Genomic DNA, 72,089 nt, shown 5'->3' with positions numbered 1-72,089 from the left:
CATTTTTATGTTCTATTTTTTGAATATCTCCCCTGCCAGTTCCTTTATGCCCCTCCCCCAAACTAACACAGTATACCCATTACTATCATGTGTGCCTTGTTGACACTTACCATCTATATTATTGGAGGGATGTTATATCAGTCAGGAGTCTCCAGAGAAACAAAACCAACAGGACATATATACACATCGACACATACACATACACACACAATGAGAGAGACAGAGGTTTTTTAAATAAGGAATTGGCTTACATGAGCCAATGGTGTAGTTCCACTCCAAAAGCCAGGAGGTATGAGATCCAAGAACCAATATTTCTCTTCAGTTTTTCAGGAAGAGATTAATGCTCCAGCCTGAAAAGGCAGAAAAGGTTCCCTCTTACTTTTGGGAAGGTCAGCCTTTTTGTTCTATTCAGGTCCTCAACTAATTGGATGTGGCCCACCCACATCAGGGAGGACAATCTGCTTTACTCAGACTACAAATTTAAGAGTTAACCTCATCCAAAAACACCTTCACAAAAACATCCAAAATAATATCTTACCAAATATCTGAGCAGCCTATGGCCCAAATAAGTTGACATATAAAATTAATAATCACAGATATAAACTTATCACCTTAGTTATAAACTTATCACCTTAGTCATCTGTTACTGACATCTACTAACTCCTAAAATAAGCTTCTCTTAGAATCTACTTTCTTCTTATCTTCTAGAATTGAAGGATGTTCCCCTAAAGCAAGTGCTGTGAAAGAGAAAAAGTCAAATGACCCAGCCTCTGCCTTCCCCACTTCCCAAGCCTGGGGCCTCAGAACTGGCTAGAGGCAGGATAGCATTCTCCCTAATACTAACCCCCTGATATCTATAAGAAAGAACTGATGGCCATCACAATCTCTTCTTTTCTTCTCCTTCTCTACTGACTCCACATGCAAGTCTACAAATGTTGACTTTGGCTATACCTAAAACACATTGATTCTTTTCATTTAGGTAACTTATCATGGATGCCTAATGACCAGACAGCCTAATAACCATTATGCATGTCATTAAATGTGTGTCAAATGAACATTATTTTAAGTTTTCTTCAGTACCAAATACTGCTGTGGAGTTGAAAAGACATGGGATAAGTAGTCAGACGACTTGACTTTGAATACTGGCACCATCATTTGCCAGAAATATAAATATGGACAAAATGCCTACATTCACTGGGCCCTAATTTTCTGTTATTTCCCCTTACCTACCTCACAGCATTGTTGTGAGCATAAATGAAATAAGGGCTGATCTTGGTAATGAAAGCACTTTGTAAATGAGGAGGTGCAATTCCAAATGTTTTGTATAGTTACCTTATTTTCAATCTTCAAAATGTGTTTATATATGCCTCCACTCATTATTGGAAGACACACACGCATACACACACACACACACACACACTTTCTAAAAAAATCTTTGAAACACAGGAGCTTCATACTTTTCTGTAATGCCCAAGGAATCAAATAGAAAATGAGGGAAAGAAATGTAATCAAACTTTGGGAAAAGCAAAAATCAAAGAGCAGAAATGACTGTGTAATAGCTTCAACAAATAGGGACTGCACTGTCCTTGGAGGAGGCATTTTGTTCACCATACCAGGGCAGAGATACCGTACTTGAAGAAAAGCCTTCATTTATCATAAAAATGTTACTGGGTATCATGCAGACCAGCAGTGAGGCTCTCCAAGGGTGAAAAATACAGGACAAATTGTGTCCAAGTATCGAGGGAGAGAGGGTCACAACTCTTCCACTGCAGCAGCATAGCCCACTGGGCAGCAGCAACAAAACAGCCCCAACTCGAATGCCAGCAAAGCAAAGGTGGGTCATGTCAGATGGTATATCTAGGGAAAATTCATATCTCTGCTTTATAATGGATGTTCTCTTATACTCAAAAAGCTTCAGTGAATTATGAAAGACATTTATCAGGCATTAGAAAAATTCCAGGGTTGGAAAAAATTGACCATCATTCATCAAAGGCTTGGAGTTACAATGTATTTTTCATTATGTGATATGGAAACACATGTGCAATGAGTGGGTGGGTTTCTGGTTCAACACCAAAACACCCACACTATCTTACTAGCAATTAGATTCAGCCAAATATGGGATAGTGCACCCTGGGTCATAGAGCATCTTAAACTAGAAGCAAAAATCATTCCAAGGAGTACTTAAACCCAACAATGACAATCGAGACAGCCATATCATATAACTTAACTTTTCATATCACATTATGATGAAGACAATAGCCTTGAACATGACCAAGTCAAATGCACCTAATGCCCAACCTTAAGCATAACAGGCTCCATCTTACACCTGTTCTCTCAATCTAAATGCACTGAGGCTTTTTACTCTTAATCACTCTGCTTCTCCTTGGCCTGATCAGTCTTTAATTGTACCTAATTGGTCTCAATTTGTACCTTTAAGTTGGTAAATCACAATCTAATTTATAAATGCAATGGTGCTCTACATATCACTGTCTCCTTTCATCCTTCCAACAGTCTCATGGGGGTATCAAGAGAAATGCTTTTATTCTCATCTTACATATGAAAAAGAAAACCAAGTCAAAGAATAGTTACCCCAAGGTTTAACCGCTACTAAATATCTGAATTGATAGGGGAGCCCAGGTTTCATGATTCCCTGGTCCAACGCTCCTCAAATACGGAAAAGAACTTCTTGGCACTTAAGGCTGTGAGACCCTCACAATGTGCCCCTCTGGGACATCTTGTAATTTCCTCTTCAGGAGCTCCTTAAGAATAGCATAAAGGCACATCCAGCTGGAACCATTTACACAAACTGTACAGCCTGGAGGCAGGGGATGGACTTAATGACCCTGGGCTAATCAATTCCTGCTTCCTAACACAAGGAGTGATTGCAAAGTAATGATCCACCAGCCCCAGACAAACATCACAGTTATACATTAAATGAAGTTTCTGATTCTTTATTCCATGATAAATGTATGGTTAATCCTGATTCCTGATCCATCATAAATTGTTCTTCTCTTCGGGGTCACTAAGTGACATTTGACTGTGAGTCGTAGAGGAAGTTGAGCTGGAGAGCTTCAGCTGGAGTGGGCGCAATATTGTAGGTATTGTAAGTGTTCACATTAATCTGTTGCCATCTGTCTTTATTTTGCTAACCCACTCAATCGGACACCATAAATGTTAACAGACATAAAAATGCTTTTGTTCAACATTAGGCATAGATATCTCCTTGCTTCATCTCCTGAATCTCAGATAGCCCTTGATTATTGTAGGCAATGCCACATTGATACCCTAACTCCTTGAAGTGGCTCTGAACAGTGATGCCATATAAGGCACTGTTCCAAATCCACAACCAGTATTTGAATTCCATTTCAAGGCTCCAGTGCTCCCATACTTGGCAGCAGATTTCTCCACTTCTTACACAGAAAGATCCAGAATGCAGCCTTTAGCTCATCCTCTAAGAATGTGGACTCAAGCTGGAGTAGTGAAGCATAAGTCAACCACTTTCTATTCTTCCAAGCAAATTGTGATGGAGCCACTACACCCTTACCCCGTCCCCCACGATCCTGCCGATCAAAAACCTAGAAGACCCCCTGTATTCTCACTACTATCTATTTTATGGAAAAGCTATTCATTTGATGACTTGAGTAGAAAGGTTCCAAACAAAAGCCTTGCCTGATGTTTTCTAAGAAATCTGTCATCTCTCTGGGCCACTGAGGTTTTCTTTAAAGATGCAATGGAGCACTACATATCAATTTGCTTTATCTTCAAAGATAAAGAAAGCTTCAGTGGCCCAGAGATTACACTGGCAATTTGGCACCCTGAACTTACTTCGGCAATTTTTGAAAGGACTGAAAAATCTTAGAGTTTTGAATAATCTTAGATAATTTTGAAAAATCCCAGAATTTTCCTGAGACCCTTTATCTTCATTGTAGTGGATGCTGTGGTGTGCCGCCCAGATCCACCCTATGAGACTGAGACTCATTCCCTTGGCCACCAAAAGGGTTGACCATATATAGTTATCAACTGAGTCGTGCTATAGGAGTTGCCTTAGACAGCCACCTTACCTAGGATGATATCCCTTCCCCTAGGGCCACCCACTTCTCATGATGAGTCAACGTGGTCCCCTAGCCCCAATACAGGGCAACTCTGCAGAGCTATCCCAGCTCCAGAGGTCCCCAAAGGAGCAGGGCCACAAGATGCCAAGGCCTTTTTGTAACTGCATCACTATTTGACTCCTTGCTGTCCTGCCTCCTGTTCCCTTCATTCCCTGCAAAGCAAGGGCACTCACTACCCAATGCTCTCCCAGAAACTTCTTCCTGAGGAAACTGACTTACAACATGGATATACTTGAAAGACAATGGATTTCTAAACCAGAGTCAAATACACAGCAGTGTGTGAACTTGTTTTCATTCTTCTTTTCAACATGACTGATAATTTAAAGCTTTGGGTTAGAGCGAGACTGCATTCTAGAAAATGGTTTTCAGAGGTTCAAGGGAACTTTGTAGAGCCAGGTAAAGAATATGTAAACTTTGCCCTTTCAGACACACTTAATTTTACAGTATTAAACACGGTATCATCTTGAGCCCCCTGCCAATTCTGCACGAGTTGACATGTGAGGCCCTGTATCAGAAAAAGTAAAGAAACTGCTAATACTCCCCAACCACTATAATTTTTCTGCTCTTTCATACTCACTCTTTGAGCTTCTCAACTCCTCCGAAGGTCAGCCCTGGGAGTTTCGCTCTCCTACTCTCCTCTTGATATCTTTGAAAACAAAATCCTGACTGGTGGTGTCAAGTCTTATCATCTTTTGTGTAGTAATGAAGCCAGGAGGGAGAGTAAGCACAACATGTTTGACAAATCCAAGATGTAGCTCTTTCCTCCCTTCTCTCCTGGCTGGCACAGTTATATCTAAGCAGCCGGCTCTCCTGCAAACAGGTGTGAGCTCAGAATGCCCATGTTCTCCTCCCTATGTTCTTCCATCCTGTACAATTCTTCATGCCTCTAAACCTGTGATTCTTGTTCTGGTTTTGCAGTACCTGGGGTTGTCTCCATATCTCTCCAGGGATGTTATAAGAACCAAAAATGATTGAAATAGAGAGGATTTTTAATGTATTAACTGAAAAATTGATATTTCCGATAACACCCTTAAAAGGGAGGGAAAGTGATATGAACTCAAGATAACAGCCCTAAGTTTCACAGCTCCAAGACGATTAGGAGTCATTTTATCAGTCTGACCCACAATTATTGTCTGTGTCTCTCTGATTCCATTTATGCATCCAGTGAAAAGACAGGAAGACTGCAGGATGATTCCAGAGTGGTATACTTTTGAAATAACTAACTACATCAATGCTCTTTCCTCAATAAAGTGTGAAATACCCAAATAAAATTGTCACCCTTTAGCCAAAACACTTACATGTCTCTTTGGTGGCCATGGTATGTTACTTCATTTTTTGCAAATGGTTGCTTAGTTATAAGTCTATAATTTTAATATCCATCCATAATGACCAGGTAAAACACATAATCTGACAAAAATGTTGAACCAAAGGGTAGGAGTGTAACTATAAGAGAAAGAGGACTGAGGTGTAGGAAAGGTAATCATATAATGGCTTGACGTTCTCTGTTTTCCAAAGGCTTTTATTGAAGCATTTCTCTCAGTAATGCTGCTTTTGCAATTACATAGCAACAAAGCATTTGAAATAACTTTTTTGACACTCTAAGTATAAAAACTTAAACTGTGGTGAGAGGTTTATAGAAAGCAACTTTCTTCACATGCGTTCTGCTCAAATGCTAAATGCTGCTGAAAATAACAGGAAAGATATATTCTCAAAGTTAGGATAGGCTATGTCTTGGCTGGGAAAGGGTTAAAGAAAGGGAGCCTGATTCCAGCCAGTCAGGGACTGAACATCCAATGAGGATTTATTTAGATGATGTAATGCTTGAATCCTGATACCCTTTTGAAAAGAGCTTGTGGTTGAAGTTTCTATAAACCAGACTGAACTGGAATTTCCTCCCATTCCAAGAGTCTTCTCTGCCTTCTGCACCATTTTCTTAGTAGTGTTGTACATTTTCTTTCCTAATGTTTGACAAAAAGCACATTTGTAACTATGATTTGCATTGGGATCCTTTAAATGATGCTATTCTGTGGTTCTTCGTAGGCCTCTTTAATCCTTACTTAGTAATGACACAGGACTAACTGCTTAATAGAAAATTCTGAAAGACACCATCTCATCTCTGCCACCTTACTGACTAAATACTGGCTCTTTCCATTTATGTGCTTTCCACAGATCTCCAGAGTTGGGAGGCACATGACAAATGAAGACAGAGACCAACACTTTCAGCTACATAGCAAGACGGAAAGTTCCTGAGGGCTGTGTGTCAGCTATGGTTGCATTATCCTCTTTTCCACTAGGACGCTGTTGACAATCAAATAAGTAGAACAGTTCCAGGTGACAGCAAGTCTGGTGAACTCAGGAAACCCATCAAGAAAGCTCTGAAACTCTGTTCACTCTCTAAGAACCTTCACAACTATCAGTCACTGACCTAGGGACATACAGTAGTACACATGAAAAGACAAGGGTAATGTGCTCGGGGCTTTGTTTTAAGCCACCTTTTAAACTTAAATCCTGGAGCTATCAAAAGACTTAAGTTCATGAAATGGTAGGAAAGTTGAAGATTCTTGGAGCATAGCAGAAATTGGCACATCTTACAACTTAGCTGAGAAATAATGACCTTATAAGGACTATTTTTAGACTTAAAGAAATCTTTTTCTTAAAGAATTAATTCATCATTTACTACCCCGTAAAATCAAACCTCAAAATCTTGTGGTTAACCAATAATCTCTTCCAACTTGTTCCATTTGGAATAAACTAAAAAATAGCCATTAGTTTTCAAAAATAAATGTATGCCAAACATCATAGCAATAAATTGGCTAATGTATGTAAACACCTTTTAGAAACAAAAAAAAACTATAAAAATGGAAGACGCTGCTATTTTTAAGATGGCTGGCTCCCATCATCATTATCATCCACCTGCAGCATAGTCTCCAAGAGGACAGGAACTACCTCCTTATTGTATCTCTAAGCATTAGCAAAGTGCCTAGAACATTATAAATACTTGATAGAGATTTGATAAATTGAATTTAAATTTGTATTCACAAATATTTAGTAAGCATCTAGTATAGAAAGCACAGTGCTAATAGGTGATGGCAAAAAGAAGTACAAAGACAAGTTTCTACCTTCTTTAGGAGAGGACTCAGGGTAATTAATCTCTAAGAGCTTGTCAGCCCAAATCACAGGGATCATTGTTGAAACCACAGATGCCTTCTGAATTGGGCTAGATAGTGTTAATAAGTGCAAGCAGGCTACTAATTTTAAGACAATAGGGTATCATACGGATAGTAGAAAACTAGAGTGCAATCCTTGCTTAAAATTATAGTTATTCAACTTCAAATATTTTGTGATCACTGAACTAACACAAGTAGTTTTTTCAAATTTCTAGTAGATTATTGAACCAGGAAGAGGAATGAAGTTCTGATACAAGCAACAACATGAATAAACCTTGAAAACGTTATGCTAAGTGAAATAAACCAGACAGAAGAGAACAAATATTGTATGATTCCACTTAAAATATCTAGAATAGGCAAATGCATAGAGAGAAAAAGTAGATTAGAGATTACCAGGGGTTAGAGGGAGGAGGTTGTGCTTAATGGTTCCAGAGTTTCTGTTCGGGGTGATGCAAAAGTTTTGGAAATAGACGATGGTGATGATTGCACAACATTGTAAATGTAATTAATGTCACTTAATCATACACTTAAAAATTGTTAAAATTACAAATGTTGTGGTATGTATATTTTACTAAAATATATTTTTTTTAAATTCTGGCAGATTCTATGCAACCTCACTGCCCAGTTGGTACTTTTGATTCCTAGCACAAGGCTTTGTCCAATAATTATTTGCCAGACACAGTTGATCCTCCCTATCTATGAGTTCCACACAGGGGATACACCCAAACTCAGATAAAAAATATTTGGGAAATAAAAAATAACATTACAACAATAAAAATAATACAAATAAAAAATACAATATAGCAACTATTTACATAGCATTTCCATTGTATTAGGTATTACAAGTAATCTAGAGATGATTTAAAGTATCCAGGAGGAGGTACACAAATTGTTTTTTTTTTTTTTTCAGACAGAGTCTCACTGTGTTGCCCAGACTGGAGTGCAGGGGCGCAACCTCCACTCACTGCAAGCTCCGCCTCCCAGGTTCACGCCATTCTCCTGCCTCAGCCTCCCGAGTAGCTGGGACTACAGGCGCCTGCCGCCACGCCCAGCTAATTTTTTAATTTTTAGTGAAGATGGGGTTTCACTGTGTTAGCCAGGATGGTCTCTATCTCCTCACCTCGTGATCCCACCACCTCGGCCTCCCAAAGTGCTGGGATTATAGGAGTGAGCCACCATGCCCGGCTGGTAGTACATAAATCTTAAGTCATTTTGTACAAAGGACTTGAGCATCCTGAGGATTTTGGTATCCACGGGCATCCTGGAATCAATTCATCAGGGAGCAACTGTAAATAAAAAGTTTTCCCCACCCCCATGACATCACTGAGTTTAGTGGGAATAACACAATATGTTGATTCACACAGCTATTGTCTGGCTATTTACTAGCTATGTAACCCTGGGTAAATTACCTGATCTCCCCATACCTCAGCTTCCCTGTCAGTAACATGGGGATAATAATGAGACTTGCTTCCTAGGATTATAGTCGAGATTGTATGAGATAATGCTTGTAAAGCTCTTTTCACCGTGGCAGGCTTATTACTATTATTAGCCTGTTATTAACATTAGAAGACTAATAAGAATTAGTTGTTATTATTATTAGGAAAACTAGAAAAATAATGAGTTGCATTTTGCTCCTAACATAATGATTTATTTATGTGACGATGGTTTTCTTAGAAAGTACAGACACATCAGCTGGGCGTGGTGGCTCACACCTGTAATCTCAGCACTTTGGGAAGCCAAGGCAGGCAGATTACCTGAAGTCAGGAGTTTGAGACCAGCCTGGCCAACATGGTGAAACCCCATCTCTACTAAAAATTACAAAAATTAGCCGCGCACGGTGGCAGGCACCTGCAATCCCAGCTACTCGGGAGGCTGAGGCCGGAGAATCACTGGAACCAGGGAGGCAGAGGTTGCAGTGAGCTGAGAACTTGCCATTGCACTCCAGTCTGGGTGACAGAGTGAGACTCCGTCTCAAAGAAAAAAAGAAAAGAAAAGAAACTACAGACACATTAAGGTAGAGTTCACAATGATGTTTTTGAATAACCAATCCAAAGACATTACTGACCTACTGAAAATCCTGTAATGACTTCCTGTCATTTTAAGAAGTTCCAAATCCTATAGCACAGGCCTGTCTTCACCTTTTCAACCTTGCAGTGATCACTGTGGCCTCCCCATCATCCATTCTGCACTTTCTAGCAGCCCTGATTTCTGTTTTGTAATCTCTGTGATTCCAGGGACGCTGACTCTTCCCGAGGCTCCTGAGATAGACCATCTGGCCCAGGCCAGGCTAAGCAGGCCATTCCTGCCTCCTCAACACAGTGCATGGTTCAAGACAGGGCATGCGACCTCCACTGCTCCAATCAGGGTGACTCTCAGGCCTCGTACTAGGAATACCGTAACAAGTTTCTTTCTCTTCTGGTTAGTATGGAAGGCAGGTATGAAAGCTGGAGCTGCTGCAGTTACTTAGCTACCTTAGAAGACACAAGTCAGTATGTGGGGGAGATAGGGCCAAGAAAACTAGAGAGCAATAAAGAGCTTTTGCTAAAGTTATGAGTAGAGCCAAGCTACCTCTGAAGCGTTCTGTTTATTGAGCCAATAAATTCCTTTATGTTTGCAACCAAAAAGTCTTAACTGGTTTTTTTTTAAGTCTCATCCTGCTGCATGGTTCTCCACCTTGCATTTCAGCCACACTAATCTGATTTCTATTTTAGAACATTACTAAGCTCCTTCTGATGAAGCATTCTCACCAATGCACTCTCTCTTCTTGCATTGTTTGTTTGCCACCCTCCCTCCTGCCATTTCCCTACTCCACTTGCCTTGATTAATTCTTGTTCATCCTTAATAAATAGTTCAGCTCAAACATCATTTCTCCAAGAAGGCCTTCACAGATCACTTAATTTAGATCAAGTTCTCCTAAACACCCATAACAATCTGAACTTTTGCATAAGATTTATCACCATGGTAATCAGATAACTGTCTGATCAGTTGACTTATGTCTGTCTTCCATGCTTGACCATCTTGTTCACTGTGGCATTTTTTTTTTTTTTTTTTTTTTTTTTTTGAGACGGAGTTTCTCTCTTGTTGCCCAGGCTGGAGTGCAGTAACATGATCTTCGTTCACTGCACCCTCCACCTCCTAGGTTTGAACAATTCTTCTGCCTCAACCTCCGAGTAGCTGGGATTACAGGTGCCCACCACCATGTCCAACAATTTTTGTATTTTTAGTGGAGACAGGGTTTCACCATGTTGGCCAGGCTGGTCTTGAACTCCTGACCTCAAGTGATCTGCCCGCCTTGGCCTCCCAAACTGCTGGGATTACAGGCGTGAGCCACTGTACCCGGCCTCACTGCTGCTTTATCCCTAACACAGAGGCTTGTTCATAAAAACAACATTAGATAAATACTATGTTAACAAATGACTACCTTTTAGTCCTCAAGACTAATTCTTAAGTCTTCAGGAAAAGCAAAAACATTTTATAAGCAAACCAATAGCCAAGAAAAGAGGAGTTAAAATAAGAACAAGCTGCCGATTCCTGGCTATGGATGAAAAACTACATTCAACAAATCCTGGTTGGGCACCCATTCTGTACAAAACAGGGACTACAGTATAGAAGACATCAGCCCTGCCCACCAGGAGCTCTTTACTGGCCTTTAATTAGCTGGGCATAGAGAATGCTGCTGCTGTCAGATTCCAAGTCTTTTCTATTACTCATTGCTTTGGTGCTTACTTCAAGCAGGGTCAAACCTACATTTAGCCTTTAAAAAAAATTTGGCTTTGCCTGTGTCCTAAATAGCAGAAAAACACATGCTCTTAAGTCCTCCTTTCTTACAATTTCTTTTGAATCTGCCTTTAATCTCTAATGCTTAGAGACAAAGAGAAGAGCGTTAGTTGCCTTCAAGCCTACCCTCCCCAGACGGACAAAAGCATGTTGTAACAACCCACTGTCCACATGCAAGTCCTCCTCCATCACCATCCAGCAGTAGGAGGTGGCCAGGACTTAGGACTAAGGCAGGATTCTGGGCGGAAAGTCGGGAGGATCCAGAAGTCAGAATCCATTTTCGTTCCAAACCATACAGAATAGTGATGGCTCTGGTGTCCGAGAATAGAGCCAGGCATGGAATCACACAGACTCTCATTCAAACCTGGGTTTTACCATGTAAAAGTACCTCACCTCTTAGAGGAGACGAGATAAAACATGTGGAACACTTTGCACAAGTCTGGCACACAGACAGCACTCGCACATTTTTAGTGCTCTCATTATTGGTGAATCCTTTGGGAGAAAAGATAACAGATTAGAGTGTAGACTTCTTTCCCTCAGCTTTTATTTTGAGTTCAGGCTGCTTTATTCAGTGATGACCTGTATTGACTTCATAAGCAGATACTTCCTTGGAGATTTTAGCTATATTTTCCCCCTGGGCCCACTTTATGCTGAAACAGTAGCACGGACGGTGAGACAGTTTAATGCCATTGCCTTACCTCCTGATAACAGCGTGGTTGACATGTCAGCCCTCCATGTCAAAATATTATGACAACCATAATAAGTAAAATAAATTAAAAACACTTATTGATTTTAAGTGTTATCATTTCCTTCTACTATCAATGACATATGATGTCAAATGTGATATATTTGAAGTATATTTTAAGCAAGATAATTAATGAATTGGATTTTGGAGTTGATTATTTAACATACTTTATGCAATTTGATGAAAAATCCCCATATGTAGACACAAATCAACAGAAGCTCCTGGCCATGAATATTGTAATATACAATCCCAATGATACCCTTCCCACCAAGGCATCGTGCCCATACACATGAGCTGAGGGAAGAGAGAGAAGTACGCTGTTGACCTTGCTCACACCATTCTGGTAGAAATCAACAGTCAACCCAGCATTCATACGGAACTTAGGAGAATTGGAGTAGCGGTAATTTGCTCTTCATTTTATCCCAACCCCATCAAGATCTACCTTCTCTGGACTGAAGGTTTCCTAGGCAAGGATAGAGATTGGGCTGGGGCAGAGGGACACCCAACCAACCACCACCTTCTGGACTCCGTCGGGGGTGACATCACGTTTCCATGAGGGAAGGCTTTAATAAGGACAAAATCCAAGTGCTACAGAAGATGAAAAGCCCCATGCTATTCTGCACTGGAGAGTGAAGCTTTTAGTACAACAATGTGGTTAAAAAGAAGGAGGAGAAAGGGAAGCAGAGGCGTCAATTACAATTAGAGATTTCCTGACAGGGCCTATGCTAAACGAGTTATAGAGGCAATTACCCTAAAAATTTTGAAGCGGCCATTTGCTCAGTAACCTACACCGACCTGACACCCAAGCAGAGATTGCTATAAGCAGGGAATTTATGGTGTTAGAATGCTGCTTTAGCATAAATTACCTCAGGGAACAGATTTAAACCAGTTGCATTTTTAAAAATTATGCAACAACAACAACAACAAAATGAGTTTATGCAAACTCAATACCAATTGCAGAATGGGGCCCTCTAAGTCTTTATCTTCAAAGATGCTGCGTTCCTTCTCTCCTGTTTGTTTTCTCTCTCTGGATGAAGATTCACAGCATTAATACACAATAACTGTATCTCACTCCATTACAGGTAGTTCAAGGCCGCTCCCCATAAACCATATGCACAGCTTTGTGTCTTCATCTTTAAAACTACCAAGTATCTTGGTCGCAGACATATGTTAGGTTTAATGCATCCCCTGCCATAAAAGTGTTGCTTAAGACTAATGAACAAACAAATGTTTGTTTAAACCTCTTTGTGAAAATCAAACAAGCTTTCAACAGCTATTCATGTATTTATTGTCAGATGTGAATCATCACCTAGGTGCTTTGCCCTGAACTATTACCAGTTAATGCTCATAGTTTCAGGGTACTAATTCACTTGCTATGGGTTTCGTTTTTTGTTGTGTTGTTTTTCACCCCCCCCCCCCCCCCCCCCGCCCCCGCGCCTTCTTCCTTTCTGTCAGTACCATCTCCAGAAAGGCACTGTATGAAAAGTTCCATATTGTTTCCGGCAGAACTCACACATTTGTGCCTAGCATAGCGATGCTGTTGTCCGCAGAAGGGACACAGCCTTCAGGGACTCTCCTGACAGTGCTATATTTCGCCTGCACCCCTCTGGCTTGGCTTCTGCACTGAGACCCTCCTAAGCAAGTGAGCACAAGCAAGACACTCTCCCTGCCTCTGCCCCCACCCCTCCACACAAAGTAGCTGTTTTTTCAGAGTCAGCAGCACCTGAAAAGCTCCCACAAGATTTAGCCATTATATTAAATAACAGGTTTTAGAAGCTGGGAACTGTTATTCTAGTGTTGCTGGGTGTCATTAAGGTTGCACGTCTATGCTTGTTTAATTTTTCTTCTGCCATTAAGCAAACTAAATGCTCGGAGGTTTTTTTCTGTCTCAGTGGGGTCCACCCAGAATAGAAAAGAGAATAAGTGTTCCAGGGTTGTGTAACTGGGTTTTTTTGGCTGCTTTCATTATGAGGAAGGAATTAAAAATCCCTCCTAGTCAGTACTTAAAATATCAAAGTCATTGTTTAATGCCTTTGAGTCACTGTACAACTAATTCAATTGCACAGTGTAGCGCCGTTTCACGGTGTGTGAAACACAGATAGTACATAGAAGTGATTGCAAAGTTGAATAAACACCAAATTAGTTTTAAAAGTCTGCAACTTCCCGGTGGAGTCTTTCAAACTGAACAGCACTATTGTCTGACAAAGTCGATGGTCACCAAGAGGTTGCATTACCTTCTGCTTGTGCTAATGTGAGAGAGTGTCTCCTGACACCGTGGCACCTGGAGGAGAAGGCCGTCTTCGGGGAGGCCTGTGTGCTGACAACTCCACATAACCAGCCTGCTTGTCACTCAGGGAGACATGGCCACACAACACAGCCTGGAGTGGACAAGGAAGAGGGGTGGTGTAAGTGAAAAAAAGGCCATGGTTAAACGAGAGACTCCAGGACAAGTTTTAAAGCAGTTTGATATGGATGAAACATTGTAATTTGATAATTAAAAAGACAAAGTTAAGCCCCATGCTGTGTTGCTTCCTGGCTGTGACACTATTTTCAACTCATTTAACATTTCCCAGCCTCAGTCTCCTTATCTTTTTCCCCTTTTGGTCAATAACAATTATTGACTGACTATTATGTATTTTCTAGGCCCTGTTCTAAGTGCTGCAGGGCTGGGGCCACAGTATCAAACAAAGCAAGTGAGTCGGTGTCCTCAGTGAAGTTTACTGTATATTATAAACAATCACAGAATTCAAAGACAATCATAGAACCAACACTTTTTGATGGCTTAGGATATGCTAGGTACTGTGCTAAGGACAAGAGATATAGCCAGACACAAACCCGTCCCCATCCTCAATCATTACTCATTCACCCAACAAATATTTTTGAGTACCTACCCTGCACCAGGCACTAGGGATATAACAGATAAAAATTAAGTCTCTGGCTTCATGAAGCTTTCATTCTGATGGAGGGAGACAGGCAATAAGCAAATAAATGGCTTATTCTCCCACCCCTTCAAGTCTTCACTCAAATGTTCCTTTTCAATGAGACTATATGACCACTCTTTAAAATTTCGACCACCATGCTGCATTCATTTATTTTCATCTTGCTAAGATAGTTAATGTGTGTTAATTTGACTGAACCACAAGGTGCCCAGATACTTGGTCAAACATTGTGCTGGGTGCGTCTGTGAGCGTGGTTTTAGATGAGACTAACATTTGAATCAGTAGACTGAATAAAGCTTATTTCTTTCCCTAGTAGATGATCCTCATCCAATCACTTAAAGGCCTGAATAGAACCAAAAGCCTGACCTGCCCATGAGTAAGAGAGAGCTGCTTCTGCCTGATTGCTTGAGCTGAGATATCAGCCTTTTCCTGCCTTTGGAATTCAACTGCAACACTGGCTCTTCTTGGGCCTCAAGCCTGCCGGCTTTTGAACTGTAACCACACCATCATCTCTCCTGGTTCTCAGGTCTTTGGACTCAAATCAGAAACACATCTACATCTCCAACTTGCCAACTGTGATCTTGAGACTTCTCAGCCTCCATAATCACATGAGTCAACTGTTGATTCTGTTTCTCTGGAGAACCCTAATTCATCATTCTACATCTTTCTTCCGTTACACATATTGCTTCCCAGCATATTAAATAATTTATCAATTATATTTTTGGTTTATTATTTATTTCTCCTACTGGAATGTAAGTTTCACAGAGATCTTGTTCATTGCTAGATCTCAAGTCTGGCATCTAGTAGGCATTCAGTAAAATAGCTGTTGAAAGATGAAAAAATATATGTAATCTGCCAAGTGGAGGTAGGTACTGTGAAGAAGAATAAAACCAAATAAATGAACTTGAGGGGAACAACGGCACTTCTTTTTATAGAAGGTAGTCAGGCCCTGGTGGGACAATGGGCATTACTACTGGAATATGTTGTTTATCTTCCAAACTAGGATATCTTTCTTAATCCTGAGATCCTTGTAGATTCACATGGAGTTATAAAAAATAATGCAGAGAAATCTCATGTACCCTCTACCCAGTTTCCTTGAACAGTACCATCTTGCAAAACAATAGTCCAACATCATAATCAAGATATACCTATTGATACAATGTACAAATCTTATTTGGACTTTCCCAACTTAACTTGTACTCTTTTGTGTGTGTGTTTAGTTTTATGCAATTTTTCACATGTTTAGGTTCAGGTATCCACCACCACAGTGGAGATACTAAACAGTTCCTTCACTACAAGGATCTCTCGTGTTGCCTTTTATAACCACATCCACCTCTGCACCCTTTACCGTTACCCTTTTCCAGTCTTGGGCAACCACTAATCTGTCCTCCATTTCTTTTTTTTTTTTTTTTTTTTTGAGACGGAGTCTGGCTCTGTCGCCCAGGCTGGAGTGCAGTGGCTGGATCTCAGCTCACTGCAAGCTCCGCCTCCCGGGTTTACGCCATTCTCCTGCCTCAGCCTCCCGAGTAGCTGGGACTACAGGCGCCCGCCACGTCGCCCGGCTAGTTTTTTTGTATTTTTTTTTAGTAGAGATGGGGTTTCACTGTGTTAGCCAGGATGGTCTCGATCTCCTGACCTCGTGATCTGCCCATCTCGGCCTCCATTTCTATACCTTTTGCAAACTTACGATACTTTTGAAAGCAAAGGGGATACTATTAATAATTATGGCAGGACAACTGGTTAATGAGCACTGTCCCTGATGAAACACATGTGGCCATCTCTTTATTATAGAACAATCATGATATGGTTTGACTCTGTGTCCCCACCCAAATCTCATCTTGAATTATAATCCCCACATGTCAGGGGAGGCGTCTAGTGGGAGATGACTGAATCTTGGGGGTGGACTCCCTCCTCACTGTTCTCGTGATAGTAGGTATACTTTTTTTATATACAAGACACACCAATGAGTACTTTTTAATTAATCACAAGATATGGTTGTTTGGAAGTGTGTGGCACTTCCCCCTCCACCCTCTGTCTTTCTCTCCTGCCACCATATAAGAAGTGCCTTGCTTCCCCTTCTGCCATAATTGTAAGTTAACTGAGGCCTCCCAGCCAGGCAGAGCTGTGAGTCAATTCAACCTCTTTTCTTTATAAATTACCCAGTCTCAGGTAGTGCCTTATACCAGTGTGAAAATGAATTAATACAAATCATAACAACTACATCTAACAGTCGTGGAATGTGTTCAGCATGCCAGGCACTGCACTGATCTTTGTTCACATTATTAATTTTAAAACTAAAAAAAAAAGCATGAGGCCAATACTGTTATCGTTCACATTTTACAGAGGAAGAAACAGAGGCACCGAGGCATTAAAACACCTGTCTAGGGTCACAGGGTGTACAGTTCTCAGAGCCAGGAGTCATAACTAGGTCTGTCTTGTTCTAAAGCTTGCCTTTTATAACTCCTGCACATTAAACAAATAATTACAACTAATTTATTAAATAATTACAAGTGAGCAAAGTGTTTTGAAGAAGAAGTACAAAGGGCTACTGAAGCATAAAATGGGAATTGGAAAAATACCTACCTCACCCAGAATTATTGTAAGAATTAAAAAGTACTCATTGGTGCACTTCATATATCAAAAAGAACTTTAAAAATGTTCAGCATTGTCACCCTTTATACCAGGAGAGATAGTCTTATATGGACATTCATCAACTTGAATTTCCAAAATGTTAAGCGCCATCTCCTTAACAGTGCAATAGCTTTCTGTATATACTTTGGAATACTGAGATAGAATAATGAAATTTAAATTTTTAAAAATCTACAGTTTCTGACTGTAATCCAAAGGAAGTATTCACCCTGGCATCATAAACTGTATAGTAGAGCTCGCCCTACAGAAGAAATTGTCTGTGATTTCCCCCAGATGTGAGGATCCATCACTGAGGGAAGGAGTCTTACAGATTCAGAATCAAGTGGGATGTCCTGGAAGAAAAACAAACAAACAAAAGCCCCACTGGGTGGAGTGAAATGGATCAGGAGCAATTATGTTCAATTTTACCTTAAGTTTTCTCAAAAGGAGGAGCATTAAGAATCAGCCACCTTAGTACATACTTAAAGGTAAACATTACATTTAAGAAAACCGTTGTTATCTTAATGTGGCACTGAGAAAATACTATCGAGTACAGCACTTGGACTAAGTTAGAACATTAAATACACAGGATCTCTTGATAGAATTATCCTCAGACTTTCCAGTTCTAATCTTCTAGATTTACTAAGATCTGATCCTGTGCCCGCTGATGGAACGTCAGAGGAATGGGATCCTGTAGGTGAAGATCATCAGCTTATAAAATCCTGTTGCCATCAATGGGAGTGGCAGGGAAAGGATGAAGATTAGTTAAGGGGCCAGTGGACTCACCATTTAAATGAATCATGAACTTGAAGCCAAAAGACTCAGTTTCTGTCCCAGCTCTCTCAAGCAAAGCCCCCAAGTCCCAGTTTCCTCATCTATAAAAAAGAATAAAAATATTTAATGGACAAAGTTGTGTGGGAATCAAATGAGATAAAGTATGCTCTGTATATACCCTAAAGTCTTGGATAAATAAAGGCATTCTTTTCATCTGAGAAATTGACGAAAAAGATGCCCTGACCAAGAGACAGGAGAAAAGATTTTTTTAACGAAGGATAAAATGATGAAATCCCCCCAGGTATTCCTAAAGAAAGCCCTTACCCACGAGCCGTAGGCAGATGTCCGGTCCTAAGGTCCATTTTGGAGTAGCCCAGCACTCAGCCTGGAAGATTGGACACTGAGAAATATGTGTATCCCATTTTTCTAACTAGCAGCATTTTGATCCTGTCTTATTATCCATACCCAGGCTAGCACACATGATTTTTTCTGCTTGCACTTCAGGAGAAGGTAGGCAGTGGACAAAAGGTGGGTCATTCTCACGTTGATCAGGTTTCTGTTCCAATATCACCCTCCCAGATAGGCCTTTATTCACTCTAAATAGATCACACTGTCTAAAATAGTTACCTTTCCTGCACAGTCTCTTACTGTGCCATTTACTGTTAAAGCTCTTCTCACTCCCTGATATGATTTTGCATGTTGATTTGCTTGTTCATTGCGTGTTCCCTCACTACAATATAAATGCCTTTCCAGTTTTGATCACTACCATATTCCTAAGGCCTAAGAATGTTCAGTACATACTAGGTGCTCAATAAGTACCTTTTTTATAAGTGCATGAATGAATTCTATTCTTATCTTATTCCGTTGACATTTTCCTGTCTTAGCGCTCTTGGACAACTCTGAAAGTTCTTCTGCTATTTTGCACACTACTGTCTTTCTCTGTCATTTGAATCTTTTCCTTACTTAGTTTGGGTTCTTCCAGTAGTAGAGCTTGAGACAAGGGTTTGGATACCAGGAGTCTATTTAGAAGATGATCCCAGGATTGTAGAGAACAGGCAGAATAAAAAGAGAAACAAAGAAGAACCAGCAAAAAACTGCCTTAGCTGGGTTGCTGATGTGGGCAACAGGCACTCAATTCCATCTGGATTTCCTGAGAGATGTGCAGAATACCTCCCAAATTACAGAGGATGGAACATTAATTCACACAAACTGAAAAGTTTGAAAAAAAAATTAGTCCTTGCCCTTGAGAAAACTTTACTCTGAGTGAAAATGAAAACAAGAAATACTTGTGACGTATTCATTGTATCAAAGGGAATTAAATTTTATTGAGTGCCAAACATGAGCCAGGCACTGTACCTGGCAACTTATATATATCATCTTATTTCATTATGGCAACAGGACCTGCCATATATCAGGCTGCTACCATTTAACCAGGTTCTTCACACACATGTTCTCACCAGTTCTTACAACTAGTCAATACAAGTTTTTATTTCCATTTAAGAGATGAGAAAAGTTGAGACTTGGGGAAAAGAGATAGCTTGGCCTAGGTGACACCGTCAATTCATAGCAGATCTTTCCGACTCTATAGCTTGTCCTATAGAGAAACAATTACATGTAAGGAAAATACAGGGCAATATAAATATAAGTGAGTGACTACATGACACTTTCTTGTGAAGAGTTACAAGAATTCAGAGAAGGCAATGTGCAACATGAGGACCATGGTCAATAATATTATATTGTATACTGGAAATTTGCTAAGATAGTAGGTTTTAGGTACTTGTACTGTGAAAAAAGAAAGGTAACTATGTCAGATAGTGAATATGTTAACTTGCTTGACTGTAGTAATCATTTCACTATATGTATGTATATCAAAACGTCATGTTGTATACCCTAAATTTATATGATATAATAATATAAATAAACAAAAAATTAAATAAATAGAATTCAGAGAAGTGAATGACTGTTGTGAGCAACACTTAAATTTAACAAGATTTTATTAAGAAGGTTAGGTTTTTCAAAAATTTGAAGAGAAAACCGGGGAGAAAAAAATGGATTCCTCTAGGCCAAGGAAACAGCTGGAGAGAAAGGCATGAAGATGAGGTAACTGGCTTCATGGAACTTGAATTATTTTTCATCAAAGAGCTCAACCCCCCCATATTATCTTTCATAAATAAGTAGTGTGCCATGGAATTATGGAACATGAAAGGTATGGATTTAGAACATGATCTAGGTTAAACAAAAAAGAGGAAGAAAACTAAAACAAAAAACAAAATCCAGATTTTTGGGATGATTCTGAGGCCCTAGAACCTTAAAACTCTAAACTCTTTCAAAGTGTATTTGAAAAGACGTATATTCAGTGTGTGCAGTCTGACAACGGTGGAATGCCAATAACATTTAATTTCCTTGACTTCTAACCTTCTTAACCTGTTGTGCTGCTGGAATGGGACTGTAAATCAAAATATGCCGAATTGTATGGGGAACATGTGTATTTAGTCATTCCAAACTGCCTGGTGATTTTTTTAAACACTCCTCACAATAGTATTTATGCTGGTCTTTTCTTCATAAGTCTTTCTTCTCAACCATGCTGCAACTGGTTAATATAGGCATCAAACACGGCACGCAAGAAGGAAGAACGCAGAAAAGAAATTCAGAAATTGATGAGAAAGGCCAAAGTACCCTGACATCCCTCCCATCCCAACTGTTCTAAATGTTCTTCCATTTTCAACCACAACAACAATAAAAAAAAACATTGGAATATTGCCTTGGGTCTAGTAAATCATTAGCAAATTAAGAACCTGTTTTTAATAACATTTAACTTGTAAATAATGCATTAATTGACTAGCCTGAATGTTAGTTTGAGCATTTGAAACTCTGCTAGTAAATTTGTAATGAAAGAAATGTGCTGCAACAGTAGGCTATATGGTGAATATAGCAGATTAAATATGACAGTTGATATTTGTGAAAATGGGGTTATAATTAGAGGACACCTGCAGCTGTTTTCCAACCAAAACAACAGAAATTAAACTTGCATAAACTGTGTGTGTGTGTATCACATTTTCTATTGGCGTGTTTCTTTTGTTCTCCTTGAGTCTTGTCTTAGGTTTTATCCCCCGTTTTTCAGGTCATATGTCAAGCAAGCAACAAGTGGCCTTTTGCTGGATACACTTTATTGGATCTCAAAGTGACACATTTTGGGGTGGAAAAGAAAAAAATGACAGAGTTCTTTTTTTCCTAGGAGTTAGGAGTTACTAAAATTCATGAATGATGGCCCAGCATATTATAACTGCTCAGAATTAGAGGAAGCCATGTGAAAAGGAACCAGTAGGGATTTCAGTTTTACCTGCCTTGCCTCCAACTATCAAGTAGGATTTCTGATATGAAAACACGAAGAATGTGGCATCCTGCCAGCTATACTTTATTAAAAATATGTATGGCCATGAGTCAGGTAGAGAAGTTGCTAGAAATAGGGATTAAACCAAAGAGAAATTAAATATTTGCAATGACTAATAATTAACAAAGTGCTGTCATTTCACTAATTCATTGTTTCTCATTCATTCAACAAATATAGATAAGCACCTTGCAGAGGCTATACTAAAGTAGGCCCTGGGATACACAGCTGAATAAGACACAAATCCTATGCCTTCAAAAGGCTGAAAATCTGGTTTGGGGAAAATATCTGTAAATCAAAAGAAAGGGAGATCATGCAAGACAGAGAAAGAGATGAAATACTAAGAAGCAAATCTTGGCACATCTGTCAAATGCAACAAGGAAGTTAAGAAAGATAAAGACAGAAGCATTTCTATTGAATTTGTCAATCAAAGTTCATTAGTGACCTTGGCAGAAACTGTTTTAGTGGAGTGTTGGGAACAGAAACCAGATTACAGTGAGCTACAGGATGAATAAGGAAGAGAATGTACACAAGTAAGTGTAGACTGCTCTTTTCAGAAGTCTGACCATGAGAGACTAGAGACAGAGAAAGAGAGTGGGAAAGTTGGGGATTGTGGGGGAGAGAAAGTTGTGTAAAGAGTTGGTTTTCAAAGATCTGAGCAAGTTGCATATGCTGAGTAGTGGTCACAGCCATTGCACACAGAGAATCTTGACATATTAACATACGTGAGTGCACATCAGTTATCCACTTTTCCCTATCAGAAGTTGAAATTCCCTTTTAAAATTCCAAATGTTAAATTCTCATTTAATATGCTAATTAGCCTACATTTTACAATAGATTGTATTAGAGCTTGGATACACATCCAACTCGATTCTATATTATGGAGCTGTAGTTGACTTGGTCAATAACTTGCATTGTTCTGCATGAGAATTTTCACAATTTGCTACCTCATTCTAATAGGGTTTGCTTGAATTACATGAAATCACTACCTTTATTGGTCAAAACCAGCAGAATATTGGCAATTTCATGTGGTTCAACCTAATAGTCGACAGGGGACTGGGGAGATCATAGCATGTGAATATAATGTTGAATGAGACATAGGAAGAAAGAAACAAACAAGATAGCTGGGACAAAGGGTATTGAATGAGTAGAAAAAAAGTAGTAATCTTTTTGTCTGGGTTAGGTGTGTGTTCCCAAGGGAAATAATTTTTGAGCATGTAGCTTGAAAGTAATAATAACACTTTTAGGGAGTACAGATGGCTCAGGGGATCAATTGGGATTTAGGGAGCGGGGCTTTTACCTGCAATCTGTCCAATGTAGTCAGACTAACTTGCAATTTTTACACTGTTAAACATCTTACAAATCTGAGACCAACAGACCAAAGAAAAGCTCTTTCGATTGGGTGTCTGGGTAACCTGTGGCAAATTTTTTAGCCCCATTGTAATGTGATTCCTCCATTAGAGTGGAGTGAAGGCATGGATTACCCATTCATTCTCAATCCAATGTGAGAGGTTCAGAATTCTGTGTCAGAATTAAGACAGTCCTGGTGCAGTCAGCAAGGGAAGGTAATTTTTCCAGACTGCCTGTGCTAAAAATAAACCTAGGGTAGTCTCAGGGGAGAGCTACCTAGTCCCCTTCACGGACACTAAATTCACTGTGGTGGGAGGTGAAGATGGACTGAAAACAAATACCTGAAGAAAGAAAAACACCCTAATGAGGGCACCGGTGGTGAGTTGATGGGAACTGAGCTACCACTGGGAATGCATTACCTGAGCATTTTCTCCAGAGCAGAGTTGTTGGACATATCTATGAGGAGAAATTCCCACAGCAGTGCACAATCTGGGCTCCGGCTAAGTTCTTGGAATGTCATTTGTCAGCTGTCAGAATCCTATATTCATAAACAAAGAGGAAAAGTCTCACTAAAATGAAACTACAGAACACACAGCAACAGACCCTGGTCTCTTCTGTGTTAAGAGAAGAAACATGAAAATACTTAAGCCAACAAACTTGAAATTTGTGTCAGTCATGATACTTTCATGCTGGTCTTGAGTTTCTCATGTCTATCAGGCCACAGCGAGACAATCACTCAGAACAACCCATGGCATTTTGCAGGGCACCATACTTGGTATGGGAAGTGGTGAATCATGGGCCCGAGACTTGGTTACACAGTGTCTTAGAGAAATACCCCAGCTCCTTCTCAAGCTATAAAACTCCTCCTGCTAGGCTAAGAACAGATATGGAATTTCCTATCATCTGTGAATTTTTATTTTACTGAGTTGCAGACAGAGCTCTTTCTTCTATTGTATTTATATTATTATAAAATTGATCTTGAGTATGTCGAACTTAAGAAAGTCTCCAAAGACAGATCTGGATGGACGTCTCTCTTCCAGCTTATAAGATGTATTTTGTAAAATTTAGCATAGCTGCTTTTATTATTATAATATAATACCTAAAATTCATGTGATTAAATACATGACCTGCCTCCCTGAAGGTAAGATAGTTTCTAAATTCTAAAGCTAAATAATCTAGCCCACAGGGTCAGACATAAAATTGCACCCAGAAATTCATACCAAGTGTCAAGTCACCTTGGGGTTACTCCTGAGGGCTCAATGCTGATCATGGTTGGGAAGAGGTAATTTGCCCCACTGTCTTGCTTTAGGATGATTTTTTACTGCCACATATGGAAAAAGTTGCAGCTAATTATATGATTGTTCCAAATTGTGAGTTCTCCTCCCTAAAAGAAGTTTATACTTTCCCATCCCATTGACATCAAGGTTGGTCATGTGACTTGCTTTGGCCAATGAAATGTTAGCAAAAGTGACAATTACCACTTCCCAGTGGAAACTGAGAGCCATTGTGTGGCTCCACAATTGCTCTTCTCCCTCTGCCCAAAGAATAGCACGACTTAAATAGGGACTCAATTTCAGAATGAAGATATGTAGAGCTGCAACTGACCTGCAGCCAACATGTAACAAGAGAGAGAAATAAATCCAGATGGTTGTAAGCCACCGAAAACTTGTGATTGTTTGTTACCAGAGTATAACACAGAATAAAGCTATCCAATACAACAGTAAAACAAACCCATCAGGTACAGGAAGTGGATCTGCTGCCTGAAACCCATACACAACTACTCTAGCTAGCTATATCTTAGCACAAATAAGGAAAGGGACCAGAAAAGAAAGGAAGAAAGGAGTTAGGGAAAGAAATCTCAGTATTTCCCAAGGAAATATTGGAGGTGTTCTAGAAGAAGTGGCTATGTTACAACACTTGCATCTTAGGACTTTTACTCACTTCCAAGCTTTCCTCTCCTCTCAGTTGGTGCTGCAAGGAATATCCTGCTCTATGAACACCAGTTTGAAAAGGACTGGCCACAGATGACTTTGGAAGACCAAAGAGTTTTGTATTGACCTCAGTTATGTCCTTAATACTCTCCAGCAAACATACAATATTTCCGTAGTCCATTAACTCTCCTACTCCTCTGAAAACTGTTTCATGCCTACTCCTCCCTTCTCAAAACTCTAAATGCCTCTGTCATCCTCACTCCAAGCTGATTATTTTGCTTCCTAGTTCACTGAGAAAATAACAGCAATCAAAAGCAAACTCTATTCAGCCTCCAGCACCACCTCCTCTTCTCCTGCATCTGTGCCCATCTGCTCAACTTTTCCTCCTAGCTGTGTTCCTAGTCAAAACCAACCCCTTAGCTTGCCACTAGATCTTATTTCACTCATGTATTGAAGGACACCGTTCCAGTCTTTTACTTCTTCTACTCTACCTATTTTTTCTCTATTTGATCACTCTCACCAACATTCAAACATCTTGTTTTCTCATATTTTTTAAAAGACTCTCTTTATGCCAATTCCCACTAGCCATTCTCCTTTCTCACATTTCCTTAGCAGCAACACTCTTTGAAAGAGTGTCCATACCCCATGTCTCCAATTTCTTTCCTCTTGTTCTTTCTGGACCTCATTCTAATCAGGCTTTCACCTGTACCTCTCTGCAGTCACTGCTCTGATAAAGGCACCAAAACCCCTACTTTGCCAAGCCAGTGGTCATTTCTCAGTCCTCATCTTATGCAACCAATCAGTAGCATTGGACACGATCACTTTCTCCTCTCTGAAACACTTTTTTTTGCCTCCACTGGGCTTCCAGACTCTCTGCTTGTTCAGTTTTATTACTACTTGTCTAGTCACTCATTTTTGTTTCCCTCGATGCTTCTTCTCATCTCTGCAGTTTGACCCCCCAGGCTCAGTCCTTGAACCTGTCTTTTTTTTTTTAATCTATGCTTACTCCATTGGGAAGCTCATCCAATCTCAGAGCTATAATAAATTTGTACTTCCAGCCTGGCTCTCCCCCCTGAAATCCACACTCACGTCTTTATAAGACATGATACATGCATGGATTGGATACCTAACAGGCATCTAATAGTTGACATGTCTAAACTAAACTCCTAATAGCCTACAGCAGAGTCACAAAAACTGCATCTCCCACAGTCTTCCCCATCTCAGCAAGTAGCAACTCTAAGTTCAAGTCAAAACTCCTTGCAATATCCTTTAGTCTTCTTTTTTCATACCCCATTCTAACCATCCAACAAATCCTATTGGTTTTACATTCAAAATATATCCAGAATCCCATCACTTTTCACTGCTTCTACTGCTGCCGTTACAGTCTGAGCCACCATCATCTTTTGCCTGGATTAGTGCAGTAGCCTCCTAACTGTTCTCCTCTTTCCATCCTTGACCTTTTCTAGTCTATTCTCTACATAGCAATAAAGTTATTTCATTAAAGCATGCCAAATGGCACTCTCTGCTCGACATCTTCCCAGAATCTTTTCTCTGATGCCTCCTGGTACCCCGCTCCTCATTTATTCCATCCACTCCAGCTATACTGGCTTCCTTGTTATTTTTTGAGAATATCAGACATGCATCGATGTCAGCACCTTTATATTGACTATTTCCTCTCCCTGAAAATGCTTTCATTCTCTCCATGAACTAGGAAGCAAAGTCATTATGGCTTATTACTTCCTTCAGATCTTTACTCAGTGAAGTCTTCCCAGAGAAGCCTACCTGATGTTGCAAACCCCACCCAGCATGCTCTACCCACCTTCCCCACTTTATCTTCCGCTAAGCACTTAATGATTGTCTAACGTATCATATGTTCGACTTACTTAGATTATTTACTGTCTGTATCCCCTAACCTGGAATGTAAGCTCTATGAGGGAAGGAAGTTTTTATTAACTACTGTACCCCTAAATACCTAGAATAAGGCCTGGCACATAGGAGGCTCAACAAAGACTTGTTGAAAGAATAAATAAAATGTTTTTGCAAATCACCTTCTTAATGCCTGGAAATGTTGATTTAGTGTTTCATCCCCTTTACTTGGAATAATAAGAGAATGTTAACGTTGTGATGGCTTTAGAGTTAATCTAGTTTAATACTCTCATATGACACAAAAGAAAACCTTGGCCTAGAGGAGGAAATACGCTTTCTGAGGTTGCACAACTAGCTGCTAGCTAATGGCACAACAGGGCCAGATGCCCTGGCTCCCAGCCCATCTCTCCTCCCACAGTACCAACCACCCCATCCTCCTTCTGGCTTCCATGAGTAAAACTAGCTTCTGCTAATGCCTCTGCTTTTATTTTGTATCTCATCTTAGTTATGTCATCTTGATATCTTCACAAATCTGCTTTTATCTCATTTTGCAAGAATATTTGTATAAAAATAAAAAGGGATGATTTCCACAGAAGTTAAACAAAACCCCTACGGACTCTACTAAAGGTTTCATTAGATTCTTTTAAGATGTATTATGTATAAATATGCGAAAGATGTGTTAGAATTTAAACTCCAGGAAAAAAAAAATGTTTCAGAAAACATGATTAACATGTTAATAATGGCACCTAACTCTCCAAAAAGTGTGGCAAAGATTCAGTGAGAAAACATACATTGCCTGGCATACATGAAAGACTGAGAAAGCATAGGCTATGGCACAGGTTGGTGTGTTTGGAGAGTGAGATTTCTGTAAGTACTAGAGTTCCTATGTATCCCTGTTGATGTTACACAATATTGAGACCCAATTTTCTCTCTTAATAAAAACACACGTGGTGAATTTGTAACAGTCCAATTTGTCATGGCAATTTATTATTCTACTTCTTAGAGCACTTTGGAGAATACTTTTTGAATACTGATTTTAAAAAATAAAAATAAAAAGAGGCACAACATCTCCCTGAACCAGTAGGTGCCAACAGTTATTATCATCTCCATTTTCCCTGTGATATAAACTAAAGCCTAAAGATTATTTACCTCAGTTCAAGCAGTTCAAGCACAGCCAAGCAATGGGAGATATGGAACCAGAAGCTCGAATGTCTAATTCTTAAACCTGAGTTAGTTCATTGAGTCAGTCAGCCTTATAAGCACTAGTAAGCAATTCCAGATGAAAAACTATACATTATTTTTCTTTCACACTAAAAATTTTTGAGTCTCTTCCCACAGAGAAATAGGGTCCATATCGCATGGCCCTGAATCTGGGTGGCCTCTGTGACTGGCCAGTAAAGCCATAGCAAAAGTGAAGCCAGCCCAGATTCCAAATCTAGGCCTTATGAAACTGGTAGCTTTCACTTTCTATCTCCTGGAACACTCTCTCTAGAAACCCTTAATCAATATGTAAGAAGTTCTGCTACCCTAAAGCCACCCTACTAGAGAGGTCATGTGTAGACACTCCAGTCAACAAGCCCAGCTGAGCCCCACCTTCTAGCCCGTGGCAGTCATGTGAGGAAAGCCATCCTGACCCTCCTGACAAGCCCACCCACCAGCTGAAAACCATTGAGTGTCCTCAGTCAATTTGAAATGGAGCGGAAGAATCACCCAGCGGAGCCATGCCCAAATGCCTGAGCAACAAGGTCCTGATATAATAAAATGATTGTTATTTTTAGCCACTAAGTTTTAGAGTAATTTGCTATGCTGCAGTAGATAATAAGAACAGAATTTGATACCTGGAAATGGAGTGCTGCCATAACTATCTAAAACATGTGGCCATGGTTTTGGAGCCAGACAATAAGCAAACACTGCAAATACCTTGAAGACACTATTAATGAGGACAGAAAAACCTGAAGGAGACTTCTAGTGAATACTGAGAGGAAGATAGTACAGGAATTACTATTGGAGGCTGGAGAAAAAGTGATCCTGGTTATGAGTGGCAGAAATTTTGACAATCCTGTTGCCTGTTGTGATCTAGACAGTAGAATATATACCTAATGAACTGATGGATTTGACTGGGTTTGGATCTCTGATAGGAATGCCAAAACTGCCAAATGGTTTGTTTTATGCATGTATGATATTGCATAGAAAAAGGTGAGCTTAGAAAAAAAAATGTTTAATTATTGTAGTTAAATAATTAGTTATATTACTTTGTTATATTACTGCATAATTCCTAGGAAGCAGGACTGAGGTGTAATCAACAAATGTGGACATGTGACCAGTAAGATTTCAGAAATACTACAGACTAGGGACTGCTTTTTGCTTTTAATTCTATTTTTGAATGAGAATGCCAATTGCATTTTTCTTACCTTCTTCTCAACATTGTGTATTGGGGATGGAGGAGCAAATAACATGCTTCTTTAGTTCACAAGTTGAGAGGAACCATACTTGAAGAAACATACCTGAAGGGTCTCATCCATATGTGGACCTGATTTGGATGAAAAGATCCTGCATCTTGAGCCTAATCCTGATGCTGTTGTGGTCCTGATGCCATCATGAGTTGAGAGTCTGGGGGTTTTCAGAAAGGGTGAATGTATTTTTGCATAGGCAAGGAACATAATCAATGGCCAAAATGGCACTGTGACAGATTAAAGGTTGCTACAAATTCTCTGATACCCTTCCATTAAGAGGTAGGGCAGATATTCCCTCCCCTCAAATCTGGATGGGCTCCATGATTTGCTTTGATCAACAGAAAATGGCAGCAGTGATGCTGGACCAGTTGTTGGATCCAGGCCTTAAGAACCAACAACTTCCACTTAAGTTCTCTTGGAACACTGAGTCCCTGACTACCCTAATATCATGTTGAAAAGGCTACATGTAGGAACTCTAGTTGCCAGTCCCAGCCAAGACCAGCTTTTCAGCCTTCCCCATCACTAAATTTGTAAACGAAGCCATCTTGGAATCTCCAGACCAACTCATTTGGCAGCTGGATACTATCAAGTTATCTCTGCTGACTCCACATGGAACAAAGGAGTCACCCAGCTGAGCCGTATTCAAACTATTGACCAAAAAAAAAACAGTGAAACATAATAAAATGATGTTTTAAGCTAGTAAGTTTTAGGATAATCTGTTACATGGCAAGAGATAACCAGGACACTAACTATACATGCATGTGAGTAAACAGAGGTAAGCATACTTTCAACATTGAATTGTGCTTTCTAAAGAGATGATAATGAGTTACCTTTCTGCAAAGGTAATACAATTCAAATGTGCTAAGGATGCTTTCTCTTTTTCTTATCCACGAAACATGCAGACAATAGTCACTCTCCCCTTAGTTCATAAGAATTTTGAGAGGAACAAATGAGATAATATATGTCAAAGGCATCTGCAAAGCACTTCTCACTAAGCAAATGTAAGACATTGTTACTTTTATAGAAATTTAAGTAAAATACAGGGTTTTGTGCAATTTAAATAATCACCTAGTTTCTATCAACTTTGTAAGTTTAGCTAATCACATATCTGATTCTTCTACATACTCAGGTATTCATACATAGGTATAAAATTGTTGTCCAATAAATGTAGACTTTTTCAGTACTAAATTAAAGCAATGCTTGTTAATAAAATTTCAATAATACATTTTAGCACAATGTTGACATGTAACACATATATTTTAACTCAGATATGTAAAGCACAACTGGTATTAGTTAATTCAATCAAGCACACAACTCTTGAGGGAGGTGGGAGGATGCAGAAAACAGCTTGCTTGAAATGGAAACTACCCCTGGGCTGTGGTTCTGCCTCATCTTGGTTCACGATGAGAAACACAGTGTGCATAAAGGAGAGAGATAAAGGGGTGTTAAAATACTTTATTCTGTAGCACAGAATAAAGTGTTATGAAAGCACAGAAGTAGACACGTGCATTGCTTCTTGTTAGGAAAGCTGAGACTGTGGAAAACTTGCTGAACTTCAGGTTACTGAACTCAAATATAATGCGATATTTTATGTTTTTAATGATAGTTCTTCCCTCTCAGAAAGTTAGCATGTATAGTCTTTGAAAGGTCTTTTCCTATATTTACTATCAGAAAGAAAGCTAAAGGCATATAAACACACGAGCACACATGCATACAAAAAATTATCCCTTGGTAGCACTAGCAGTGTCTGCTCTTAACTCTAACCTTTCATTTGAATGGACAGTACACAGTGAATGGTCCAGTATCTCGGCTATCACATCACGCAGTCATCTCTGCATCAGTTCCTGCTATCAATGCCTCTTTGGAGTTGGGCTCCTTCTGCAGAGCAGATAGAACTCCAAAAATCCTGAGCCCCTGTCTCTGTATGTTTGCCAAGCACATCACAAGAGGGGTGGTGAGATGCTGTTCAGATATTGGCCCATTTTCCCTTCAATATATGGGGCTTCATGGATTTTCAGGGCCATATAACTGAAGAGAGTTTACCACCTACTAGAGGAAAGATCAAACTCTGACTGGAAAAATCTTGAAGGTGTAACTAATGTTTGTTTCCATCCCCCTTCAGCCAACACCTTTATTACACTCACACTTGAGATTCAGGTAAAGTGCTAAAAAACAAAAACCTTTAGTAGAAGCTTTGAAAACATGGGCAAGACAAGACCCAGAATTCATTCTCATTTAGTATGTTAGACTGACTAGTATGTAAAAAGCAACAGAAGTAACGAGAGCTTACTGGATATCCTCACAACAACCCTATAAAGTAGATTATCATCCTCATCCTACAAATGAGGAAACCAAGGAATAGGGAAATTGAGGAGCCCACTTAAGGTCACATGGCTGTCATTTATTGAAAGGAAAGAAACATCCAGCTCCTTGGACTTCAAACCTGAGCCATGTGCCTGGCCACTGAATTATACTGGCTTGTGGGTGAGGATAAGGGCAATAATGACAGCTGCCATTTATTGAAAGAGAGCATAAGAGAGGAGAATCTGAGAAATTTAAGATTTCTCAATTTCCAAATACCTCCATGACCCCAGACAGGTTACTGAACATAGCTGAGTCTCAAGTTTTCATTTTAAGATGGGAATAATTACAACACTCACTTGTGGGGTTGGTGTGAGTTTTAATAATCTGTCAAGTGGCTGGCATTTAATAAGCACAAGAGATTAATTATTAGTAGTTTCCATGTGCCAGGCACCATTCATGTATTCATGTTTCATTTAACCTAACAATAACCATAAAAGGAAAATATTAACCTATTTTACAGATGCACAAACTGAGGCCTAGGATTGCCTAGAATCACATAGTTAAGTCAGGATTTGATCCCAGGCCTATGATTCCAAAACCTGTGCTAGTTACACACCGTTCTTCTGCCTCTCTTAATACACCAGTTACGTCAACCTGTGCCACAAATGACTTTTTCAATAATCAATTAACATGTGTCAGCTACTAACGTGGTGAGGCTGTATTGTTGAGTTAACCCATTGCTTTTCAAATTCTATTTTATGCTCTAATGCTCAGGAGAAAAAGTCATTTAACTTATATTTAACTTATCTCTCTTGGGAAAACTATTGAACTTATAAATGGTAGCACTTTATGAAAATATCAAAGATAGCTTAATTTAGATGAAATGAGTCTGGAGTAAGAATCGGGACACTTGACTTTTGTTTTCCTTTGCTCTTCACAATTCTCCACTGACTAGCTATGTGCGCTTAGACATGTTCCTTAACCTGCAAATACCTCTACATCGTTTACATGAAGTGAGACATGAGCTTGAAGAGTACCTTCTGATTCTAAGGTGTTACTATTTAGTGCCTCCGACACATATGCACACATACACAGGCAGAATTCAAGAGCTTCTAGAGCAGTAATTTTTCTCACTATCCAACAACATTGTTATTGCTTAAAGAGTTGTTTCAAAGCTCAGATTTTAGGAACCTTGAGAATCTGACTTAGTTTATCAGGTTGAAGCTGGAGGATCTATATTTTGTGAACACTTCCCAGCTTTTTCAGGAGAGAAGTTAGGCTTGGGAATCACTGCTTCAGACCACTTTGCAGAGTTGGCAAAATAACCATGCCCTGAAACCACGAGGATGACCGAAGCCTGCCTCACGACCTCTGTTCCATGGAGTAAGTTCATTGATAAGGCAGAGCTGTAATGTACCAACTTTGCCTTTCTTGACCATATATTATTACATGGTGTGTAGGTGGGAAAAAAAATATTTACAGATTATTTTCCTGTAGAAAAGGAAATGCTGTCGTCATGGCATTAATTTTAAAACTGGAGTAAAAGTCTAGAATGCAGTAGAATTAACCTACTTAGTAGTGGCATCTCTAGTAGGGATAATCACATTCAACTGGAGAATCACCCAAAGTCAAGAAAAAGCATGATCAATAAGACCCAAATACATGAACACCAAACTTGTATCCTAGTAGATAGATTTACTGAGCTGGGATCATGACATGATTCCTAAACAGGTAATAAAATTGAACACGAGGGACAAAATGTATTGAAGAGAATTCAAAGACAGAAACAGTCATATATCTATATGAAGAAATGAGTTGTAGGTATTTATCACTGTCAAACCCACCTGAAGTCAGTGTAGAAGGGATGCCACCAGTCAGAAAGGAATGGGTCATATTTTAAAGCATTAAAGCATGAATAGCACCCAGACCATCATAGTAAACATATATATATCAAAGGACCAATGATACCATGTGTAAAGGGCTGAAGGTTATGTAGGCACAATCCAGTGTCACCATTTCTAAAACCTGAGGATTATGCAGGCCAGCAGGTAAATGCACAGAAATCATTTGCCAAGTTAGAGAGAAATTCTGTGTGTGAACCTCAGTAATTATTTTTCAAGTGTTATTTTCAAAATGGAGCTAACAACTCTGTCTACAGAATGTTTGACAATTATTAAATTATAATCTACAACCACACTAAACTAAACTTCTTGGCAGAAAAAGACATGTGAGGAAAAGGGTGAATGTAAGAGCAATAATAGTCCTTAAAAACACCTGGACACCCTCCCATATAAGCTTTAGAAATCACAAGGATCAGGCATTCTTCGAGATCTAATCTCAAAACCTCATGAGGTGTTTATTACGTACTGTTAAGACAAAAGCTTAATGATAAACTGAATCCTACATAGATGACTAGCTGCCTGATTGCTCTGCCCAGAGGGTCGTAGGAAACATAGGGATCAAAGGGTGTATCCATGTTCATGGAAGCTGAACTCCAGTTTCACTGTCGTCTACTTCCCTTAGGTACATTTTATTAAGGCTTCTGGGCTGAATTTGGAAATCCTTGATGTTGGAAGAAAAGCTGACCTATTTCCTTATGCCAGGGATTTTCTGAGCTGATGTTCCTCCAAAATTACATTTTTAGACTAAAAGACAACTAACCAGCATCTTGATGTCAATCAGGAAACATTAAAATATGATGCTGTTTGGGTTATTTTCTTATCTTATTTGGTGGCTGGGTATTCACTTAAACCAGCCTGCTCTACATGTTAAATATCAATCTAAGTCTAAAATATTTTACCAGATGGCTTCTTATTAAAACTCAATAAAAGTGAACAGAAGGAAAATCCAGAGCACAGTACCAGCCAAATAACCCAAATAGACTCAACCTAAGTCCTCTTCTTAGACTCAAGATCACATTACAGTATCTCTTTACCAACTCCAAACCCCTTCTGAGATGACAGAGGGAGGCAAGAATACTTGTGTTTTGTTTTGTATTTATTTCCTTTGAAGTCATAAGCCATATATTATCTCCTTTTCAAAATCAAATACTCCTGACTTCCTCCATCATTCCTTTCTCTTATATTCAGAGCTCTCTTCTTCTATCCACGTCTTCCCTAACCCCAGATAAATTTAAGCTTGTTCACTGTCTCAATTGCCACTCATAAAATATATAATACAGTAGAAAGAGTACTAGTTTGGGCAGGAGATCTGAGTTCTAGGTCTAATCCTGCCACTAGCTAGTTTTGGGACCTACAACAAGTCTTAAACTATTCAAGGCTTCAGTGGCTTTATTACATAATAATGCATTTGGAAGAGATGATATTGAGGATCTAAAATTTTCTAGCTACATTTTCTATCATTTTAGCAATGTTGCTCCTGAAATTAAGCAAAGATCTCAGAGTTGTCCTATGGCAAATACCTGAAAATGAAATTATTTTTTATGAGCACAGATAATTTTTAAAAAAGAGCTGATATATGCTAATTTTATTATTTAACAAAGTAAGAAGTCAAGAGATTGTTTCATTCTTAGCATGATTCGAGAATTGTGGGATTACATATGTTAATTAAAATTTTAGGTAAATACAAACACTCTAATCATCATAAGAGGAAAAAGAACAAAGAAAACCTAGTTCATATACCAAAAGAAAAAAGGCAGCCTTGAAGAAGCAGAGAGAGATAGAAAGCATAAAACCAGATTAAAAAGGATGACATAAGTTAAAATGCTTCTGCACAGCAACGGATACAATCAACACAGTGAAGAGACAACTCATAGAATGCGAGTAAATATTTGCAAACTACCTCTGCTAACAAGGGATTAATCACCAGAATATATAAGGAGCTCAGACAACTCTATAGGAAAAAATCCGATAATCCAATCAAAAAATGGGCAAAAGATTTTAATAGACATTTCTCAAAAGAAGACATGCAAATAAATGGCAAACAGGCATATGAAGAGGTGCTCAACATCACTGACAATTAGAGAAGTGCAAATCAAAACTACAATGAGATATTATCCCACCTCACTTAAAATGGCTTATATCCAAAAGACAGGCAATAACAAATGCTGGCAATGATGTGGAGAAAAGGGAACCCTCGTGCACTGTTGGTGGGAATGTAAATTAGTACAACCACATTTAGAACGGTTTGGAGGTTCCTCAAAAAACTAAAAATTGAGCTATCATACGATCCGGCAATTCCACTGTTGGTTATATAACCAAAAGAAAAGAAATCAGTATATTGAAGAGATATCTGCATTCCTGTTTGTTACAGCACTGTTTATAATAGCTAGAATTTGGAAGCCACCTAAGTGTCCATCAACAGATGAATGAGTAAAGAAAATGTGGTACTTATACAAGATGGAGTACTATTCAGCCATAAAAAAGAATGAGATCAGTCATTTCCAACAATATGGATGGAACTTGAAGTCATTGTGCTAAGTGAAATAAGCCAGGCACAGAAAGACAAACAGTGCATGTTCTCACTTATTTGTGAGATCTAAAAATCAAATCAGTTGAACTCATCGACATAGAAAGTAGAGTAATGCTTATTAGAGGTTGGGAAATATAGTTGGGAGTTGGGAGGCTGGTGGAGATGTTTAAGGGGTACAAAAAAATAGAAAGAATAAATAAGACCTATTATTTGATAGCACAATAGGGTAATTGCAGTCAATAATAATTTAGTTGCATTTTTTTAATAACCTAAAGAATGTAATTGGATTGCTTGAAATTCAAAGGATCAGTGCCTGAGGGGATGGAAACCCCATTCCCCTTGATGTGCTTATTTCACATTGCATGCCTGTATCAAAACACCTCATGTACCCCATAAATATATATACCTACTATGTACCCACAAAAATTTGTTTTAATAATTTTAAAAAACTATTTTAAGATTAAAAAATAAAAGCAAAAATACTAGTTATGAAAATAAATATAAATATATTACAGTTATTTATTAAAAGATCAAGGTTCTTAAATTGGGTTGGAAAAAATTCCAGCTATATATTGATTAAAAATTATATGTATAAATTAAAAGTTAAAAGATTAGCAAGTATCTACCAAATTTATGTAAATAAAAAGACAATAGAAAGGTTTAGGTAAATAAAAAGGCAAAGTGTAGGCAAAATTCTCTAGATAAAATGAAGAATGTAAATTTAGAATGACAAAAAAGTTAGACTTCACAATAAAAGTATAATAGGTAGAAATCATTATGTACTTAGAAACTAGTGTTAAAGTACACAGCTCTTCAATGTACTGGGAGAAATAGGTATATACACAATTGGAATCTTCAAACAGCATTTTCATTCTTTGGTAAATCAAGGAGGCCTAAAATAAAGCAGACTTAGCTAATAATTTTTAGTCAGTCTAATTGTCGTAATTTAATTTTTACACTTACATGAGTACATATACTTTTCAAACATCTCTGGAATATTTTTGGAAGTTAATAGTGTAATAGAACAAAATTATAATTTGGATAAAATCTCATAAAGGAAAAGTACACAGCTCACGTTCTAAATGTTTATTCTAAAATAAACTAGAAAATAGTAAAAAGAATTTAAAATAGGAAAGTGTTTACTTGAAATTAGAAAACATACACATAAATAACTATTGGACTACAGAAAAGAGCAACTATGATTACAGATTATTCAAAAAATAATAATGATTAGAAGATTACATATCAAATCTTACAAGACAGAACTAAAACTATTCAGTAGAAAATGCAGATTTATGTGCTTACTTTATTAGAGCAGGAGTAACATAAAATAATTAACCTGAATTAAATTTAAGAAGTTAAAAGATGAAGTAAGCTTTTGAAGGCAAAGAAGAAACCCAACAAAAATACAAGCAAAGATTAATGAAAGCAAACACTAAAAATTATAGTGTTCTGCAAATTCTGAAAAGTCCAGAAGAAAGAAAGACAGAAAGAGAGAGAGAGAGTTCACAACAACAAATAAATAAGAAATGAGATATAACTGTAGATATGAGACAGTCTTAAAATGATAAGACAATATTATATACAGTTAAATTTTTTAAATTCACTTATGTTCTGAGAAAATATAAATAGCTAAAAATAACTTGATAAGTAGTAAATCTGGATAGACTTTTGTCAATAGAAAAAGAGTTGAAAAAATAATTAATTCCAATAAAGTTTCTAAGTCAAAACCATTTTACTAGTCTTTGCAATTTTTTTTTTTTTTTTTTTTAGACAGGGTCTCACTTTGTTAAGCAGGCTGGAGTGCAGTGGCATGATCTCGGCTCACTGCAACCTCTGCCTCCCAGGTTCAAGTGATTCTCCTGCCTCAGTCTCCCAGGTAGCTGAGAGTACAGGCACACACCAGCATGCTCAACTAATTTTTGTATTTTTAGTAGACACAGGGTTTCACCATGTGGCCCAGGCTGGTCTTGAACTCGTGGACTCAAGCCATCGGCCCTCAAGTGACCCTCCCACTTCCACCTCCCAAAGTGCTGGGGTTACAAGAGAGCCACCACGCTCAGTCTTAGTCTTTGTAAATTTTAAAGGAATAGTTTGTACATCATATATACTGTTTCAGTACAGGAAAAGATGGAAAACTTATAAATTCCTTGTAGCATTAGCATAACCATAATAACCTAATAAAGATAGCACAGAAGAAAAAAATTACAAACCAATACTACTTATGAAGGTAGATGTAAATTCATAAGTAAATTTCTAGAAAACTGAATGTGTTACTTAAACAGTAAGAACTGACTGTATGTGGTGGCTCATGCCCATAATATCAGCATTTTGGGAGGCAGAGGTAGGAGGATCACTTCAGGCCAGGAGTTCGAAACCAACCTGCTCAACAGAGCAAGACCCTATCTCTACAAAAATAATTTTTTTTTTTAATTAGCCAGGCATGGTGGTGCATGCCTATAGTTCCAGCTACTCTGGAGGCTGAGGCAGGAGGATCACTTAAGCCCAGGAGTTTGAGACTGCAGTGAGCCGTGACTGTGCCACTGCACTCCAGTCTGGGCAACAGAATGAGACCCTGTCTCCAAAAAACAAACAAACAACTGTAAAGGGTCTGACATCTTACCCTACTTGTGAGCTAACAAGTTAGCCTGCCACAGTTCCATGTGGCAGAAGAAATGAGACTTTAGGGTCAGAGACAAAGGATTTTATTGCTCTTGGCATATACAGGAAACAGCATGAGCATCAGTATGTTCATCACTGCTCCTGACCCCTCGCCCACCCATTCTCAGGCAGGCCATATGATATGGACCCAGGTGGACACCTGCACATTCAGTGGATTGCATTACAGGAGAGGAAACCTGAGCTCAGGAAACTCAAATCTTTTAAAATGGGCAATAAACATCTGCCCACTGCCCACTGCTCCAGAGGGAGACTTTATTACATTGGACCAGTAAGAATGTCTGTTCGTTGCACCAGGGAGAGACACTGTATTTTTAAGTCTGTAAGCAAACCTCCCCTTTGTTATGGAGGAAAAGCCACTATCCTTGAAAACACACTCCCAAATAAACAGCAGTCAGTGCCTCCGCTCACAAGGAGTACAGAAATGTGAGAGACCCATGGAGAATTGTCTCCCGACATATCATTAAATATTATTCTTAAAATGCAAGGATGGTTTAAAGTTTGAAAATATAATAAGACAAAGAAAAACAATATAATAAAATTCAACATCTAGTCCTGGTTGTTAAAGAGAAAACATTTTTTACTAATAGAAATATTATTTATTTAAATATCTATTCTAAAGCAACAAGAACTGTCATGTTTTACAGTGAAATCCTGTAGGCATTTCCATTAAAATTTAAACAAAATAAGGATGTCCATTATAATCGTTATTTAACATTATTCTGGGAGTTCCAGTCAATAAAATAAAAATGAAACATATGTAAAAATTGCAAGCAATGAAAATCATTATTTTAAATGATATATTTATGCACAGACAACTCAGGAGGATCAAAGGAAAAACTTTAAAATTAATGAGGTCAATAAAGAAACTACAAACTAAATAAAAATACTTTTTAAAAATTGACTGCATTGTCCAAATGCCAACAATAACCAGTTGTTTTAAACAATGTGAAATCATAATAACTGTTTATATAAGAATCTATTCCCAATAGCCTCCAAAAATATAAAGTAATAGAAATAACCTGAACAGGAAAGAATGCCACATTCATGAGGACAAATTCAGTACCTGAGACACGCAAGAGAAAATATTTAAGAATAAATAAATTACATGTTCCTAGATGGAAAAAAAGGAATTCTGTAAAGATATTAAGTATTTCCAAGCTGAGTTGCAGATGAAACTAGATTCTAACTATATTCCCACTAAAATTTTAGGGCAGAGACTTGATAAAATAATTTTGAAATGTATGTGGAAGAATATCACATGATGATAACAAGTTTCTAAAAATAAAGAGTAACGGGACTCATCCTTCTAAATATTAAAATATGCCATAAAGCTACAGTAAAAACTTCAACAAACAAATAAAAACAGAGTGAGATTACAGAAAAATTAGTAGGTAGTGCAATGGAGAAAAACAGAAACCAGAAACAGGTTTGGAAACCAGTGGAGAAAGGATGGTGTTGAGTCAACCGTTTGTTTTTTTCTTCAAAACAAAACAAAAAACTTAGAACGGTTCTCTTACATCAAACAATTTCTGGATGGTAAAAGTTATATTTTTAAAATAAAACCATAGAACCTAAAGTAAAATACAGGTGAAAATCTACTTATTGGGTTGGCAAAGACTTCCTAAACACAAAATCAAGATGGAATAAGTCATGAAGGAAAATAAGAATAGATTTAACTGCATAAAAATAAAAATGTGTATATCCCAAAGGTCATTATAAATGATATTTTAAAACATTTAATAACTACAATAATATATTATTTAAAAAATAACAGACATATTCAACCATAGAAGACAGCATCAGGTAGAGTTTACAAGTCAAGCTACAATTGATGTGCAAAAAAGTTCGTGTGTTATTTATGATGTAGAATAGATGAAGGGCGATAGAGTGAAGTGGCTAGGAGCGTGGGAGCAAATCCCAGCTCCCTCACTTGCGAAGGGCTTTCATCATGCCTCAGTTCCATCATCTGTAAAATGATAACAATAATACCATGACCTCACAGGGTTATTGGGGGAGTTATATGAGAAAATGCAGCTTGATCCAGAATAAATAGTAAATAAATGCTAGCTATAGTAACATTAGTTGGGGTATAGGGCTATGACTATTAATCACTACATTTTTTTCTCTTGACTCACTATCTCCCCTCATCTATGTTAGGAGCAAGTTGAGAGACAAATACAGGAATCCAGCTGATGAATATCTATCTATAATCCTAAAGGTTGACTAAACTGCGTTAAAGAAGCAGCTCAACCTGTGGCTACAAGCCTACCACTTTTCCTTCTGAATTAATCACTTTCATCTCCAACTGCAGGCCTGCCCTCTGCAGGAGCAAGAACATGCCAGAATAAGTGAGTTTTGTCAGACAGAGAAGCAGACCACATGGTGGGGCCCACCCAGCCATTCCAAGGAGATGAAACACAAAGCCTCAGGGCGTCACAGGATTGCTGTGGAGAGTGACTGAACTGACACCTTTCCATCTCAGCAGCCAGAGAAGTTGCTCTGCCATTGGAAGGAAGGAGGGAGGGGATTCAGAAAGGTGACAAACGAGGGTTCCATTTACATGTCTCCTTCCTGTTCATTGAAGAAGAGCCCCTCCCTCACAAGGAAAACATGAGGTGAGAGGGCTAATGTGTTCCCTCTCATTATCTGGAAAAAGTTTAGTATGAAGCATTTGCAAAGGGATATTTTACAGCCATTCAAAATTATGTTTTTTTGAAAGAATGTTAATTTTCTGCCTCAGGCTCCCAAGTAGCTGGGATTACAGATGCGTGCCACCATGTGCAACTAAGTTTTGTATTTTTAATAGATATGAGGTTTCGCCATGTTGGCCAGGTTGGTCTCAAACACCTGACCTCAAGTGATCCTCCTGCCTTGGCCTCCTGAAGTGCTGGGATTAGACGCATGAGCCATTGCACCCAATGACAAAATGTCTCTTAACATTAGAAAATTGTCGCAATATAATATGGAAAGATTGAAGGAACCATTGTAACATCTCCACCATATTGGCAGAGAAAAATTTTGAAAGAAGTACACTAAAATGTTAAAACTTGATTACCTTTTGGCAGTAGACTTATGGGTGATTATAATTTTGTATAGTTTCCTGTATTTTTGAAATCTTTCACAGTTTTTATTACTTCGATAGTTAGAAATAAAGAAATATGACTAGTTAGTAGCTTCTTAAGACAATTTCAATCTCTCAAACTAACAAGGCCCTAATTTAAAAGGACTTAAAGTGCATGATTTACTTCTTGGCAACAGGATTTTAGAAATATGTCTGGAAAAAGAGATTTTTTTTCCCTTCGTTTCTATGTCCATATCAGTATATTTTTACAAGCATGCATTACTTTTGAAAATAAAATATAAGCTATTAAAATTTGCATTTTAAAAAATATTTAAAATATAAACTTTTGCATCAAGAAATAAGAGAAACAAAGCAAAGTCAAATATATATACACATAAAAACTTCAAAGTTTATGGCTGAGTTTAGGTATACCACAATACACCTAGAAGATAGGTATTTATATCAGGGCTCTATTTCTGTGTGGTTCAAGGGCACCAAAAGGGCATTATAAATATTAATAAAAACTTCAAAAGCGAAACCACATTTTTATGGAGTTAGGAGCATAAACTGAAAGAATTAATTTGAGAAGGAGACGGTGGCATTTTTCTATGGTTGTTTTGTTTTGCTTTTACTGAGAAATCCAGTAGTTCCAATTCTGTCACAAAAAGGAAAATTGTATAGCTTGTTGTTTTGAAAATGGGTGATGCTTGGGCTGGGTGCGATGGCTCACACCTGTAAGCCCAGCACTTTGGGAGGCTGAGGCAGGCAGATTATGAGGTCAGGAGTTCAAGACCAGCCTGGCCAACATAGTGAAACCCTGTCTCCACTAAAAATACAAATAATTAGCCAGGCATGGTGGCAGGTGCCTGTAATCCCAGCTACTCAGGAGGCTGAGGCAGGAGAATCACCTGAACCTGGGAGGCGGAGGTTGCAGTGAGCCTGGATGGAGATATTGCACTCCAACCTGGGCAACAGTGCGAAACTCTGTCTCAAAAAAAAAAAAAAGAATGAAAGAAAGAAAGAAAGAAAGAAAAGAAAAAAGAAAAGAAAATGGCTGATGCATGATTGTGTATCAATCAGGCCAGGCCACACACAAACATGCAGAGGGTCAAGAATATTGTTTTCAGCACAAAATTTATATCTAAATGTCTAGTTACTGATCTAGTCCTCTGGCCCTCCTGGAGTTGGGTCATCAATTAGGTTGGCAATGTATGTTTGTACATATGTGTTTTCTAAAACCTGACCCCCATAGCTGAAGAATGTGAAGGGCAAAACATGACTGTCTCTTGAAAATAAAAACCAAATTGAATGAACGGAAAGCATGGGCATTTCTAACATGAGGCTGCTGGATGGTGAATCCACAGAGACAATGATGAAAGGGGACAACTCAGCAATCCTACATTCCAGCCAGACTGCATTCCCTGTTAGGCCTGAGAGTTGCTGCATTAAACTTTAATCATAACAGGGCTGTGTTCCATTTACATAGCACCTTTCATCCCAAGAATTCGGAGGACTTTGTAGACGTTATCACATTTATCTTCACATTACCCACTGAAAAGCATGTTGGAGCAAGCGTTATCTTCCTTTCACAGGCTAGGAAACCAAGGCACGTAAACAGTTCCTCCATGTCCCCTGATGAGACAGAGAGGTAAAGAAGAGACAGTTGCATGTTTTTGTCACTGAGAAGGAGCCAGGCCAGCACGCATTCAGGGTTGAACCTTGCCTTCCAATTCAAGAGGAATCCCACTGATGATTAGATAAAGCATCAGTGTCAGCAGGTAGAGTTAGCAAATGGAAAGATGTATAAGGGGCTCAGGAAAAGTCCATTGGAGAGCATGGAGAGGGGGATTCCTTGACTACTTAGATGTCTGAAATTCTACTAACGGAGAGTTCTTCCTTTAAGTTGAGGCACTGCAATTGGAAAAGTCTAGTGTAAAGTATGAATACCTCTAGAGGCATACTACATTTCATCACTTTCAGCTATAGCATTGCAATATTAATTAATTTATTATATTTGTATCTAACTATATTGCTGGTTAAATCCTGAGTCTCAATGGAATGAGACAGAGGACAAATAGATCTGATAGAAGAAGGAAGTATTAGGATATGTTCTAAAGGCTTAAATCATTTTCAGAAAAGCTACACATTAATTAATTTGATTAACTAACTAGAAAAATATGCCCAGACTGATTCTGATGGAAACATAAGCGATGGTCCTGATTCAAGTCCTGCTGGCCACTCACCAGCTACACGTCCTCATGCACATCAGCCTCCTGAAGCTCTCTTTCTCTCCTGTTCCGGGAGGACAATCGTGCAGTATCTTAGTGGAGATTCCTTCAAGGACAAATCATGACACAAGGATTGAGAACAAGTTTGAGCGCATATCCCAGAGAGCAATGAGAGGGAATTGGTAAGCGAGACAGTAGGGACAGGAGACAAACCAATAAAAGTGGCTGCCATGAGGTTACCACTAGGCCACTGCTGTCAATCTTTTTGAAGACCCTCTGGGAGACCTGGGAACCTATCCCAGAATTGTCCCACCACAGTGAATAGGAAGTCAAGAAATTTTCCCATAAATTCCTACCCCTCAAAGGTTGAGGATCACTTCTGGATTGAGCACCTCTACCTTAGCCCTCAATTTGCCATCTTCTCAGGAGGCGAGGGCACCCCCTCAGGCAAAGGGACACAGCTGTCATGCCAATTGGCCTGCATGAGACCTCCTGGAGTAGGCAAGGAGACAGAGAGGGCACCAAAGGTATTCACTGCATGTATAGCCACTTCTTATACTCACATAGTTGAGCTCACATAGTCACGGAGAAAAATATGAATACACTGTAAGACATAATATCAGGCACATAATGAAGGGCCAATAAATGGTAATTGTGGTGGTGATTGTTTCTATAATTTTTTAAATCAAGGTGGTCCTAGGTTTAGTGTCATAGCGAAAGAGCCAGGCACCATAGCCAGAAGACCCTGGGTAGGTCTGGGAAACCCCAGGGATTGAGAAAAGTGAAAATAGTACAGGTATGGGGCTGTAAAAGGCAAGCTTCATGTCCTGCAGCGTTCTGCCTGTGGCAGGTCCTGCGGAGCATTGGTGGGTCAGCTTGTCCAGACCTCCAAAGAGAGCCACAGGCCAAAAAGAAGGCTGGAGGTCCTCACGACCCACCTCCCAAGATACAAGCAGACACTTTCAGTGGAAAATCCCAGTCGCTCTGTAGGACAAGAACTACGTGGCCAAAAAGAGAAGCTGCAATAAATAGTTCTGGTTTAACCCGGGAGGCATCACAGCTTCTCCAAAGTTTTGCTTTGACTTTAGGCCCAATTCAACCAACATGAAACGCCCACAAATTAACTCCCAGGAAAAACATGGCTCTTTGAGAAGAGAACTGACACTTGCCAAGCAGCTGAGCCTGTCAGTCCAGGTTACAGGGTGACTTTCTCTCGCCGCAGTGGAATATAATGGAGCGGGTGAGCTGTCGGCAGGCACAGTGGCTCGCACTAGCTGAATTCATCACTATTCCCTTTGTGCAGCCTTGTGCTTTGACCACCCTCGTATATGGAATAGGACTTACAAAAGAAAACTGTTTTGTTTGGCAGGTGGGAAATCATTTCAATTGCGCTATTTTTTCTGTTTACTCAAGTCAATATAAAGATGCTTTTATTTTCCACAAAGAATTGTTATCCCTATTTGAATCTATGTTGCTTCAAAAACAAACATCTTACTTTTAGTATCAGAAGCAGACCATTCTGTTCCTCAGAGAAGTGATATTCTTCAGTAGACTGGTGGGAGACTTGTAGAATATTGAAGGATAAGACAAATTCCAGAATAAACAACAGGGAAACTTTATTTTCTAAACTCTAATAACTGTGATCAGTTCCTGCAGTAGAATGGGCATTCAATAACTGGCACATGAAGGATTGGCCTACAGGGAAAGTCCAGGGTGGTCTGGGATCTCCCTGAACCTCCAGGGGATCTCATGAAACTGTCTTAATTGTCCTTCTCTGTTTCTCACTCTCTCAGGCCTACAATGAACCCTGTCTTCCCCCACATGCCCATTTCTGCTTCCAGCCAAGTGCTGTGGAAACCTCGCTCCCTCTCTGGCGAGCAGGTGCTTACTGAGACCTGAACCAAATCTGAAGTTACACTGAACCTCATGCAAAATGACTGGATTCACCTGTGGTTTCCTTCTACCTCCCCACTATTCAAGTCCCAACTCCTGCAGGGATCCTTATCTATCTGCTCTCTCAGTCACTGCCTAGCCAAATCTCTCTAGGATTCCTTCTGAGTTTGTTTTTAACCTTCCAATTTATAAAGCTGATGCTTTATATAATAAAAGCATGTAAGTAACTATATGTTTTTATTATTAACTCATTTCCTTGTTTTACGTGTCTGAGTCAACATCATCATCCTCAAAACAAGTAAACTTTCACAGATGTCTATTATCCTGTGTCATTCTCAAAACACAATGAGGAAGATAACATTATCTGCATTTGACAAAGAAGGAATCTGGAGCTTAGAAAGTTTTGATAACTTGACCAAACTGTTGCAGAGCTGGTAAAGGCAGCACCAAAATGTTAACCCCAGACTCTGCCTCCATAACCTGTGTTCTAAGCTACCACGTACTTCTACTTTGCCACATTCTATCACAATGCAGTTTCTACATTACTTTTAATGGCAAAAACTGTGATTACTTTTGCACCATACTAATAATAAAGGCTATAATCATAGTATCTTTCATGTGTGGTGCACTATTGTCTTACGAAGCCCCCTCCACATGCATTCTCTTGTTGAATTCCAACGACGGCAATAATGATAGTGATCAGTCAGGCAAAATTCTGCATTCTCTGCTTAAAAAAGAAAACTTGAAATTCAACATTCCCTATCCACAACAACAACAAATAAACTGTATGTACTTAGCTTCATTCTTTCTTTTCCCTCGCTCTTCAGGGTGCTTATTTTTACCACACATCATGTCCACTCTTTTCCTTGTTTTGCCTCTATAGAAACTAAGTATTTTTTCCTCTAAGAAAAGTGTTCCCCTGATGGGAGTTACACACATGTATCAATGGAGGAATAAATGTTCCACAGTTGAAACCTAGTTATAACCTCCTCATCTGCAGAATGTATAACTCAGCAGTAAGAATTTTATCCTTGCAGAAAACTGGGGCATAATCAAGGCTTTCAATGGAGGGCAGAAAAGGGAAATCACAGAAAATCAATTCCATATCTTTGAGGTGTGGAATGGAGATAAAACATTCTCTCAACTATTTTGTGAGCAGAGAGATATGATAATTTTTCCTCTAAAGGCCAGGACTTTTCCTCAGTTCATGGCATGATCTTGCTGTGTTGTTCCATGGTCTCATCCTGTTTTTCCTGAGTAACCATAAGAATAGAATCACACACTGGTAAGGAGCTCAGTGTGAACACGATGGGCTGGATCACTATCACAGGGCCATCACTCATTAGCAGTCTGACTGAAGCAAGTTCTTCAATAAACTTTCTATTTCCTCATCTGTAAAATGGGGATAGTAAATCTACCCCCAAAGATTGCTATGAAGATTAAATAAGAATGCAAAGCACTTAAAGTGTTTGATAGAAAGTCCTTAGCAAACTAAAGCTACTGATGTATATCCTATTCTTTCTTTAAAAATCATTTTTAAGTCTCTTTTGCACAAAAGATTTAAGTATCCTGCAATAGAGTGATGACAAACACCAACATGTAAGTTGTAGTAGTAAAGGTAAACAATACTGCATGACACAATAAAAGACCCCTAAATCTCAATGGCTTAGACCAATCAAGTTCTGTTTTTCACAAATGCCAAGCCCAAGGTGGGTGTTCCTGGCTAGACACTACTAGTCTGAATGTGTCCCCCAAAAGTCATATGCTGAAATTTAATTGCCCATGGGATAGCATGAAGAGGTGGGCCCTTTAAGAAGTGATTAAGGCCAGTTACGGTGGCTCACACCTATAATCCCAACACTTTGGGAGGCCAAGGCAGGTGGATCACTTGAAGCAAGGAGTTCAAGACCAACCAGGTCAACATGGTGAAACTCTGTTTCTACTAAAAATACAAAAATTAGCCAGGTGTAGTGGTGGGCACCTGTAATCCCAGCAACTCAGGAGACTGAGGCAGGAGGATTGCATGAACCCAGGAGGCAGAGGTTGCAGTGAGCCAAGATTGTACCACTGCACTCCAGTCTGAGTGACAGAGTAAGAGAATCTGTCTCAAGGAAAAAAAAAAGTGATTAAGTCATGAGGGCAGGGCTTCATGGATTGGATTAGGGCCCTTTTAAAGGGCTTGAGGGAGTGGGTTCATTCCCTTTCCCTTTCATCTCTCCTGTCATGTGAGGACATAGTATTCTATCTCTTCTGAAGATTCAGCAACAAGGCAGCTGACCGCAGCCCTCACCAGACACTGATCCTGCCAGCACCTTGATCTTGGACTTCCCAGCCTCCAGAACTGTAAGAAATAAATTTGTGTTCCTTGTAAATTATCCAGGTTGTGGTATTTTGTTATAGCAGCACAAGTGGACTAAGACAAACCAATCCAGGGTGGCTCCTCCAAGTGATAACACAGGGACCCAGGCTTCCACTGGCAAGGGCTTCCTTCATCTTTCTTGTGTCTTGCAGTCCTTGGTTTCTGGGCATTCAGGGGAGGAAAGAGGGAAGATAGAAGTCAGTGTGGAGTGTTATATGGCCACACTCTGGTGTCCAGCCCTCAGTGGCTTGCCCCCACTTAGGCACAGAGAGTTGGGAAATTCTGCTCAGCTGTGTGCACAGAGAAAAGAACAAGATATCAATGAACATTCCTGAAAGGAATGGGCAGGGGAGTTATTTCACTTTTAATTTTGGTGCAAGTAACTTATTTTTTGGAGGTATGGGCCAAAATAAAGAGACCACATTGGTCATTTGTATATTAAAACATTTAAACAAGACTGGGTGACATGAGGCAAAATTGTGAAGAGACTAGAAGTTGGATTTTGCTGTTCCCCTCACTTCTCTCTCCTCTGCTTCTTCTTTTTATTCAGTGACTTTTGGTCTTCTAGCCTCCCAGACCCCCAGCACAGGCCCCCCAAGCAAGCCAGCCAGTCTCATAGAACTGCTTCATATTTCAGACAATGATGTCCATTAAAATATGTCTTATTTCCTCAGAGCCATATTGTCTGATAGGTGACAGCTAATTAATCTGATAAAGTAATTCATGCAGCTAGAATAATGGTTATTGTGGGAATTGTGTTACTAGGCCCACGTAACCTGTATTTTTAATAAATTCCTTCTAGAGACAATGCCTTATTCCAAATAAATTGCTCTAATGGTAAGAATTGCTCAAATAGTGAGAATCCCCCTTTGTGGCCAGTTCAAAGAAGACATATATGCGTGACCAGCTCTGATAGGAACATTGAACTTCTTCACTTTGTTTCCTTTTACTTAACGTTTGTTTTAATTGGGGGGATGAATATATATCTGTAAAACATTTTGATATTAGGTTGAATCACTTGGTCAAAAAGGATCCTTAGAAAAGCACTACATATTTAGGAAAGAATTTTATGTAGCTACACAAGATTCCTGATATTATTTGCTTTCCTTCCTAAATATGGAAATCCAGTTCATGCAATGAGCAATAAAATGCAATGACTCCATAGGGGTCATAGTAATCATGTTAATTGTGTTCATGAATTAAAATCCCTCATTGACTATTGATTGAGAGAAGAATCACATTAGGTCCACTTCTTCCTGAAGCCAGAATATCATAGTTTTGGAGGGTTTGGTTTTGTTTTGTTTTGGATTTATGAAAAAGCAGAAGTTTTTGTGGTGGGTGTCAAAGAAGTAACCCAGACCCCTTTAGCATTTTTCTCACGAGTAGCTTCATAAAGGAGCAATTTCCAGCTTCTGTGCTTTGAGGGTGAGGAATAAAGCTGCCCTTTCTGATGTCATAAGGTGGGATAGACCTCTGTGGGATCCTCCAGGTATGAGAGCCAGCCTAGAGAAGTCTCTATTCCTTTAAGAAATCAGAAACAAGGAACAGGGAAATAAATAAATAAATGCACAGCTCTGCAGTGGATGCGGTAAACAAAACCTCCCCCACGGGAGCATCTAAGGACCCCAACTCCCAGAACTGCCCCCGAGGTCAGCATGTATAGTCAGTGTCCTTTTCCTTCCTTGATACTTCCTGAACCCTATTAGTCTGTTGAGTTTTTTTGGATCCCCAGTGAGTTAGGGATAACCACTCCTATTTCAGAGATTGTGAAGCTGGGATGCAGAGAAATAAACAACTTTCCTGATATGATATATGCAATGCTTTCTCATCAGGACCTAGTCCTCTGTCCCTCTCCCAAACCAGCCTTTTCCTCCTAGCACCCTTATTTGAAGTGTTCTTACCAGGCAGCAAAGGGAACGCTCATTCCCATAGTATTAATGAAAAGAGTATGGACAGTGCTGATCATCTGAGTTCAAATCTGGCCTGCCCTAGCCCTGTGACTTTGCCAAATCCCCTGTGGTCCCTGGGCCTTGATTTCCTCCTCTCAGGATGGGGATGACAGGAACTACACAGGATAATTGTGAATATCATGTGAGCCGACGTGTGGGAAATGCCCAGCACCTGGAAAGCACCAGCACACAGAACCATTAACAACTGATGATGATACTGTTACCGGAGTGGGGGGGAGGGGGGCGGGGGGGGGGGCGGTCCTTGTTCCCAGAGCTCCCAAAATGGTGGCTGGCTGCTTCCAAAGGCAGGCCACTTCCAAGATGGTGGCAAGCCTTGTGTTCTCTGACCTGGGGTTCTTGGCCTCACAGATTCCAAGGAATGGAAACTTGTGCCATCGGATGAGTGTTATAGCTCTATTAGAAGCTGTGGGTCACGGAAGAGAATCGTGTAACCCAGTGACTAGTGTTCAGCTCCATTAGGATGAACCCAGGCACTTAGCTGTGCAGGAACAATGGCAAGCCTTTAGCCCGATCGGGAGCAGTAATGGGCACCTCGCTGGATCAGGAGCACAGCGGATACCCTGCTGGATCTGGAGGGATGGAAGTCAGCAGGGGGTCTGCGATGGCGGCAAACAGCCGTGGTGGACATTGAGTGAAAGCTCAGTTCAAGTGTAACAAACACCGACCATAAGAGAGTGCAGTTGCAAGATTTAATAGAGTGGAAACAGAGTTCTGGAATGAAGGGAGGAGACCCAAAGAGGGTAGCCCTTGCTGGCGCCAATGCCTGGGTTTATATCCCAATCATTGTCCCTCCCGCTGTGCTCTCAGGCGGCTGATGATTGGCTATTTCTTTACCTCTTGTTTTTGCCTGATTAGCATTTTAGTGAGCTCTCTGATTGGTCGGGTGTGGGCTAAGTTGCAAGCCCCCTGTTTAAAGGTGGATGCGGTCACCTTCCCAGCTAGGCTTAGGGATTCTTAGTTGGCCTAGGAAATCCAGCTAGTCCTGTCTCTCAATACTATCAATATATTCTTTTAAAAGTTTAGTGGGACCTGGAACAGTAGTTCATGCCTATAATCCCAGCACTTTGGGAGGCCGAGGCAGGTAGATCACTTGAGGTCAGGAGTTCGAGACCAGACTGACCAATATGGCAAAATCCTGTTTCTACTAAAAATACAAAATTAGGCAGGCGTGGTGGCACCCACCTGTAATTCCAGCTACTTAGGAGGCTGTGGCACAAGAATCGCTTGAACCTGGGAGGACCTGGGAGGCGAAGGTTACAGTGAGCCAAGATCGTGCAACTGCACTCCAGCCTGGGGGACAGAGTGAGACTCTCTGTGTCAAAAAAAAAAAAAAAAAAAAAAAAAGTTTATTGGGCCCCATTCTAGATACAGTACCCTGAGATGAAGGTTAGGATACAACAAATACGATAGGCCTCTTCCCTCAGTGGACTTGAAAATTTAATTGGAAAGATAGCCTATATGAAATACAGTTATCCCTCAGTATCTGAGGGGGACTGGTTTCAGGACACCACACCTCTATAACAAAATCCGCAGATGCTCAAGTCCCTTACATAAAACGGAGTAGTAAAGTTGGCATTTTGTGCCTGCAGGTTCAACCAACCACAGATCGAAAATAGTATTTTCTGCAGAAACAGAACCCTTGCATAAAGAGGGCCAACTATAATAAGACAGAGGATTTCTTTGAGCTGGAGCTGCAAAGAAAAAAATAAAAGAAGAAGAAGACAAGAGTATCTTTTCAGAGCCAAATGAATGTAATATAAAATTAGTATAATTAGAAACAAGACTAAGCAGTAATCGGAGGAAGTGTCAGGGTAACTGAACTGTGGCTCTGGAAGAGAGTTGGGGAGAGACACCAGAAGAGAGGGATGAGAAAGCACTTCACCCATGCTAGGCGAAGCAGTTTGAGCAGCAACAGTAGGCTCAATATTTAACAAAAAATCCGAAGTCAACCAAATGACCAATTCTGATGGTGGAGTTCAGACTCAATCAGCCACTCAGATAGCACTGTGAGAAACACTTCCTGATGCCCCGCAAGTTATGTTTTGCAAAGGCCTAGCCCACCTAACTCTGGGTCCACCCCTGCCACAGAAGATCAGTGAGTGTCACAAGGAATATTTTGGAGAGAGGTGACCTAATGAGTCAAATGACTTGATTTGCTCTTCAGACATTGTCCAGATAAATGTGGGTAGTTATCTCACCAGGATAACTACTCACATTTGCTCTTGCTTCCTTTCATAGGTGTCGGCAAGACAGATTAGAATCCTCTATGATGATACTTTCCATCCTTTTCTTCTGAAGGCTATGACCGACTCTCAGCATTTAGCAACGATTTCCAATGGAAGAGTTGGCCCCTGTGTGTGCCCACACACGTGCATGCACTTTCGGATGCAGACGAGATCTTGAGCAAGTGGCGTTCCTTAGACTTTGAATGAGAATACATATCTCTGGGACAGGCTTAGTAAGTCTAGGACAAGGCCCGAGGTTCTGTGTGTCTTTCTTTTTTTTTTTTTTGAGACGGAGTCTCGCGTCTTGCTCTGTCCCCTAGGCTGGAGTGCAGTGGCCCGATCTTAGCTCACTGCAACCTCCGCCTCCTGGGTTCAAGTGATTCTCCTGCCTCGGCCTCCCCAGCAGCTGGGACTACAGGCACACGCCACCATGCCCGGCTAATTTTTTGAATTTTTAGTAGAGACAGGGTTTCACCATATTAACCAGGGTGGTCTCAATCTCCTGTCCTCGTGATCCGCCCGCCTCAGCCTGGGATCACAGGCGTAAGCCACCGTGCCCAGCCGGTTCTGTGTTTCTAACAGGCTCCTAGGTGACACTGAAGCTGCTGCTCCATAGACCATATTGAGAGATACATGTGGATAACTTCTAGGTGATGTGAGTATAATGTCCATGGGGATTGGTTGAGAATCACTGCTACCCAGTGATCAGGGGACTCCCCAGGTCCCATAAGGTGAAGTCCTGCTCGGATGCACTGGTGTGGAGGCACTCTACTCTGTATTCCCTGGGAAGAATTGCCTTGACCAAGAGACTGCTCCTTAGAGGCCTGATAGGCACTTTCAACTAGAACACCTGAGACCAAGTACACATCTTTTCCCAGAGCACTTAGGCGTGGAGTCATGGAAACCTCTGCAATGTCTCCAGAACACTTTATATGTGGAAGTCAGGGGATTCTCCCATCCCCCATAAATCTGTTGAAACTTCTGCTGAAGAATTGAGTAGTTCAGGGCACAGTGAGAGAAGGCAAGAGAAACAGCAGGCGCTCAGAATTCCCTCACCTGGGTGATTTTAAGTGCTGTGTTGAGTGCCGCTATTGGCAGCAGGAGACACCTTGCCGTTTGGGAGTATGAGGGGCAGATAATCTTAAGGCCTGCGGGTAGTCAGAACAGAGCTCTGGAAGTGACATGTTCCCATTTCTTTAAAGGCTCTGAGAGAGCAGTGCGTGGCTTCTCCCACTGACATGGTGACACACTGTGATCCACCAGCTGCCCCTGCCCACTGTCAGCGTGGGTCACAGTCACTAAGGGCCCCGAGGTAGTGCTGCTTTTGTGCTGGACTCCCCCCATGCCCGTAACTCTGAAACTACATGACATCTTAACCTTTATAAGAATTTCTTCAAGACAGCATTTAAAAACACCCAAATCTTTCTTGACCTTTACATTTTAGCAGAGGTTTTTTTTCTTAAATTGATGTTACAATAATTTTTTTAAGCTGTGGCATTTTTAAAGCTACTTCTAGAGGAACTTCACTTTCCCTTACCCATCCTATTTGAGACCAATCATTAATCATGAAGGGAAGGCACCAAGGACTCAAACCCAGCTTTATTATGTTTTTGTGTTTGTGACATTTTCTATCAACCAGGGAGAAGTACTTACCCTTTTTTTTTTTTTTTTTTTTTAATTATCTACAGGTTGTAGAATTTGTTTTCCAGGTTCCAGCCCTCTTCCATCACCTTCCATACTCTGCTCTGTCATGGCCCAGGCCTCTGAGAGCCTCTTCAGACTAGTGTTTGAGGAGAATGGCTTATAGATATTACCTTTAACTTTACAAAATTCAAGTCCATTTCATCCCGGGCAAAATAGACTTTTCTGCCTATCAAGGGACAAGTCAAGTGTCACATTCTGGTCTTTTTTTTTTTTTTTTTTTTTTTTTCCATAAGGGCAACTCTTAAAGAGGGCACGTAACATTATGGACCTCAGGGCTTACATCTGAGGTCACAAAAATCTGAGGACTCACAGGCCTCTGAGCTCCCAGTTCTGGATGGCTATAATCAGAGCATCGAGTAGCAGCTGCACCTTCTAACCAGGGATTCTTAACCTGGAGTTTAAGGATGGATGGAAATAAGCGAATAGAGTTCAGATGGCTGTGAACTTGGATGGGAAAAAAATATATCGCATCTTTATTTTTACCAATGTCTAACTGGAATTTAGCATTTTATTCAATTATGAATATAGGCAAGAAACTACTATGGTATTAGCAGTGTCTTAACTGTATCACCAACAGAAATCACAAATATTTTTGTATCATTACAGTGCTTTCAGATGTCTTGAAAAATTGCTTATATTCACTGCTACTTGAAAATATGGTAGTTATTAGTCTGCTATATCTTGTTATTTAATGCATTAATAAGGAAGCACATATATTACTACATCACCCATTTGTGTGTTTAATACTTTGATAATTATATTTCAATGTAATTGGTTTCCTTTGTAATTACATGTATTTTGTGTTATGCATTTTAAAGCATTATTTTGAGGAGGGTCCACAGGCTTCACCAGGTACATGTATGAAAAATGATTAAGAAGCCCCCTTTAGATCTCCCGGTTTACCCAAGTTCCTGAGTGGCCACATCATTCACTTTTGTAACATTCTTAATGCTTATAGGATTTTGAGCTGCTTTGCTTCCATTCTATGATCTTTCTGATCACTTTTTCTTTTTCTTTTTCACAGGTGATATTCATTCATTTTATTATTTATTTAGTTAAAATATCCTTACTGACCTTTATTAGGCTTTCTGTCACTTGTGAAAGATTATCAAGTGAATAAGACATAGTACCTACCTGCAAGATCTTAGACTCTAATAAGAAGTTTATTGTTCCTATAAATGCCTTTTTAAATTATAAGCATTCTGTGCTGTTACTTCCATCACTAGCAAGATTTACATCCGAGTAGCAAAGAACACCTTATCCAACCTTAGGCCAGGTGATGTCAAGGGAGATAAATTTGTTTCTTTTTCATCTTCTTCTGGAAATTATAAGGACGTTTATCCAATACCATGTATTAAGTACCAATTAGATGTATGCGTGAGAGAGACAGATGACTATAGATGACTCCCAAATTCCTGACTTGTGTCCCTGAGTGGCAAATGCAACTTATCAGCAAGAAACAGAATGTGTGTGAGGGGAAGGGGCAGATCAGGCTTCTAGGGAAAGAAAAATGTTGAATTTTGAATATGGTGAGTTTGAGATTGTGTGATTATAATTGGATATATGGATCTGAGGCTCACAAAAATGTTTGGGTTTAAAATCCATAGACGAAAACCATCAGTTGTATAGTTGATAAGTAAAAGCCATTGCAATGGATGAGATTGCTCTTTTAACATATAAACATGCATTCTTTGGAGACTTTCAAGTAGCTGAAGACATTAACAGGTGTGTAGTAAGTAACCTCACAACCCACAGCCCTCCTCCCCAGTCCCACTGCACCCTACCAAACAATATAAAATTGCTTCAGAACTATGAAAGTACTATGCAAAACCACACTCTCAATATTGCTTGGAGAGAATGCCAAGTGTATTTTTTTAAGTGAGTAAAAAGGAAAAATAAACAAATCCTCCCTTTCTCCACTTATAGAGCTTTGCTGCAAACAGAGGCCCACCAATAAAAATTGCTAGGAAGACAGAGGAGGTACACAGGCAAGAGGACTTTAGAGAGAGTTGGAGAGGGCACCAGAAAGCTTACATTGAGCAGGACTTCAGGAATGGAATTTCAAAGTGTGTGCCTTCTAAAGGGCAGGCAGCTACTTAAAGGGCCAGGCACACAATTAAAAGGGACAGACAGTCCCCTTTTGAATTGAGTAAGCATGATTTAAAGGGACAGTCCTCCAAACACATAGCTTCTGTGACACGGAGAAAAGAAAAAGGAGAAAGAGGAATCCTTTAAAAAAAACAAAAAGTAAGTTTTATTGTATATGTTTGAGGTTTACCACATGATGTTACAGGATACATATAGATGTACAACGGTTACTATAGTGAAGTAGATTAACACATCCATCATCTTGCATAGTTACTTTTTTGTGCATTATAGGAGCAGCTAAAATATATTTAACAAAAATCCCTAGTACAGCACAATTTTATTAACTTTAGACCTTATGTTGCACATTAGAGCTCTAGACTGGTTCATCCTGCATGTCTGCTACTTTGTGTCCTTTGACCTACATCTCCCCATTTCCTCTCCCCCTCCAAGAGTAGTGACCACTATTTTATTCTCTATCTTTGTGTGCGCTTTTTAATATATATTCCACATTTAAGTGAGATCATGTAGCATTTTTCTTTCTGTGTCTGCCTTATTTCACTTAGCATAGTGTCCTTCAATTCCATCCATGTTTTGGCAAATGGCAATGGCTCCTTTTTTAATGCAATATAATAGTTTATCACATATATATCTCATTTTTTATCCATTCATCCTTTGATGGGCATTTAGGTTGCTTCCATATCTTGGCTATTGTGAATAATGCTGCAATAAACAAGGGAGTGAAGATATCTTTATGAGGCAATGATTTCATCTCTTTTGGGTATATACCCAGAAAAGTGATTGCTGTGTCATATGGCAGTTCTATATTTAACTTCTCTAGAAACCTCCATACTGTTTTCCAAAATGGCTGTACCAATCTACATTCCCACCAACAGTGTACTGGGGTTTTCTTTTCTCCACATGCTCACCAACATTTGTTATCTGTTCTCTTTGTGATAGTAGCCACCATCCTTATGGATGTGAGGTGATTATCTCATAGTGGTTTTAATTTGCATTTCCCTTCTGATTAGTCATTTTGAGCACCTGTTCATATACATTTTGGCCCTTTACTAACCATATACAAATTGGTTAGTAAAGCAGAACAAAATGAAAAATGTAGATTCCTGCAAGAAAAAAATAGATCAACAAAATTGGAGGACTCACAATTCCTCCACTACCACCAAAACAAACGAAAACCTGCTAAAGCACCAGAATTTCACTAGACTAACAGAAAAGGGTGCCATTTAACCAAGATCATGTAAAATACTCCAATATGACAATGTGTTTTTGAATAACAGAAAAGTAAAATCCAAAAAGGACAACTGCAGAATGAATTTTCACACAAATCACCTGAGGAAAATTTAACATGAAGAAGAAGAAAATTTAAGTTTATACTCCAAACTGAATTAAATATATCCTAACAAGCATTTGTGGATATGAAAAACCACCTCAATTTAGAAATTCAAATACTAAGAACAGAAATGGACAAAAAGCAGGGAGGAATGAAAAAAAAAAAACTCAGGAAAGAAGTCAAAGGAAAAGACAATATTACCTCAAAAATAAAGTAGAAATTACAACATACCCAAGGGAAAACTGACTCAAAAGAAAATCTAATAAGGAACGTTGAAGAAAGGCCAGGAAACAACCAAGAAAATGAAAATAGCGTAAAGGAAGACAAAAAGAGGATCAGAGAAAAAATGGTGGAAATAGAAGACAAGCAAAGCAGAAAAATTCATATTATTGCATTCCTTAAAGAAGGAAAAAAAATACAAAAGAAAAAAAAAGCCAGCTACTCTTTACAATTGTAATCCAAGCAATTGAAAAGGCCTGAGTCTATACTTTGAAAAGCCTCAGTTGATATCTGGAAATATTAACCTAGAATGGTCAAATATTAACCTAGACTGATCAAAACTGAGACATATCCTAGTAACACTACTAAATTTTAAAAACAAAGATAAAATTCTCAGTACCTCCAGGCAAAAAGAACACATAATTTATGTTGGCAAACAAATTCAACTGGCAACAGAGTTTTTAAAACAAACATACAAATAAGGCAACAATAGAATAACATTTTTAAAAACTCAGTGAAAGAAGTTGTGAGCAAAGGAGTTTATATGCAGTCAAGCTATCCTTCAAGTATCAAATAACAATTTTCAATATATAAGAATTTATGGAATTCTATATCCATAAACTGTTCTTGAAGAATCTACTAAAAATGAGTTTCACTCAATTAAATGATACCCGGCAAAACATCAACTAAAGGACTGATAGTGAGCACTTTAATATATATACATGTATGTATAATACTAAAAGATTGGAATTGAGGTGAAAGACTAAAACACAGCTATTGTGTATTGTGATAAAGTACAAATACTATAGGAGAAGGGAAAAAAGTCTATATTGCTGTATAGGTATTAAGTAGATATTAAAAGATCAAAATCCTAATTTTGTGAAAAAGTTAACAAAACAGGTAAACCATTAACTAACTTGATCCAAAAAGGGGAAAATATACACATATATAAAATAAAATATGAAAAAAAGAAAACATCATGGAAGAGAACAAATTCTTAAAATCGTAAGAGTCTAATTTGCAGACTTCTGTGCAAATACATTCAAAAATCTAGTTAAAGTAGATAATTTTCTGGAAAAATACATATTGATCTCATTAGGTTTACAAATCAGATAAATTTCCATATAAGAAACAGAAAAAGTTATTAAGAAACTCCCCCTACAAAAACATCACTAGGCACAGATGATTTCATAAGAGAATTCTACCAAACCATTAAATACTAGCTAGTTCCAATGCTATATAAATTGCTCTAAAGCATTCAGAATAAAGGAAAACTTCCTAATCCTTTCTATGAAATAACTATAATACTCATACCTAAACAGATAAAGAAAATATTAAGAAATAATACTATAGAACATCATTCATAAATATCAATGCAAAAATTCTAAACAAAGTGTTAGCAAATATAATCCAACACACATTAAGATAAAAATACACATGATCAAGTGAGAATTATGCCAGGAATGCAAGTGTGATTAGGTGATCCATTCTTAGGTGACCTATTAATAGGTGATCCATTAATATCACATACCATAATATATTAGCTTCCTATGGCCGATAACAAATTACCACAAACTTGGTGGCTTAAAACAACAGAAATGTGTTCTCTCAGTTTGGAGGCCAGAAATACAAAATCAAGGTGCCAGCAAGGCCATGCTCTCTCTGGAGGCTGTAGGACAGAATCTATTTATTAAATCTTCCAGTTTCTGGTGCCTATCATATTCATTCACCTTCTTTGGTTTGGATGTGTTTTGTGTCCACCAAAACTCAAGTTAGAGTTTAATTGCCAGTGAGACAGTATTGTGAAGTGGAGCCTAGTGGAAGATGTTTGGGTCAAGGAGGCAGATCTCTCATGAATGAATTAATACCATCTTGCAGGAATGAGTTATCGCTCTCATGGGAATGGACCCATTCCCCAGAGAGTGGTTGTTATAAAGTGAGATTTTTCTTTCTTTTTGGTCTTTCCTTAAATGTGCCTGCTCACTTTTTGTTTCTCCACCATGTCTTGATGAAGTTCACTGCCCTCACCAGAAGCTGAGCAGATACAAGTGCCATGCTCTTGGACTTTCTAGCCACCAGACTCATGAGCTAAAGACACCTCTTTTCTTTATAGAGGATCCAGTCTCAAATATTCTGTAATAGTAACACAAAATAGACCAAGACATATTGCTTGGCTCCTGGCCATTTCACTCCAATCTCTGACCCCATCTTCATATTACCTTCTCCTCTATGTGTGTGTCTAGTCTTTTTCTGCCATCTCTTAGAAATATATTTGTGATGGCACTCAGGTCCCACACAGATAATTCAGGATAATCCATCTCAAAATCCATAATTTAATCACATCTTCAAGACCCTTTTTGTCCAAAGAAGGTAATACTTGTGGGTTTCAAAGAGTAACAAGGAAGACCTATCTTTGGGGGCCATTATCAGCCTACCACATTCCATTCTCTGGAAAATACGCAAATATTTTCACATGTAAAATACATTTATTCCCATTCTAAAGTCCACAAAGCTCTCAACTCATCACTACCTCAACTTTAGTCCAAAATGTCATCTAAATGTCATCAGCTCCAAAGTCACAAATCTCATTGTCTAAATCAGGTATATGTGAGACTACGGGTATAATCTATCTGGGGCAAAATTCCTCTCTATCATGAAACTGTAAAACAACTTATCTGCTTTCAAATACAATGGTGGAGTATACATAAGGTAATACAGACATTCTCATTCTAAAAGAGAGAAAATAGAAGAAAGAAAGTGGTCACAACTCCAAAGCAATTTTGAAGTATAGCAGGAAGAAATTTCTTAGGTTTTAAGGCTTGGGGATAATCATCCTTTGTGGCTCAAAACCTAAGAAATTTCTTATTACTGCTATAATATTCCCAAAAACCATGTGGGTTTCCTGTGTGCCTTATAGACATTCACACTGTGAAACAAGAGGGTCCTCCACAGAACTTTCCTGAATAATACCATCTTTATTCCTGAATTCTGCTGAGATGTTTGAGTGAATCCACAACTCATACACCTAAATCTCTTCAACACTAGCAAGAGGTTGTCTAGCCACACCTTTGGCCTTCTCTCTAGATCACACTTCCGAACAGTGAACTTCTCCCTTTTAGCATCATTTGCAATCTTGATTGCAATTCAGAGAATTTCCCAAATCATGGGGTGCTGGTTCCTTTTTGTTTAACAATTCTTTCCTCAATTTTTCTCTTTCCTCTGGCATTTTACTATAAATGACAAGAATAAACCAGTCTGCACCTTCAATACTTTGTTTGGAAATCTCCTCAGGTAAATATCCGAGTTCATTTCTTCCAAGTTCTGTTTTACACACAACCATGGGTCACAATTCAGCTAACTTTTCTGCCACTGTATGACAAAGATCATCTTTCCTCCAGTATCCTATAATGTGTTCTTCTTTTTCTTCTGGGTCCTCAGCTGGTGTGCTTTATCATTCCTATTTCTAACAACAGGCTCTTTAAGACAATTTAGGCTTTTTCTATCACGTACCTGAAAACTCTTTCAGCCTCTTTCTATTATTCAATTTCAAAGCCATTTCCACATTTTAGGTATTTGTTACAGCAGCATCCCACTTCCTAGTACCAAAATCTGTATTAGTTTTCTATGGCCACTGTAATGAATTACCACAAAGTGTGGTTTAAAACAGAATTTTATTTTGTTACAGTTCTGGAGGTGAAAAGTCTGAAATCAAGGTATTGACAGGGGCTGGGCATGGTGGCTTATGCCTTTAAACCCAGCACTTTTGCAGGCTGAGGCAGGAGGAACACTAGAGCCCAAGAGTTCAAGAAAAGCCTCAGCAACATAGTGAGACCCCATCTCTACAAAAAATTTAAAAAATTATCCAGGCATGGTGACATGCATCTGCAGTCCCAGCTATTCAGGGGGCTGAGGTAGGAAGATTGCTTAAATCCAGGAGGTTGAGGCTGCAAAGAGTATGATTCCACCAGTGTTCCCCAGCCTGGATGACAGAGGGAGACTCTGCCCAAATTAAATAAATAAACAAAGTGTTGACAGGACCATGCTGTCTCCATAGACTCTGGAAGAAGTCTATGGAGAGAAGCTAGAAGCCTCTTCTAGCTTCTGGTGGCTTCTAACATTCCTTGGCTTGAGTCTACACACTACAATCTCTACCTCCATCTTCATGCCACTTTCTGCTCTATGTGTTTGTCTAATATCACTCTATCATCCTCCTACAGGGCCCACATAGATAATCCAGGATAATTTTCTCATTTCAAGATCCTTAATTTAATTACATCTGTCAAAAGTTTATCATATAATGTAACATTTACAAGTTCCCAGGATTAGAACCCAATGTCTACGGGTAGCCATTATTCATCCCACTACACATAATAATGTCTAAAGGAAAAAAATATATATAATCATTTCCATAGACCAAGAAAATGCTGAGAAAACATTTGACAAAATTTAACACATATTTATCAAAAAACAACTCCTATATGTAGGAATTGATGGATACTAGCTCAACATGATGATTGGTCCTATAAAAGGAAAATATCTTGGACCCCCAGAATCACTAAGCTAAGGGGAAAATTCAAGCTGGGAACTGCTCAGGGCAAATGTTCCTCCCATTCTATATTTAAAGTTATCCCTCTCCTCACTGAGATAGATGCATATTCTGATTGCCTCCTTTGGAAAGGCTTACCAGAAACTAAAAAGAATTCAATCATTTGTCTCACACCTATCTGTGACTTGGAAGCCCATTCCCTGCTTTGAGTTGTCCGCTCCTTTCTGGACAGAACCAATGTACTTCTTACATGTATTGTTTGTTGTCACATGTCTCCTTAATATGTATAAACCAAGCTGTGCCCCGACCACCTTGGGCACATGTCATCAGGACTTCCTGAGGCTGTGTCACAGGTGCACATCCTCAATCTTGGCAAAATAAACTTTCTTTTCTTTTCTTTTTTTTTTTTTTTTGAGATGGAGTCTCGCTCAGTCACCCAGGCTGGAGTGCAGTGGCACGATCTCGGCTCACTGCAAGCTCCACCTCCTGGGTTCATGCCATTCTCCTGCTTCAGCCTCCCAACTAGCTTGGACTACAGGCGCCAGCTGCCATGCCTGGCTAATTTTTTGCATTTTTGGTAGAGACAGGGTTTCACTGGGTTAGCCAGGATGGTCTCAATCTCCTGACCTCATGATCCACCCGCCTCGGCCTCCCAAAGTGCTGGGTTTACAGGCGTGAGCCACTGCGCCCAGCCAAAATAAACTTCCTAAATTAACTGAGACCTGTCTCAAATTTTGGGGGTGCATAGTCCTGAAGTCATTATCTTATTTAATGGAGAAGCAATAGAGATGTTTCTACCAATATCAGAAGCAATACATAAATTTCTACTATCTCTGCTACTGTTAGAGATATTAGCCAGTGCAATTAGATATGAGAAATCAATGAAAGGCAGAAGAGTGACTAAATGAGTGGTAAAACTCTCTATATTTGCAGATGATATAATAATATATGTGGAAAATCCCAGAGAATCAATAATAAAACTAATTCAAACAATAAAATAATTTACTGAAGAAGGAGGATGTAAAATCAACATAAAAATCAATAGCCTTCATATAAACAAACAATAAACAGGGGACACAATGGTAGAGAAAACACCATTTAAATAGCATCAAAATATAGTAAGTACTTATGAATAAATTTAACTTGAGGTATGAAAACCTACACATGGAAAATATCAAAACACTCTTAACGGACAGTAATAAAAATTTGAATAAAAGGAAAGATATCCCCCTGTTTTAGGATAGAATCATAGCATTATGAAAATACCACTTCCCCCAAGTTAATTTATAAATGTAATACAATTCCATCAAAATATGAACAGGCTATTTTCTGGAGTTAGAGATTTTGATACTAAAGTTCATACGAAAAAAAAATTACATGTAAGAATAACGTAGAAAAACACTGAAAAAGAAAAGCTGTGGTGACTAGGCTTATCAGAAATTAAAACATTTGATAAAGCCTGGATAATTAAAACAGTGTGGTACTGGAGCATAAACAGAGAAATAGACAAGCCAGTGGAAGAGAATAGACCAGAATTAGATGAAAATACATATGAAAATTTACTATATGACAAAAGCGGCATTTCAAATCACTAGGGTAAAACATACCATATAGCAGAATAAACTCCAAGTGGATTACAGATGTAAATATAAAAACTAAAACCACATAGTATAGAAAATAAATGACTACATTATTATTTAACCTTGGTAAGGAAAAGACTTTCTAACTATGATTTAAATCTAGGGGCAATTTTTTAAAAGATTAATAAATTTGACTGCATTTTTTGTGGGACAAAGACCACCAAAACCAAAATCAAAGACCAATTAACATATTGGGAGAAAATATTTGTGACACAAACTCGAGAAAAAGGGCTAATATTCCTTATACACAAAAAAAGTCTTTAAAATTGAAGGACAAAATCCTGAGGTGAAAATGAGGCAAAGGCATCATTTGAAAAAAAAAAAGACAAAGATTCAAAATGGCTTTTAAACATGCAGAAAATGTTTAAACTCACTGATAATTAATGAAATCCCTTTCTCATTTATTGAACTGGCAAAAATAAAACAAATATGAGAATACATTGTGTTGTTAAGGCTTGTTGGTGAAGCTATGGGGAAATGGGCACTTTCCCTGTTAGAAATGCAAATTGGTACAACCCTTTTGGAGGGGTATTAGGCAATATCTAACCAAAGTGCACATGCATTTCCCTTTTCACCTAGCAATCCCACTTCTAGGGTATGTACCTCTGACAATACAAAATTGCATATGCATAAACTTACTCATTATGTATTGTTTATAATTGCAAAACACTGGAAACAACTTAAATGCCCATGCATGGAAGAGTGCTTGAATAAGCTGGTACAATAACATGGAGTACCATACGAATGTATAAAAGAATGAAGAAAGTCTCTAGAGTGGATATGGGATGCTTTCCATGACATATTAAGTAAGGGAAAAAAACAGCAACAAAACCCAAAACCCAAAATATATAGTTTTGGGTTATGTGATTCTTTGTGTAAGAAATCAGATATAAGAAAACACACAGATATCTGATTCTTTATGAAAAGAAAAAAAATCAAGAACAATAAACAGGATTTGAGTAAACACAAAGTATCTCCCTCAAAACACTTATCAGCTACAAAGAGAAATACAGTAACTGTATAGTTGTAACCACCCAATGGGTTCTTCCTGCCCGCTCCCCAGAGAGAGCCAATTTATCAAAACAGGGGAATTTCAATAGAGAAAGTTTTACACATATAGAACCGACAGAACAGGAAACTAGAGTTTTATGATTATGCAAATCAACCACCCTGAAAATTTGGAGACTATGGTTTTTCAAAGATAGTTTAGGAGAGGGGGGTGGCTAGGGAATGGGTGCTGCTGAATGGTTGTGGGTGCAATCATAGGGGTGTGGAAAATGGTCCTCATGAGCTGCTAAGTTCACTTCTGGGTGGAGTCGCAGGAGCAGTTGGTGGTTCTGGGTGGAGCCATCCATTTTCAGAAGCACAAAAATCTGAAAAGTCATCTCAAATGGCCAATCTTAGGTTTTACAATAGTGATATTATCTGCAGGAGTAATTGGGAAGTTGCAAATCTTGTGACCTCTGGAATAATGGCTGGTAATCATTTATATCTACCTGTTAACAGAGTGCAGGTTCCTTTCATCCTCCTAACCTGTTGGTCTTTCATTAGCTTTACACAAAGGTGGTTTAGTTTTGAAGAAGGATATAATCTTTTAAACTATAAACTAAATTTCTCCCAAAGTTAACTTGGCCTACGCCCAGAAATGGGTAAGGCATTTTGGAGGTTAAAAGCAAGATGGGGTTGGTTAGATCAGATTCCTTTCACTGTCATAATTTTCTCACTGTTATAATTTTTGCAAAGGTGGTTTCATAATGTAGAAACAAGCAGACACTAACCTAAAGGAGTGCTCAAGATAAGTATCACCATTAATAAGGCATATCAACATCATGAATCCCTTGGCATGATGTGCTGAAAAGGGATATAGTATCATTTCTGCGGTATTCTTACCATAATGGCATAACCTCACTCTAATCATGACAAAACATTAGACAAACTTAAAATGAAGGACATTCTACCAAATTACTAATCAGTGTATTTGTAGGTAGACAGGCATAAGCATGGCAGGAGAGGGCTCTTCCCTCACCCACTGAAAATGTCAGGTGATGGTTTGGCACTTATCACATTGCCTCTCTGAAAGTGATAAATTGGCAGCCAGCACCAGGGAGAGGCCATTTCCTGATGGTCCACACCTGTTACACTAAAGTGTGAACTGAATGTAAATACCAGGGAAACACAACTTTCCAGGCATGTGCATTAGGAGATAAAATGGCAGAGTATGGCCTTCCAGGGACACGCCATGAGAAAAGGGAAGAAAGCCTTCAATGGGCATAATACAACCTCCTAAACACAGTGCACATGCTCATCTCCCAAGGGTAAGGAGGGCACTGTGCATGAGGGCAGCCCCCTTTAAGGAAAGAATCACGTGAAACAGGCCAGTCTCTAAAGTCCTAGGATCAAGGTTAAACACTGCAATTGACCTTCACATGCCCACTTGGGTCTCTTCCAAGCATACTTTCCTTTCTTTCCTGTTCTAAAGCCTTTTCAAATAAACTCCCACTCCTACTCTGACAGTTGTCTTGATCTCTTTTTCTGCTTTATGCCCCTCAGTCAAATTATTTCTTCTGAGAGGGCAAGAATTGAGGTTACTGCAGACCTGTATGGATTTGCCGATGGTAACTCGGATACCTTCCACTGGTGACAATCAGTATCCTTCAAAAAGTGACAAAGTTATGAAGGACAAGGAAAGACTAGGGAACTGTTGCAGATTGGAGTCAACTAGGGAGAAATACAACTCAATACAATCCAAGGTACTGGATAGACTCCTGAGACAGAAAAATGATATTTGGATCTACAGCCATACCACCCTGAACACACCTAATCTTGTCTGATCTTGGAAGCTAAGCAGGGTCTGGTCTGGTTAGTACTTGGATGGGAGAAAAATGATATCTGTAGGAAAATTGGTGAATATCAGATGAAGTCTGTAGCTTAGTTAACAATATTGTACCAATGTCAATTTCCTATTCTTGATAATTACATTAAGATGATGAGAGAGTCAACATAAGTGGAAGCAAGGTGAGGGAACACTTTCTAGTATTTTTGCAATTTCTTAAAGTCTGAAATTTATTCAAAATGAAATAATGTTTTAAAATGAAAAATAAATAAATAATTAAATGAAATGGATCTCTTCTATTAAGGGTTTTCTAGAAACCTCCATCTTTCCACCACTCTCCTATAAAAGTTTCAAAACATTTTCAAAAATCACTTATCACTATTCTAAACTGCCAATGATCAAAAGGCAGCCTCGCAGGTTGCCAAATAATGAAGAAGAGGAGAAAGCTAGAAGGAAGAGGAAGTGGAGCATCTGAGGGAGAGATTTTTAAATGACCTCCTTTGTGTTGCTAAATTTATTCATATCCTGGAATGGGCTACAACCATCACAAGGACACAAAAATCATCAGGTAAATTCAAGGACTTTTTAAAAATGCATCTAACCACCTCCTGTCCAAAACATTCAAGCTTAACCTTTCTCCTGAAAATGCAATCTGCTCTTTACACCCTGCCTGCATACCAGATTCTGAGACCTAGATTGCCACAGGAGCAGAACCATCACCTTGTCCTGATTCAATAGGTTCTTGTTGTTACATTATCGGCTTAAGATCCTGGGGTATGTGGAGATGTGCCTATTCATTACTGAAAGACTTCATGCACAATTTATGTCCTTCGCATAACTTTGTCCTTAAAAGCTATTTTCTGAATCCATTTCAGTTATGTTTTCCTAACAGCCATATTAGGAGGTGACTATTGTTTTTGCATATTCAAAGTAAAAGAAATGAGACAAATATCTCAAAATGATTGAGGTGCTCGCAATAAAAAGGTAGTGGTAAAGATAGTACCAGATCTCATACCTGTAGCTTCTGTGCCCTTTTTCATAGTCCAGAGGACTAAGCTACTCTAGCAAATGGGTATATGAGAACTAGTGACCACAGTTAATCCAGCTGACATGACACCAGCCATTACATTCAAGTGCAGTGATGTATTTTGCATTGCTTAGCTCTTTCTACTTTTCAAAGCCCTCTTCACATATTTTATTGAATTTGATCCTCAAACCACATTGTAATGTAAGTAGAATAGCTATTTCCTCATAGTAATCATAACATCATGCCATTCAATATATAAATAAAGCCCCTTTACTTACATTGCCTTATCTAGGTCCCACTAAATATATATATATATATATAAAGTAGTAGTGTCCCCATTTTCTAGATCACTGAGGCTCAAAGATTAACTGGTCCAAAGACACCTAGGCAATGAGGGGGAAGATGGAATGTAAGAGCAAGTCTTTTGACTCATTATCCAGTCATATTTCCCCCACTGTGCAATAGCTGCATACCAAAATGAGGAAAAATTACAAGTTTCTGACTGTGAGTCCAAACATGAGTTAACATGTGACTTTATATTAGAGGAGAACCTAATGAGGTCACTGTGCTTAGCTGCTTAGCTACCACTGCTATCCCAATGGAACTGGGCAAGAATAGAACCAAGTCATGCAAGTAAGAACAGCACCTGATCAGGCACTGGGCTTGTATTCAGGTCGTTATCTGTATGGATAGCTGTGGTTCCCTGAGGAACCATTCCAAAGACATTAGAAGAGCAAGATAGAACCCACATTAATTCATTGGTTAAAGCTCAGAAATAATCATGAGGTCTCTGAGACAGGTGGCAATTAGACATAGGATGGCTCCTATTATACACAAAATTTCATTGAGCCAGCTCTCTATACTTTATTCTTACCCTAGTATATCTTAAAGATGTGGCTTTCCTCTTGCCTAATCCAGGAGAGCTGGATTTCATAACTAACAGGACTTTAGACTCGTGCTTCACCTTTCTGCGTGCTGCTGGGTTCCATGATGTCCCAGAGTCTATGTGCTTATAATTTAAAAAAAGAAAAAGAAAGAAAGAAAGAAACTAAAGAGGGACCCGAGGCTACTGGAGTGAGATGGGCATGCGAAGAATTGCATTTTCTCTGGTTCCCGGGTATGCTGAAGATGGCATCCAGGAGAAAACTTCTGGCCATCCCTCAAACCGCCCCACAGCTCAGCGGGCAGCTGTGACTTTACTTACAGTGACATCAGCAACATGATGGATTCCATCGCCAGCAGCCTGGACTCCAGGAGGCGCTCCAGGCGTGGCTGATTTGCACAGGTAGGAGCATGTCCTCTGCGTGGCCTCTGCACTGGAATTGCTTCAAGGCCTTTTCCTCCAGGGCTGAGGGGATTTGTGTTTCGCCTCTGTTTGTTTTTATGTACCTCTGTTTGGGGAAACTTTCAAGTGCGCAGAGCAACATTCTGATAAACAGTGCAGTGAGGAGCTGCGCGGCATCCTGGAGCCGAAGGTCACAAGGAAGAGACCAAAACCAGTAAACTCAGGGGTGTTGCGGCCTGAACCTGTAAATCCAAACAATCTCACAGTTATGAAATGGAAAGTTTGTGGGGAAAAACAAATGCTTTGGTTATTACAGTGTTACTACATTCATAAAATATATTTCATTGGGGGGAGTTTACACAGGGGGTAATGAGATTTTTGCTTTATACATTATTTATAACCGCTTAATCCAGGTACTGTGGGTTATTTTTTTATTCCTTCGTTTTCACAGCTACAAAACACTTCAGTATTTCTAATTTATTTCTGCTTACAATACAGATGTTCTCAATTGTGTTTCTAACTACATTTCAACCGTTATGATCGCGTTTATTTGTTTGCGTCAGCACACAAGCCGGGGTTGAATGTGCAATACACAATAGTAAGGCTTCAAGAAGCCTGTAAAAAGGCCTCTTGTGCTTTCATTATCAACAAATTAAAATATGCTGCGTGGCACTATCTTTATCATCAGTGGTTTTAATCTTGGATAATTCCCCTACAGTTGGGTAGGCAGAGCGACAGGCCTCTCTCAGTGCAGAAAGGTTGCATGCCTTAAAACGGCACTTTTCAAGATGACCATTTGGAAGTAACATTTGGAGAACATTTGGGTTATGTCCTCTAACTGAATTTCCAAGCTGTTGGTAACGGACTAAAGAAATGCAGTCTGTACTGAATACTAAGAAAGCAAGAGTGTAAGAGCCTTGAAGGTCATGTGTAAATATTGACATTTTAATTTTATTTAGTATACCAAATTGGGGCCCTTGAATTGCTTATCTTGCCATAAAAACTCCTCACCCACTTCCACTGCCCTGCAGATTGTCAGGGAAAGATCTGATCTGAGCAGCCGTGAATACTCTTCCTGCCATTGCTAACAAGACTGAATTTTGTTTGTGCAAAATCTGAGTCAACGGGGTGTTCCTCCCCTCTCATCTCCATCACAGACTGATGCGCCTGATTAGATAACAGAAATCTGTGGGCTGAATGTTCATGTAGAGACATGAAAGCCAAGATGCAAAAACAGTCAGAGAAAACAGCCTTCCACTCACTCACAGAGTCAAGTCAGGTGTCTAAAACCAAAGTTATTTGGGGAACCAATAACTGGCTAATGTGGCCAGAACACCCTTCTCTGTGTCGTCAGAAGCGGCATGAGGAAGAAATACCAACATGTCCTCAGGCCCTGTACCCTTCTCAGAAACCAGAACTCTACCTGCAGAGCTTAATCAGGGCCACATTCTGAAGGTGAGATGTAGGCGACAGCCAGGTCTCTCCACCAGCAGCAGTGGTTAGAATGCCCCATGCACTTAACGACTTCCGGGACACAATTGACTGTTGACCTACAACAGCACTGCTTTCCTCTGCGAAAGCGAAGAGCCTCGCTCATGTACAATAGGCTGGCAGTTTGGTAACTTGCCAGAGGCTCCTGTCTCCCTACAGTGAGGTCACCAGAATCACTTCCCTCCTGAAACACAGTCGACTGAATTGAAGGTCCGGCAGAAATTAGGGGCTGGTGAGTTAAACCTGGAGGAACCAGGGCCACTTCCAATGGTCTTTGGCCTAAAAGGTTTTCTCTAAGTGAAAAGAAGAAAATTGAGTGTGGGAATAAAATGATCTTTTAATGCTTCATAACTCAACTCTCTGACTTCCCTCAAAAAGAGAGAAATAGTGTAAAAAGCCAACACTGTTTTCTGCCCTCTACATTTGATTTTCGAAAGGTGCTCCTCAAACATTAATGATCTGGCTTCTGTGCCCAAATAAATGTCATGATTTACACCTCATGCTTATGTTTGCAATCCTAATCACTCTTCCCTACGCCAGCTTTATAAGTCTTGCCCAGTTCCATTATTGAAATAGTACACTTGGATTCAAACAACTTTCAAAAACCTTGTTTTTTGTTTTGTTTCATTTTTAACTATTACTGAGTGGTAGGGTCAATCCCATTCAAAATTCCCAAGTAGACAAAATCTGTGTCTGTGGCCCTTCTCCTTCCCTTCACCTTCTTGGCAGCCTCCCTCCATTCTTACTGATGAACTTCCAAGCTTCCTGCAGCTCCACTAGTCCTTTTCAACCAATGGAAAACAACGCAGTTTCCTACATTAGCATATCTGCCTTCGTAAAGTAGTTTAGTGTTTTGCACAAACCAAGAGAACGTTCATTTTAAAAGCAGGAAAGAAAGCCAAAGGAATTAACCATTACAGATGGAGTGTCAGACACCATGGCACCTGGATAAAATATAATTTGGGGCAGGGGAGTATATTCTCATCGTCCCTAAAGTAGATGAACCAGTCAAGTCAGTACCCACAAGGTAGGCTTGATAAATCTCAGGACCAGGCCCCTCCACCCCCAACAAACACACACACACCCTTCCACTGTGATGTTTTAGGCATAGTGTATAGTAGCTCTGCCTATCTACTCAGAACCTAATGTATTCACCTGAAAGTAAACTAACAGAGTCTGGCTGTCCTGGTGATTCTCAAGACCCTGTTGCCTCCTCACTTACCCAAAAGGAAAGGAGCAGTGGTTTTTTAAAAATTCAAGAACTCGGTTTAAAAAAATGTGTTACTATTTCTCCGAAACATCTAAGTTAGAGTGGCACGATTCATTTTTTTAAATAAAGAATTTGATTAACTCTGGTTAGCCCGGATTTGCTTCAGCCTGAAGCCCAACATCTCCTTTGCAGTGTAGTATCCTTCAGTTGCTCATACTTGAGCCAATAGAGGTAGGAGGGGAGATGAAGAAGACTGGTTTTATTTGAGCTTGTGAAAACGGCTTTTTAACAAGTTCAATGTCATAAGTTTTCTTCCACAGGAAAGTAGAATATACTTTCTGGTGAGCAATAGTTCTTTTTTTTTTTTTTCTTTTGAGACGGAGTCTCACTCTGTCACCCAGGCTGGAGTGCAGTG

The sequence above is a fragment of the Theropithecus gelada genome, chromosome 1 (assembly GCF_003255815.1).
Source record: "Theropithecus gelada isolate Dixy chromosome 1, Tgel_1.0, whole genome shotgun sequence".
In the NCBI taxonomy this organism is placed as follows: Eukaryota; Metazoa; Chordata; class Mammalia; order Primates; family Cercopithecidae; genus Theropithecus; species Theropithecus gelada.
This window is presented reverse-complemented; position numbering follows the sequence as displayed.